General features: G+C 43.8%; 2 protein-coding genes across 3 annotated transcripts; both read left to right on the top strand.

The window, feature by feature from the left end:
* The first annotated feature begins 8,671 nt into the window (after window positions 1–8,671).
* On the top strand, window positions 8,672–40,313 carry CNOT1 (CCR4-NOT transcription complex subunit 1). Its single transcript, XM_072116967.1, has 49 exons — window positions 8,672–8,911; window positions 15,980–16,236; window positions 19,947–20,054; window positions 20,717–20,815; window positions 20,891–20,959; window positions 21,065–21,119; window positions 21,604–21,807; window positions 22,313–22,481; window positions 22,674–22,800; window positions 22,890–23,000; window positions 23,252–23,422; window positions 23,507–23,634; window positions 23,719–23,959; window positions 24,254–24,373; window positions 26,447–26,569; window positions 26,653–26,804; window positions 26,881–27,031; window positions 27,120–27,321; window positions 27,441–27,569; window positions 27,649–27,773; window positions 28,019–28,305; window positions 28,771–28,849; window positions 29,147–29,386; window positions 29,639–29,779; window positions 29,913–30,092; window positions 30,169–30,285; window positions 30,363–30,473; window positions 30,561–30,638; window positions 30,711–30,963; window positions 31,078–31,208; window positions 31,300–31,596; window positions 31,677–31,817; window positions 32,517–32,621; window positions 32,769–32,888; window positions 32,975–33,169; window positions 33,244–33,386; window positions 33,459–33,567; window positions 34,301–34,470; window positions 34,623–34,854; window positions 34,926–35,174; window positions 35,264–35,427; window positions 35,499–35,616; window positions 35,699–35,800; window positions 35,904–36,077; window positions 36,297–36,446; window positions 38,670–38,850; window positions 39,091–39,223; window positions 39,307–39,441; window positions 39,562–40,313. Exons 2-49 carry the CDS (start codon window positions 16,135–16,137, stop codon window positions 39,638–39,640), a joined length of 7,200 nt encoding a protein of 2,399 aa, XP_071973068.1. The 5' UTR covers window positions 8,672–8,911; window positions 15,980–16,134; the 3' UTR covers window positions 39,641–40,313.
* Window positions 40,314–42,828: 2,515 nt separating this feature from the next.
* MMP15 (matrix metallopeptidase 15) lies at window positions 42,829–48,270 on the top strand. 2 transcript variants are annotated; one of them, XM_072116966.1, is made up of 10 exons: window positions 42,829–43,183; window positions 43,641–43,789; window positions 43,889–44,011; window positions 44,873–45,177; window positions 45,286–45,447; window positions 45,618–45,835; window positions 45,991–46,129; window positions 46,205–46,355; window positions 46,828–46,943; window positions 47,303–48,270. In XM_072116966.1, exons 1-10 carry the CDS (start codon window positions 43,079–43,081, stop codon window positions 47,725–47,727), a joined length of 1,893 nt encoding a protein of 630 aa, XP_071973067.1. In that variant the 5' UTR covers window positions 42,829–43,078; the 3' UTR covers window positions 47,728–48,270. The 2 variants fall into 2 exon arrangements, with proteins under 2 accessions (XP_071973067.1, XP_071973066.1); XM_072116965.1 differs by having other exon boundaries at window positions 42,831–43,183; window positions 47,300–48,270.
* Window positions 48,271–53,191: the final 4,921 nt, after the last annotated feature.

Below are 53,191 nucleotides of genomic sequence, written 5' to 3'. Positions count from 1 at the left end.
CCTAATAAAGTGGCCGGTGAGTGTATTTATATCAGTTCTAGGGAAAGGGGGTGATTTTAATTTTTAAGGTTTTTTATTATATATATTTTTTTTTTACTTTTTTTAATTTTTACTTTTACTATTTTTCAGACTCCCTATGGTACTTTAACCCTAGGTTATCTGATTGATCCTACCATATACTGCCATACTAATTTATGGCAGTATATGAGGATTTTCCTTCTCATTCTTTACAATGTGCAAATCGAATATTGTAATCAATGGATTGAAACAAGACAGCCTCGGGTCTTCCGAAGCGTCAATCTCCAACAAGATGGCGGTACCAATGCACTGCTGGCAGCTTTGCTGGCGGCGATGTGCGGGTTAACACCCGCAATCGGTGCTAGCACCGATCGTGAGTGTTACCAGTAAGTATTTGCTGTGATATGCATCAAAGACTTACTGGCTATGGAGAGGGCTCAGCCCGTGAGCCCTCTCCATGCACCCAAAGCCGACCCGTTGCGTGCTATTACGTCACAGATCGTGAAAGGGTTCAACTTATTGATGGTGATGTGTGTCAGGGCTTGTTATATCCCTGAAAGCAATTGCAGGACACCTGTGGTTATTAGTTTGGCCCGTGTGGGAGGTGTGAGAAATTGAGAGGTGTCATTTGGGAGAACAGCTATCTGTTCTTCAGGCAGATAAAAGGTACATGATAAAAGCCCTGGATTCGTCTGCAGTAACCCAAGGGTTAATGCAGACATGTGGTAAGCAGGAGTAGTCTGTTTGGTCTATGTTTGCCTAGCTAGCCTTTGTAATGTCCCTACTGGGCCTGCTTATTATGGAGTAGGGGTAGGCTGGTAGTGGGACGCCTAATCCATCCGGCCTTCAGTCCTGGGTTTCTGTATAGCCCATAGGTGCGGGTCACACTGCACACGGTGGCGCCGGGGAGAGGAGGAGGGGGTGATCGTAGCTTACCACCACCCTTCTCCATAGGAATATATGGCACATGGTGCCGTATTCCGGAGAAAGATAGGACATGTCCTATCTTTCTACAGCCTACCGAACGGTATGGTGGCGCACATGTGCGGCACCGTACCGCTCCCGTACAGCGCTGCGAGGCCATCGCGATGTATGGGAGACATGTATACGCCGTATATACACTCACTGGCCACTTTATTAGGTACACCTGTCCAACTGCTCGTTAACACTTAATTTCTAATCATCCAATCACATGGCGGCAACTCAGTGCATTTAGGCATGTAGACATGGTCAAGACAATCACCTGCAGTTTAAACCGAGCATCAGTACGGGGAAGAAAGTTGATTTGAGTGCCTTTGAACGTGGCATGGTTGTTGGTGCCAGAAGGGCTGGTATGAGTATTTCAGAAACTGCTGATCTACTGGGATTTTCACGCACAACCATCTCTAGGGTTTACAGAGAATGGTCCGAAAAAGAAAAAACCTCCAGTGAGCGGCAGTTCTGTGGGTGGAAATGCCTTGTTGATGCCAGAGGTCAGAGGAGAATGGGCAGACTGGTTCAAGCTGATAGAAAGGCAACAGTGACTCAAATCACCACTCGTTACAACCAAGGTAGGCAGAAGAGCATCTCTGAACGCACAGTACGTCCAACTTTGAGGCAGATGGTCTACAGCAGCAGAAGACCACACCGGGTGCCACTCCTTTCAGCTAAGAACAGGAAACTAAGGGCTACAATTTGCACAAGCTCATCGAAATTGGACAGTAGAAGATTGGAAAAACGTTGCCTGGTCTGATGAGTCTCGATTTCTGCTGCGGCATTCGGATGGTAGGGTCAGAATTTGGCGTCAACAACATGAAAGCATGGATCCATCCTGCCTTGTATCAACGGTTCAGGCTGGTGGTGGTGGTGTCATGGTGTGGGGAATATTTTCTTGGCACTCTTTGGGCCCCTTGGTACCAATTGAGCATCGTTGCAATGCCACAGCCTACCTGAGTATTGTTGCTGACCATGTCCATCCCTTTATGACCACAATGTACCCAACATCTGATGGCTACTTTCATCGGGATAATGCGCCATGTCATAAAGCTGGAATCCTCTCAGACTGGTTTCTTGAACATGACAATGAGTTCATTGTACTCAAATGGCCTCCACAGTCACCAGATCTCAATCCAATAGAGCATCTTTGGGATGTGGAGGAACGGGAGATTCGCATCATGGATGTACAGCCGACAAATCTGCGGCAACTGTGTGATGCCATCATGTCAATATGGACCAAAATCTCTGAGGAATGCTTCCAGCACCTTGTTGAATCTATGCCACGAAGAATTGAGGCAGTTCTGAAGGCAAAATGGGGTTCAACCCGTTACTAGCATGGTGCACCTAAAGTGGCCGGTGAGTGTACATCCCCCATATGTTCATGAATGACATATGAGTTTCCCATTTGATAGTCCAAGGGGTGTTTTTTTTTTTTTTTTTGTGAAATTCCCAGAAATGTCATTCTTTCAGCTATCCTTTGTTTGTAAGTTTCTAGAGCTGATAGTGCGGCGCCCGCGCCATAATCCCAGCGCATTGAGCCTCCATGTGTACTGTGGTTTAGGGAGAGTGGGAACCTTTGAGGTACTTTTTGACTGCGCACCCAGATTAGGCTTCTTCTTCCCACAGACCCTACAGCTGATGGCAGGAATGTGCAAAAGTGTTTTTGATTCTCTTCCAGATCCAGACCGTGACCGGGAGTGAGACTATGTGGTGGTAAAAAGACACACCAATAAGAGTCTAGAGCCCCAACACAACGGCCCTTTTCAAATCCTGCTGACCAACACCACATTTCCCATTGCAAACATATTTTTTCTCCCAGCTGGTCTCTTCTGATTGACTGGAAACCCCAACCATGACTATCTCTGTATCTATAGCAGTGGTGGCGAACCTATGGCACGGGTGCCAGAAGTGGCACTCAGAGCCCTCTCTATGGGCACCCACGCCATCATCCCAACGCAAAGTTCACCACACAGGACTCAAGGCCTCTTGCAGTCCCAAGCAGCCCAGCACCCTGGAAGGAAGCTACAATGATCTGAACTTCTCCTTCTTTCTACTGTATTGGTGTCCTCAAGTGCCTAATGTATATAATTTAAACCTGTGACAGAGCAGGGAGTAATAAGTTTCTGCCTACATTGTCATATAGGCACTTTAAAAAAATATGTGGGTTTTGGCTGTAGTTTGGGCACTCGTGTCTAGAAGGTTTGCCATCACTGATCTGTAGGGCTGACCAGAATGCCCCCAGGGTAAGGAACTTTACCTAAGGTTGGTGCAACAAGACAATGACCTTGTTCAACATTGACAACACAGGTAACCATGTATTACCAGTGTCTGATGTGTACTGGATTTGTGGGGATAGAAGAATCAGATCAAGCCTGTCTTGAGGCTGGGAAGTTGAGTGTGCTGTGATGAAATTTGCGTAAGTGAACCATGCCGCAAGCGCTGCGTAAGTGAACCATGCCGCAAGCACTGCGTAAGTGAACCATGCCGCAAGCGCTGCGTAAGTGAACCATGCCGCAAGCGCTGCGTAAGTGAACCATGCCGCGAGGGCTGCGTAAGTGAACCATGCCGCGAGGGCTGCGTAAGTGAACCATGCCGCGAGGGCTGCGTAAATGAACCATGCCGCAAGGGCTGCGTAAGCGTAACCATGACGCAAACGCTGCGTAAGCGTATCCGTGACGCAAACGCCACATAAGCGCAAACGTGACAAACGCTGCATAAGCGCAAGCATGACACAAACGCTGCATAAGCGCAAGCGTGACACAAACGCTGCATAAGCGCAAGCGTGACACAAACGCTGCATAAGCGCAAGCGTGACACAAACGCCGCATAAGCGCAAATGTGCCGCATGCTGGGTGTAAGCGTAAATGTGAAGCAAACGCCTCATAAACGTGATGCAAACAGCACGTAAATGTGATGCAAATGCTGCTTAAGCGTAACCATGACGCAAACGCTGCATAAGCGCAAACGTGACACAAACGCCGCATAAGCGCAAACGTGACACAAGCGCCGTGTAAGAGTATATGTGACACAAGCGCCTCGTAAACATGATGCAACGGCGCGTAAAAGTGATGCAAATGCTGCGTAAGCTTAAATGTGACGCAAACGCTGTGCAAGTGTAAATGTTACACAAACGATGTGTAAAAGTAAACGTAATTCAAACGCCACGCAAAAGTAACTGTCGCAAACGCTGCATAAACGTAACCGTGGCGCAAGTGCAGTGTAAGCACGACGCAAAAGCCGCGTAAATGCAATCGCAAGCAAACTGACAAAACATGTCAACACAATGTCAAGAGAATATTAGCGGAATGTGTGTAAACACAGCCATTAGGTGAACAAAGAAAAAACTCACAGCTCAATATTCATAATAGCTTCTCTGACATTGCCTGCCACTGATTGGACAGTATGAAAGAAGATTAGAATAACACACGCCTCGAGCTCCTCCTCTCTGACCAAACACTGATTGCAATGGTCAAACACTGGGAGTGATATCTCTGCAACCGTGGGGGCTAGAAGGAAAATTCAAAGTGCGCCTAAATCTGTGTAGCCGCCCCTACAGGATGGTATTATAATCTTATTATACATGTGTGAGGTGGTGAAAGTTCCTCTTTAACTAGCTACAGTACAATACTTTGGCCATATATGCTGATATTTCCAGTATTGTCTTTATATTAGATAATGTGGTTAGTAGCACGTTGGCTATCCCTTAGCCTTGATCACTGCCTCACATCTTCTTGGCATGCTGTCCACAAGTCTCTGGAGACCATCCACTATTATTATATGGAGCAAGGTGTTAATTATTGCTGCTATCAGCTCTTGCTTGTTGTTGCTACTGTTTTCTTTAGTCTGTCCCAGAGATTTTCAATAGGGTTGAGGTCTGGGCTATTTTCAGGCCAGTTTAGCAATTCAACTTTGTTCTCCTTGAACCAGGTGAGGCATTTTTTGGCTGTGTGGCATGGAGACCCATCCTGATGAAAAATGAATGGTTCCTTCACCAAAGATGTCTCTGGCTGATGGTAAAACCTTGGGCTGAAGACCCCTCTCATACCTGTAAGCATTTACCAGTCCATCAAGCACCTGCAAATGACCCACAGCATCTCTAGTCATGCAACCCCACACCATTGCACATATACACTCACCGGCCACTTTATTAGGTACACCATGCTAGTAATGGGTTGGACCCCCTTTTGCCTTTAGAACTGCATTAATTCTTTGTGGCATAGATTCAACAAGGTGCTGGAAGCATTCCTCGGAGATTTTGGTCCATATTGACATGATGGCATCACACAGTTGCAGCAGATTTGTCGGCTGCACATCCATGATGCGAATCTCCCGTTCCACCACATCCCAAAGATGCTCTATTGGATTGAGATCTGGTGACTGTGTAGGCCATTTGAGTACAGTGAACTCATTGTCATGTTCAAGAAACCAGTCTGAGATGATTCCAGCTTTATGACATGGCGCATTATCCTGCTGAAAGTAGCCATCAGATGTTGGGTACATTGTGGTCATAAAGGGATGGACATGGTCAGCAACAATACTCAGGTAGGCTGTGGAGTTGCAACGATGCTCAATTGGTACCAAGGGGCCAAGAAAATATTCCCCACACCATGACACCACCACCACCAGCCTGAACCGTTGATACAAGGCAGGGTGGATCCATGCTTTCATGTTGTTGACGCCAAATTCTGACCCTACCATCCGAATGTCGCAGCAGAAATCGAGACTCGTCAGACCAGGCAACGTTTTTCCAAACTTCTACTGTCCAATTTCGATGAGCTTGTGCAAATTGTAGCCTCAGTTTCCTGTTCTTAGCTGAAAGGAGTGGCACCCGGTGTGGTCTTCTGCTGCTGTAGCCCATCTGCCTCAAAGTTGGACATACTGTGCGTTCAGAGATGCTCTTCTGCCTACCTTGGTTGTAACGGGTGGCGATTTGAGTCACTGTTGCCTTTCTATCAGCTTGAACCAGTCTGCCCATTCTCCTCTGACCTCTGGCATCAACAAGGCATTTCCACCCACAGAACTGCCGCTCACTGGAGGTTTTTTCTTTTTCGGACCATTCTCTGTAAACCCTAGAGATGGTTGTGCGTGAAAATCCCAGTAGATCAGCAGTTTCTCAAATACTCAGACCAGCCCTTCTGGCACCAACAACCATGCCACGTTCAAAGGCACTCAAATCACCTTTCCTCCCCATACTGATGCTCGGTTTGAACTGCAGGAGATTGTCTTGACCATGTCTACATGCCTAAATGCACCGAGTTGCCGCCATGTGATTGGCTGATTAGAAATTAAGTGTTAACGAGCAGATGGACAGGTGTTCCTAATAAAGTGGCCGGTGAGTGTAGTATGCTTCATAGTGCCAGTGGTGCATGCTGGAAGGCAGTCCTCTCCCTGTCGTTGACGAACATAGCGTACACCATTGCTACCAAATATCGAGATTCGAGTTTCATCACTCCATATTACCTTCCTCCATTGCTCTGTACTCCAGATAGCATGCTCTTTGGTCCATATTAGGCGTCTGTGACGCTGAACAGCATTCAAGAAAGGCCTTTTAACTTGGAATTCTTGCTCTCAGGCCTGCTGACACCAGTCTCTGGCAAACTCTCTGTTCAGACACCAACTTTCCTGTCTCAGCAAGTGACTTGTCTATGTTAGCAGCAGTCAGTTCCCTATTCTGTAATGCCATTCTTACTATCCTCCTATCAGTCCGAGGTGTTGTAGCCATTTTCCTACTATTCCAGGCTTATTCTCTATACTTGAGGTCTCTTCAAAGTGCTTGCACAGCTTATGAACCCCAGCCGGTGACACGCCTTGACCCATTTTAGCAGCAATCTTTTGGTAGCTGTACCCTTCTTTTTTCAAAGTTATTGCTGTTGCTCATTTTTTGGGTGAACAGTCACGTCTATTCAAAGAAACCATGACAAGAATCAGCAAAATATATCAGGGAACGGCGATTGGTTGCCATGACAGCCTAAGGTCATGACACGAGGTTGCATTATTTTAACCCATTGATTACAATGTGCGATTCGCACATGGTAATGAATGAGGAGAAAAATTCCCATATACTGCCATACAGTATGGTAGGTTCAGACAACCTAGGGTTAACACCCCCTTTCCCTAGAACTCATATAAATAAACAGTAAAAAGCAAACACTTTAGGTATCGCCATGTCCGAAAATGCCCGATCTATCAAAACATAATAACTTTTTTTTCAGAGTTTAGCCCCGTAATGGAAAATAGCGTCCAAAAATAAAAAATGGCACTTTTTTACTATTTTGAAAAATTTTAAAAATTCAATAGAAAGTGAACAGAAGGTCGTAGAGTCCTTTAAAATTGTATCATTTAAAAATTAATCAAAAATTGCAAAAAATTACACCACCCACAGCTCCTACACTAAAGTATTAAAAAGTTATTAGCGCCAGAAGATGGCAAAATCTAAAAAATATGTGCTGAAAAGCCTCACCTCGGCTTGTACACAAGTTAATTAAAAAAATAAACTTACATACTCTCCCTCCTTCGCGGCTCCCGGTGCGGCTCTTCTCTGTGCTGTAACAGTCGGCAGAGACGCGTCCATACGATCTGCCGGTGCACACTATGATGCGGCAGTGTCGCTGCTGATGACGTCATAGTGTGCACTGGCCGGCAGATCGCGTGGACGTGTCTCTGCTAGCTGTTACAGCAAAGAGAAAAAAGAAGAGGAGCCGCTGGGACTGGAGCTGCGCCAGGCATCGGGACCACCCGAAGGTGAGTATGTAAGTTTGTTGTTTTTATGTGTGTGGCAAACTGCCGGCTGGCTGTATACTACCTACTGGGGGCTGGCTGGCTGGCTGTATGCTACCTACTGGGGACTGGCTGGCTATATACTGAGAGGCTGTGACCAATGCATTTCTCACCCTTGGCATATACTCAAGTCGATAGGTTTTCCCAGGTTTTGGTGGGAAAATGAGGGGTCTCGGCTTATACTCGGGTTGGCTTATACTCGAGTATATACTATCGAATATACAGTATATAATAAAGTATATACCATCAAAATTAAAGTGTTATGCAAACAAAACCAAATAATTCTATACTGATTAATATCACAAGTGACAGAACCAGCAAACTTCAAAAATCTTCACAAATCAAAGTGTTTTCACAATTTTGGCCACTAGTGTAAGTATGAAAGTTTCCACAGGGTGTACACTCTATAATGGGTGTGTTCAGTACATGTAATCTGAGGTCGCCCACACGAGGAGCTTGAGAGATTCGCGTAGAGCTCACATGTCACATGTGCCATTTGCTACCAATGGCAGCCCTTTACTAACAGAGTATTGTCTGTAGCTGGAGCAGCAGACTGTACCATGCAGTGGGGTAGATAACGACACGATGAACACAGATGATACCATTGGTGAATATTGTAGACCGCAAAATCAATAACTAAGGCGAGAACTTCAACTCTGGAATTACATACCATTAATTGCTCTTCCAGTTTTGCAGTCTAATTGCCCTGCTGGCTCTGACAGTGCTCTTATTCCCCCTCCAGCCAGTCAGCACAATGGTACAGTCCAGGTGGAAGTTTCACGAGAACGCCATGGAGCTGGCTAGCAGCTAACCTATGATTGGAAGGCGCAGCTGCCTAACTGAGGGGCGGAGCCGGGTTTTCACTCACCTTATTGGATACTGATATCGGCCTGTCTCGTGTGCGCGGCCGTTCACTGACGTTTAACGTTGGACGTGCCGTGGTCTTAAGACTAACTGCTGATTGGCTGAGAAGTCAGAGTTTCCAGGTCGATGGGCGGTGTTTGGGTGAAATAGAAGCGAGGAGGAGGAGGCCGCTGCGGGAGCGAGCGTACAGCGCCGCCATTTTGTGGAAAACAAACGGATAGAACCGGAAAGCGGGAAGGGAAAGGCGAGGCCCGGTTGTTAGTGGAAGTCGTTGGCTGTGAGTATTCGCTCGATAATAAGAGCACGGCTTGGTCCGGAAGATAGTCCCTGAGCCCCCAAAGTGGGGAGTAGGCCGTGAGAGCAACGTGTGACTGGGTAACCCTGTGGTCTAGGCCTTCGCCTGACTCAGGCTGTCACTCGTCCTGTCTACGTCACGTAGTCGGTATAGCATGGGCCGTGTGATTGGTGTGGGGAGGGGGGCTTATAGCAGAACTGAGGTGTGATGGCGTCTTTGTCAATATCCCTGTGGAGCATTAGAGAGGAGGTTTGCGGTGTAACATAAGGATTGGCTACTCATGTATTTGGGGCTCAATGACTGCAGTATGTTGGGTACTTAGAGCATGATGAGATCCTAGACACTTTTATGTGGGTGATATCCAGTTTAGTGTAATGGTGTAGGGCAGTGGTGGCGAACCTATGGCATGGGTGCCAGCGGTGGCACTTGGAGCCATTTCTGTGGGCACCCAGGCCTTCACCCTAGCACAGAATTTCTAGACATGACTCAAGGTTTCCTCCTGTGGTCCAAAACTATTTTAAAGCGACACCTCTTTGTCTGCCAGGACGACACAAGAAGCACGAAGGTATGGACAAAGATGGATTACGGTCAGAGCTCCTGCTCTGGGTCCCCTGATTCTTCCTCTTCAGCGGACCATGGAAGGAAGCTACAATTTATTGTATTGGTGTCCTCAGTATGCCAATAGAATTAAAACTTATGATAGTTGGGATCAATAGGTTACTGCTTGAATTGTCATCTTGGCCCATTGCGACATAAAAGTAGGTTTTGGTTGTAGTTTGGGCACTCTGTGTCTAAAAGGTTCGCCGTCACTGGTATAGGGGTTAGGTGAGACTGGCATGGGTGAGACTGGCATGGGTGTGGGGGGGGGGTGGGGGCCCTTAGTGTAGTGTGAAGGTAATGGAGACCCTGGCAGTGAGTAGGCACTACAGGAGACTTTGGAAGTGTAGGAGGTGGCCCTAGTTTAATTCGAAGGTAGGGGAGGCCCTGGCTGTAGGGGGGAGTTGGGGCACTAGTGTAGGGAAGACTCTGGGGGGGGGGGGGATGGGGAAGTGGGAAGGTAGGGGACCTACGGGCACTCTCCCCTTAAATCCACCATATGCTCCATGCAGACTGCATGGTAATGTCGTTTGGCGTGGAAGCTTTTCCCGGAAGTACATTTAATGTACCAGAGGATGCAAGAGCTGACGGGAGTGAAGTCGGCATTTGCATACAGTCCAGATGAAGAAGTGGGTGGATCTGAAGTGGCGCGCAGCTTTGTTCATGCCCCTAAAACACTTCAGACTTATTACCGCAGCATAATTTTAAAAATGGCTTTCTGTATGCAAATTTTAACAGAAAAGGCATGTGTGACTGAGAAGCCCTATAGGAAGGTATTTTTAATTTGAGCAATCAATTTCCTTTTAAGAACTTCTACCACCAGGATGAGACCCCCACTAACACCTATGGAGTGTAGAGCTCGCATGCATACAATCTTTCATCTTGGTGGTAGATGCCCTTTAAACTACCAGCCAAATCATGCAAATTGGTTTGAGAGGTGTGTATCTGAGATGAGTCACTTCAAAAGGATGATCTTTCCTTCTGTAGTACCTAGAAACGTGTTTTTCGTGTTATTTATAAGATAAGAATCACTACTACCAGTATGTTTTCAAGCAGCTGAGCACCTTCCATATCTTGTGACTCAGTCCTGTGGCATCATCCAGAAAATCCACTTTGAAGTGAGATGTAAATTGGTTGCATAAAGTCAAGGAAGCTTTCCCTGCCTCAGAAAGCCCCCATCACTATAATTGATGGTCCTTCATGCAGCGACATTGTTAACCATATCTCCTGAAGTCGATGCACAATGTAAATTAAAGAAAAGGCTGTCAGAACTTCCTACCTTGAGTTCTATGTTAAGCTCTCTGCCTCCTTGATGTTATACAACAAATTTAAATCTTAATTCAAATTTGATTTTCTGAATGATGACACCTAACTGAGCCATGAAAGAAACAATATCTTGATGGTCTTACATTGCTTAACAATAAACTGTTAGTGGTTTATTAGGCCAAATGCTGTTGACGGGTTCCCTTTAAAGAAATCTACCATCAAAATAGAGCATGATAAACCAGGGACACTTACTTAAAGATCCAGACACACTGAGAATGGTAATCTTGGGGAGAACTTGTAGGAAGATTAGTCGCAGTGCCTGGATCTACGAGTAAGTGTCCCTGATTTAATTCTTGATTTTGATAGTAGACTCTGAGGGAACTCTAGAAAGGACATTTTATACCTTTACTAAGTTGGCTAATACTTTCAAGGAAATCTACTATCAAAATCAATCATGATAAATCGGCGACACTTACTTACAGATTCGGGCACTGTGACTGTGGTAATCTTATATTTGGTATCCATGGTTTCCTTCCTTCTAAAAACAATCTTTCAAATTACACTAATGAGCCTAAAAGTCTACTGGGGTGGTTTGTGGATTCCCCTCCATTCTTCCGCTTCACAGGCTGTTGGACTCCCTTCCCCTTTGCTCCTGCTCGGCATCCCATCTCCTGCCCTCCCATCTGCTTGAAGTAATCTCACTGCAGCACAGAAAGGTTCATCACACATTGGGAGGGGGGAAGTGCTCCTTGTACAGAAGGGCTCTGCCAAATGCCCCATTAGCCTTTCTGGCTCATTAGCATAATTCTACAAGTTGCTTTTTAGATGGAAGGAGGCCATGGATGACAAATATAAGATATCCACAGTCACGGTACCAGGATCTATGAGTAAGTGTCCCTGGTTTATCATAGTAGATTTTGATGGGAAATTTCCTTTTAATGGAGCAGAGTCACTTTTAGAACTTTGTTTGGATTTAGCAGCCCTAATGATAGAGTTAAACTGATAGGGTAATGAGTGAATGTTTGTTTTTTTGTTTTTGGGCTGACTAATGGACAGAGACCATGCAATGAAGAAAAATCACATTGTTGGGTTGTGAAGGTTCTCCTTGATCTGGAATATAGCTTATAGATGACCTAATATTCCACTTATGTTATGGAGAGGTAGCTTGTGCTGGTGGCTAAGCTTATAGACCTTGTCTTGTCAGTGGCCTTTCCTTTGTACACTTTATTTTTAGTTCTTGCATTTTGAAGACCACAGGAAGGGTCAGCACTTCATATGGGTCCCAAGAAGCTGTGGAGCTCTGCCGGGCTAGAGGCACATTGCCTGGTACAACCGACATCAGAGGAGCTCAAACCACTGAAGCTCAACAATGTTGAATTGTGACATTTGCTAGCTGTTGTTTGAAGGCCTGCACACATCCTTCTGTTTGTCAATGGGTTCATACACACAGCTGCATATGTGAGTTGACTGGATCAGCTTCAAAACTCAGCAAGGCCTATTCGTGTCTTTGTTTATGGCTCTGACGAATCATAGAAGCGTATTGAAGCCTAAAAAAATAGATTCCACGCTGGTTTTATCCGTGCACTGTCTATTTGCAGATCATTTGCTAGGTAACACGAGATCTGTGGTTTGTGGTCATTGGTTTCTGAAGTGTGTGTGTGTGTTGTCTTTATGAACCTCCACTTTTGCCTTGTTCAGCATATCACCCACATTGCAACTAAACTAGAGAACACACAATTTCCTAAATGTCAAGGTCATTGTGTAGTCCTATGTCCAAAGGTAAAAGAGGAAAGGATAACGCAGGTAATCTCAATTGGTTCAACACTGCAGCTGGAATTGCTCACCAGTTGAGCTCTGACCAGGGTAAGGATTTGTCTCGTCGTACAGTGGGGGAGATTTATAATCAAGTTTCTGAGGTAAAAGTGTTCTAGTTGCCCATGGAAACTAGTCAGAGCTCAGCTTTAAATTTATAAACAGCTGTGGGAGAATGAAAGCTGAGCTCTGATTGGTTGCCATGGGCAACTAGAACAGTTCTGCTCTAAAAGACTTATGTTAAATCTTCCCCAGTGTCTTGATGTTGAAGTGTATTTGGACTGAAAGCCCACTCTGCTATGACTGAACCTCTTGTTAGCAGAAAGAATCGAAAGACCGGAATATATCCACAGTACATTTTATTATTGAAAGGAAGTTTCATTTACTGTATATACTCGAGTATAAGCCGAGGCCCCTAATTTTACCACAAAAACCTGGGAAACCCCATTGACTTGAGAATAAGCCGAGGGTGGGAAATGCATTGGTCACAACCTCCACAGTATATAGCCTGCCGGACCCTGTCCCATAGTATATAGCCAGCACCTTCCCCCCAGTATATAGCCTGCCAGCCCATATCCCCCATTATATAGCCAGCCCCCTGCCCCAGTATATAGCCAGTAGCGGGGGAAGCCAGAATATATATGGTATTTGGGCCTGATAAGGAAACTTTGTTTGTTGATGAACTGGGGAAAGAGTGCACCCAAAGTGTGTAAAGAAGTTGATGAATGGTAATGGAGGAAGTGTCATGGTTTGAGGAGTGTTTTTTGCAGAATTAGTAGGGCTTCTCGTACAGCTACATGACCGATTGAATTCAAGTGTGTTTTAGAACCTTCTTCAACAACATGCGCTTCCTTATTTGTATTCATCACCCATTCAGCCAGCTATTTTTTCATGGAGGACAATGTCCCTGTCACACAGCAGAATAAGTAAAGCAGTTCTTAGAAACTGAAAACATTGGAACAACGAAATGGCCAGTCCAGAATCCTGATCTAAACCCAATGGAAAACCTCTGTAAAATCCTTGGAGACTTGGCTTTTTGGGCTCTTTCACATTGCCGTTGAAGTTAATCGCCCCCCACCCCCACCCCCCGGACAACAGTGAAAATACAGGCCTATGTGAAAACACTGACAGAAATCATAAATAAATGGCATTGTGAGGAATCCGTGCGAATCACTGGAAGAGAAAAATGTGAAAGAGCCCTAAGTCACTGAACTGTGGAAGAAGAGTGGATCAGAATCGCACCAGAGCAGTCTGAGAGACTAGTGGTGTCCTGTGGCCACAGATGTCAAAACAAAGGCCTGTACACTTCCTACTGATGTTGTAGTCGTAGTTGCGTGGTGTTCAAATGTTAATATATGCAGATTTGCAGATACAGAATTGTTTAAAAAAAAAAAAAATCAAGTGATCTTTACATTGTTCTCTAATTTTTTTTTCCAATGTATTTGTTGAAAAGTTGCAGCTGTAGAGGGTTCAAAGCGGCATCGCTATGCTGATATTATTGCACAGGCATGAGATTTGGTCAGAGCGGCCCTGATAGTCATGACTGGAGTAGAAATTGCTCACTGCAGGCAACTGAAGCTGCTTGTGGGGCGACCTTCAGCAGAGGAAACCAGCTTGTCCACAACACTGCACAACTTCACACAGCGAAGGTCCTCTCGCACACAACACCCCCGAATATAGTGAATTTGATACATCTTTATAACTAATAACAGTGATCCAATGGGTAGTTCCTATAAATTACGTTGTGATCTATATAAACCGGGGCATATTGTGTGTGTGTGTGTGTGTATATATAATAAATATATTAGTGTTCTCGGTTTCGTACCCCAATTAAAAAAATTAATAAAGGATTATTAAAAAAAAAAAAAATGGACTGAAGATGTTAATGGACATAGGGCTGTAATGGGGATAAGATGGACAAGGCTATTTTGGAGGGAAATGGAAGTAAATATTCATGATTTTTGTCATGTAATGAGACTGTTGGTGCAGAACGCTTTCTCAGCACCCGGAGTAAGGGCAGTTTCACACTGCCGTTGTTAGTCCGTGAACCACGGACTATAGACATCTACTTGCCTCGTCCTGCGCATGATAGTGATGTAACAGTGAGTCCTTACAAAATACATCAGTATCATGTATCATGTCGTTCATGCTCGTGTACTACTACTCTTGGTAATCACATTCAGACTCTGCCATGATCATATGGGTGGATAAATGCGTTTGGGCACCTAATAGCTTATGTTTGAGGGTAATTGACTGTTAAAAGAAAAAAAAATACCTGCATATATGATGCTGGATTTTAGGAGTATGGCCTTGTTGCTTGGCTCTGCCAATGACCTCCAGTCATCTGTCCATCTTTGTTCAGCTGTCTATGAGATCATTGGTCCTTCTGGTATAGATATTAATCATTTCTAATCTTTTAAGGCATTTGTCTGACAACTCTTCATACAAACTCCTTCTCGTAGTTCATGGTATCAATTGGGGTTCCCATTGAGCAAACTAAGCTGTGGATGGATAAAGTGAACTGTGATTGATCTTAAACATTGACACTTGCATATCTCTGGTGGCATGATCTACTTTATGGCGTCCTCAACTTCTTTGGATTCTTTTAAGCCATTAAAATATAAATATATATATATATATATTACTGCTTAATGAATGAGCTTTGTATCAATGGTGTATTTCAGGCTGGGAATTAAATATTATATTTTGGACACTCGTATACATATCGTAATAGAAACAATATTCTGCTACCTATTAAAAGAAAAAAATGCTGTTACGCTTACAACCACTAGCAATATAAACTATGGCCCATGAATTCCCTAAAAAGAACCTTACACTGTGTTTTTTGCCTCTTAATCCACTAATTAAAGGATAAAAACACCAATCAGGATAAAGTGTGTTCTCCATGTGAAAACCCCCTAATTTAGCCTGTCCTATGGTAGAGGCCTTGGGCAGCGAGGGTGTTAAGCTGTGCCTGAATTGTAATTTGCGTCTCTTATCAACAGAGCTCTCTTATGCTGTGATCAGTAAAAAATCTGCAGCAGTTGTGTGAAGATAATTCCAAAAATCCTGGAAACCCCCACCCTGCTTCCTCCACCTTCTCAAAATTGTATAAATGTTGCGTGTAAAACTTGAACACATGTTACTGTGATGCACACTTGTGCAAAGTAACCCATCTTGTTAAACAGCTGTGTAAAGTCCATGATAGCCCCCCCCCCCCCCCCCCCCCCCCAAATAGTTAAACTTCGGGATAGGACCCTATGTTTGCTTTCCTCGCTGGTTGCAGCTACATTAGCTAACTACTAAATGTGATTACAATAGAAGGCATGTGAGTTGTACTTCAGTGTCACATGGCTCACTACTTTTGTCTTGCAGGTGCTATGTTTCTGATCAGTAGAACAGGCTGAGGATCCTGTTCACACAGCTCAGAAATTGGCTCATTTAAAGAAATTAACCTGTTTGCGGAGACCAGAGGGGAATAATGGTGATTTTGCGCCGGGCTCGGCCGCCTGCTTCCGCCCCAACCAGCAATGAATCTTGACTCGCTTTCGCTGGCCTTGTCTCAAATCAGCTACCTGGTGGACAACCTAACAAAGAAGAACTACCGTGCTAGCCAGCTGGAAATACAACATGTGAGTGTAACCCCTTACCATACATTGTTAATGAGCTTTACTGCTGTTCTAGCTCTTATCACACCCTCGGCTGCTTCGTGCAAAATACCAGAGTGTGGGTGGGGACTCTCTAAGCAGACACATTATGAACCATCTAGTTCTGTGGGGTGACAATGTGGTTAGATTAGCAGGGTACAGGTGTAAATACACTTTCATCTGTCTTCTGACATTGTACCGACAGATCAGAGATCCATGACATTACACAGGCATGACAGTCAGCCTGACTTTTACACTGTAAGGCTATATTCACCCTGCCATTGCCCGCCCCTAGCGGGCAACGGCAGTGCACGGGGAGAGGAGGAGGAGAGCGCAGCTCACCCCCGCCCCTCTCCATAGGAAGTTATGGCGCACTGCGCCGTACTACGGAGAAAGATAGGACATGTCCTATCTTTTTCCGGGGTACGGAGCGGTACAGTGACGCACGTGTGCTGCACCGTACCGCTCCCGTAGGGCGCCATGCGCCCATTGCTGTCTATGGGGGACATATATCGGCCGTATATACGTCCCCGATACGGTAGTGTGAATGTAGCCTTAAACTAGCAGCTCTGCTACATTTTAAACATGTGCCTGCCTCCCCCCTTCCCCTGGATCACGTATCTCCTTGTAGTTTGCAGAGTCTCTCTGCTCACCATCTCCTAGCAGGATGTGATCAGTGAGTCTCTGAGCTCCTTGCAGGAGGCAGAGCTACAGCCACACAGCAGAGACAGAAATCTCATCTGCACAATCTCACACAGATGGCGGCCCGACCCTAGGTAAGAAGTTATAGGGTCGTGTCTAGGGGCAACGGAAATTGTGTAAACCAGGATTGATGGACAGGTTGGATCTGTGAATTGCTGCATTTTTTAAATGATTTGTTATTTTGTTATCCTGAGTACATACAAGAAACTTGTCTTAGTTGGTATACTCCTTTAACCCTTTCACGACCCGTGACGTAATAGCACGTCACGGGTCGGCCGCGGGTGCATGGAGAGGGCTCACACGCTGAGCCCTCTCCATAGCCGGTAAGTCTTTGCTGCATATTGCAGCAAAGGCTTACCGGTAACACCCGCGATCGGTGCTAGCACCGATCGCGGGTGTTTTCACCTCGATCGCCGCCGGCAATGCTGCCGGCGGCTTCAAAAGCATGGCGGCGCCTGGGCGCCGCCATCTTTTCGAGGATCGCCGCTCCCCGTGACGTCATCGGGGAGCGGCGATCCGTCGCCATGGTAACCTCGGGTCTCGCGAAGACCCGAGGCAACTTTTGGTTAACCCATGCATTACAATGTGCTATCAGCACATTGTAATGTATGAGGAGTAAAATCCCCATATACTGCCATACTGTAGTATGGCAGTATATGATAGGATCGTGCAGACCCCCTAGGGTTAAAGTACCCTAGGGAGTCTGAAAAGTACTAAAAATAAAAATAAAAAAAAGTTAAAAAAAAAAAATTATAATAAAAAACCCTAAAAACTCAAATCACCCCCCCTTTCCCTAGAACTGATATAAATATAAATAAACAGTCAAAATCATAAACACATTAGGTATCGCCGCGTCCGAAAATGCCCGATCTATCAAAATATGATAACGGTTTTTCACTGCGTTTAATCCCGTAACGGAAAATCGCGCCCAAATTCAAAAATGGCACTTTTTTTGTCATTTAAAAAAATGTAAAAATTCTATAAAAAGTGATCACAAGGTCGTACAGTCCTAAAATTGATAACATTGTAAACGTCATCAAAATCTGCAAAAAACGACACCACCCACAGCTCAGTACACCAAAGTATAAAAAAGTTATTAGCGCCAGAAGATGGCAAAATCCCCAAAAAAATTTTTGTACAGGAGGTTTTAATTTTTTTAAATGTATGAAAACATTATAAAACCTATACAAATTTGGTATCCCTGTAATCGTACCGACCCAAAGAATAAAGTAGACATGTCATTTGGGGCGCACAGTGAAATCCGTAAGATCCAAGCCCACAAGAATACGGCACAAATGCGTTTTTTTACCAATTTCACTGCATTTGGAATTTTTTTCCCGCTTCCTAGTACACGGCATGGAATATTCAATACCATCTCTATGAAGTGCAATTTGTTACGCAGAAAATAAGCCGTCACACAGCTCTGTACATGGAAAAATAAAAAAGTTATGGATTTTTGATCATGGGGAGTAAAAAATGAAAATGAAAAATCAAAAAAGGGCCAGGTCCTGAAAGGGTTAAAGGACACCTGTTAGCAGTCTTTATTTGATTGTCACCACTGCCTGTTGGAGCAGCTCACAACAATTCCATCCCAGCCTTTATCTAGTTAAATCGTACATTAATCATTCTAAAATCATCTTTTCTTCTGTAAATGAGGCTGGGCACATGGAGAAGGTGAAGTCGCCCCTCCCTGCTCATGTTTGTTTGTTTGTTTGTTTGTAATGTATAGTAAAGCATTGCTAGTGTCTGCTTTATCTCCTGACATGTTGTGTTTTGCTATACACGTGTGAGGGACACTGACATCCACTACACAAGTGCCTTACATGTTCTGCTATACACATGGCTGCATCCTGGAGCAGTTGTATTTCATCCACACACAGGCTGCAGGGCCTGCCATCACCAGGAAGCACATAGAGGAGCCAGCAGCAGGAGTGTCACATTATTATATAGGCTGTCAGTCATGTATAACACGGCAAATTTTAGGCGCTATATAGCGTTTTTGAGAAACTGTTTAGGGGTTATGCCCCATTGATCACATTTGACTAACTTTTTTTTGCAATGAGAATCTACTTGCATACTTTTTTTTTTTTTTTTTTTTTTTCTTTAAGCTTTATAAGGACTTTTTATTGGAATCATTGTGATGTAAATGACATTTTTATCACTTGCATTTTTAGTTGGATGCACAGAATTTTTTTAATTATTCACTGTATGGGTTCAGTAACCGTTTTGTTATATGGTATTGCCACATTCGTTACAACCCAGACAATATGTGCGGATTTAGTTGGGATTTCCGCTTTATTATATGTGGGAGTTTTATAACACATGAAGCATTTAGGGAATGGTCTCCAACATGTCATTTTGTTGCTGAAGTTGGCTCTGGGGTCCTTGTTCAGACCCCAGGGCTGCCATAGAGATAATCAGCATCCCTCAAAACCTGGGCGGGTTAACGTGCCGTGGGCATATGAAGAAGCCCTCTAGAAAATGCATTCATGGGTTTTTTATGATGCGTTTATCGTGGAAGTCCGACTGGCTCCTGCACTGCTATGACCATTGACAGATGTCATCGGTGACAGCATGCAGGACCTAAATGCACATCCAGGGGCGTGAAGTACCCGCTAACCTCAGCATATATTGTCTTCCTGGGTTGTTGAAGGGGTTGGTTGTTTGTTTGAATTGATCAATTCTTCACTTCTCCTTGCTACTCCATCATGGCAAACTTATGTTGATCACCAAGGGTCTGTCTGAAAATGGCAGCTGCTATGGCATGTTGACACCACACTCCTGCTGCAGGCTGTGGAAGGGAACAGATATTATTTTGACTTTGTAGTCTGTTTGCAGACTGGATGGTAGTAAGAGAGGTAATGATTACTACTTATTTAATGTTGGCTCCTACTGCCTTACAAGAAAACTCGTGCAGCCCATGCAGTTCTGTTTCTTTTACTATTCTGTCACATGTTTGTTAGCCATTCCATTATATCCTCTGCTTTCTCTAGATTGTGAATCGGCACGGCCCAGAGGCAGACAGGCATCTGTTACGCTGTCTATTCTCTCATGTGGATTTCAGTGGCGATGGTAAAAGCAGCGGCAAAGATTTTCATCAGGTATGTGTTTAAGGTTTTTTAAATATTGGCTTTAATGTAACAAGATTTAAAGGGGCACTGTCGCTAGATGTTGCCCCATCAAATTACTATAACCCTTGGCTACGGAATCAGTTTCTACAACTTCCTCTTGTGTTAAATTCTACCTGTTTTGCCTTTTAAATAAGTCCTTCAAAAATAAGCTGTGAAAAATCTTAATTTGCCTTAGATGAGGCATGTTTAGAGGGTTTGCCGGGGGAGTGTCACTTCAGATTCTTTGGTTTTATGCTTTTAGTGTTTAGCCCCTTTCTGACATGTGACGTAACTGTATGTCACATATATGTATATTTAACTGCTTCATCTGTAAGATGAGGTTCTTGTCTTTTAATGTGACCTGGAAAGCCTGTTTCTAGGTACTATGGAAAACAAGTTGGGGATATGTGAAGTCACATGCCCCTGAAAACCTCTAAACTTAACTGCTCATAAAATATCACTCTTCTCTACTAATTTTGAGACTTTGGAGGTAGGTGTGTGTGATAAATTTATATACATTTCATGCCCTGCTACTGAGGTTGCTGCTTGTTTAATGGAGTTAAATCTAGTGAGAATCCATTTAATGCCACTGGTGAGTGCACCTGTTAGGACTTTGAATTCTGTCCTGGTTACTGGTTGTGTTTCCCTTTTAGACACAGTTTCTGATTCAGGAGTGTGCTACACTAATAACCAAACCGAATTTCATCTCCACTCTTGCATACGCCATTGACAACCCTTTGCACTATCAGAAGGTAAGTGTTTTGAAATGCAAAATAGTCCAGGCCTTTGTGGAGGACCAATGTTTAATTTGTAATCTTGTTTTGTAGAGTCTGAAGCCATCTCCCCATCTTTTTGCCCAACTGAGTAAAGTTCTAAAGCTAAGCAAAGTCCAAGAAGTAAGTGAAGTTGCTCTACAATCATGAATAGGGGAGGGGGTAGCTAATGGTGTATAGGGTAAGGCTTGTGTAATGCTTCTGGATAATGCCTTTAATTACTTTCAGGTCATCTTTGGCTTGGCCCTTCTCAACTCATCCAGCTCTGACCTGCAAGGTTTTGGTAGGTTTCATTTCTGTCCTTGTATAGCCTTTTATGCCTTTCCTCTATGCTGGTACAGTGTAGCCAAACTAGGAAAGACTGATTACTTAATTGTGTCCTCTTGTGTTTTGCCATTCAATACCTGAAAAACTACCATGATGTTGAATGCGAACACTTCAACTGTTGCTGTTGGATGTTATGAATCTTGCTCCACAACCAATGTGTGTTCCTTTTGCCCGCGGTGTTCAAGACGTTTGTGTAAATGTACCCTAAGACAGACTTTGCCACAATTCAGTCCCTGACTTGCAGCTGACACCTCTGCACCTTTGGTAAACTCAAGCTGTCAGTAACAAAGGTTTATTGTTAATGAGATTCAAAAAACTAAAAACCTCAACAAATGTGGCTTGTGACATTTTGGGTGCTAATTGCACCAGTTTTCAGTTGTAGATCAATCTCTCCTAATGTACTGGCCTGTTGCTAGAATTGTTTGCTTCTTGCTTTCTAGCTGCTCAGTTTGTGAAGCAGAAACTCCCTGATCTACTACGCTCTTACGTAGACGTGGACGTTGGTGGAAGCCAAGAAGGTGGATTCCAAGATATCGCCATAGAGGTCCTGCACCTCCTCCTCTCCAATCTCCTTTTCGGCCAGAAGGGCGCCTTCGGGGTCGGACAGGAGCAGATTGTAGCTTTCCTCAAGACTCTCCGCAGAGGTACCTGAGTAGTGGGGTTGCTGTATTGGGTGATCTGCTGCTTTTATTGATGGATTTATCCCACTTCCAAGGTCTAAAAAGTTTTTGAAAGTCCTTTCATGGTGAGAGACTTGCCTCACATTTGAGGTCCAAACAATACTCTTGTACTGTCCCTGAAGAGTAAACCATTTTGCGTATGTGTCCTGTGCCTGCTCGGTGCGGTTGCTGTTACATTGAGAAAGCTCTGTTCATTATTAGACTACTATAGCATTATCTTTTTTAAATGTATGGATCACCTAATGTACTCTCTACATCCATACGTTTAGTTAAGTAGGACACTGAATCTTAACTGCACAACTGTAGCCCCATTGTAGTAAACTACTTTGGCATCCTGTTTGAGCTGTATGCACAGATATATATCCCCAATACTGCATCTGTTTATAGCTTTATTTCTCCTTTAACACTGTTTTTTAGTATTTTGCCATTCTTTTTAATTCACTCAACAAAACCCCCTTCCACCCCCAAGATTTTCCCCAGGAGCGCTGTCCTGTGGTGCTTGCACCACTCCTCTACCCTGAAAAACGGGATATCCTGATGGACCGGATTCTTTCTGATTCTGGGGGGATTACAAAAACAATGATGGACAGTTCCCTGGCAGACTTCATGCAGGAAGTTGGCTACAGCTTTTGTGCCAGGTAAGTAGAGAAACATCACTTTGTACTTGGTACATCCTTGATAGTTCCTCTGTAATTTTGTATTCTGCTTCTGGCACTTTTCTTGATACAGTTTAAAGTACTTGGTTTGGTGGCATGAAGTCTGTGGTGTATAGTTATCTAAGAATACTCCACTAGTTTGTATTTTCATTTGCTGTTGTCTCATATTTTCAGTGTGGAGGAATGCCGCAATATCATTGTTCAGTTTGGCGTTCGAGAAGTAACTGCTGTGCAGGTTGCTCGAGTGCTAGGAATGATGGCCCGGACCCATTCAGGCCTGACTGATGGAATCTCCCTGCAGGTGAGTGTCTAAGTTTAAATTCGGGTGTGTTTTGCTGTCCTTTTCCCTTTTCTGGAAGTTTTCGCTCTAATTTTGTTTGTATTTTACAGTCGATATCCTCTCCTGGCAGTGGAATCTGGAGTGATGGTAAAGACAAAAATGACAGCACACAGGCCCACAGCTGGAACGTAGAAGTCTTCATAGATGTTGTAAAAGAACTGGTAAGTGGCTCCTGGTTCAGTAAAATGAAGAAGCTGCAGTGCTCAGATATATACGACCTGTCTGTCTACCAAGTGCACAGCCATTAATTGTACCATGGCTTTTCTTGCCACTTTGGCTTAACCCCTTTCACTTGAATGTGAATGATCTCTCCACAGTCGTTATGACAAATGGAAGTGACATCGGGTATACATTTTTGAAAGTTTTTCCCTTTAAATTTTTCATACTTGTTTGGTATTTTTACTTCCTACAGAATCCAAGCTTGAACTTTAAAGACGTCATATATGAGCTTGACAATCCAATGTTCCTAATTCGTGACAGCAAAGGTCTTCAGACTGTGGTGTATGGCATCCAGAGGGGCCTTGGTATGGATGTGTTTCCTGTTGATCTGATATACAGAGCTTGGAAGCATGCAGAGGGGCAGGTAAATTGTGAATATTTTTTTGGGTATGTCATCTTAATGAATTAATTTCTGATCCTGACCCACTTTTTTTTTTTTTTTTTTTAGCTCTCCTTTATCCAGTATTCTTTAATGAATCCAGATATTTTCTGCTTTGCGGATTACCCCTGTCATGCTGTGGCCACTGATATCCTAAAGGCCCCACCTGAGGATGACAATCGTGAGATTGCAACATGGTGAGGTTGCGTAACATAGATATCAGTAATTTTGTGTGACAATACTATTGTGAATTGGATGAATTTTATTTTCTGTTCTTGCAGGAAAAGTCTGGAGCTCATAGAGTCCCTACTTCGGCTGGCTGAGGTGGGACTGTATGAACAAGTCAAGCAGCTCTTCAGCTATCCTATCAAACACTGTCCCGACATGCTGGTGCTTGCGTTGCTTCAGATCAACCCCTCATGGAATACTCTGCGCCATGAGCTCATCTCCACTCTGATGCCAATATTTCTTGGTAACCATCCCAACTCTGCGATCATTTTGCACTATGCATGGCATGGTCAGGTGAGTATTCTGGTTTAACTTTGTGACTGGTCTGATTTACTGCAGAAACCACACGTTTTTCTTAACTTGGCTGCCTAATACTGTGTTCACAACCTTGCACTGTAGGGACATGTAAAATTGACAATCTGTATTGGCCTATTGTACATCTACTGGGCATCTCAATGGGCATACAATGTTTATCTCTTTGCTCACAGTTGAACGTCAGCCCACTGCCTGCATCGAACTACAGATTTTATGTGCAATTCATGGCAATAAACTATCGTGTGGGTTTTTTTTTTTCCCTTCCCAAAACAGGGTCAGTCTCCCTCCATCCGGCAGCTGATCATGCATGCCATGGCAGAGTGGTACATGCGTGGTGAACAGTATGATCAGGCTCGGCTTTCTCGTATACTTGATGTGGCCCAAGACTTAAAGGTGAGTGTTGTGGTTGTTATAGGATCTTGGATATTATCTGTATTTTTAAGAGTTCTAAATGTGTTCAGTGTTGTAAAATCTTTACCATGTGTCCTTCATAACTACCTGATCTGTGTAAGTACACCACTCATAAAAAAAAAAATTAAGGGAACACTCTTAACACAACGAATAAATATTCTCATTGAATCCTTTTTTTTAACAAAGTTGAGTGTGCAAACAAAAAAAATCTATGGAAATCAAATTTATTCACCAATGGAGGCCAGGATTTGGAGTCTCCCACAAAATCAAAGTAGAAAACACTACAGACTGATCCAGCTTTGATGTAATGGCCATAAAACAAGACTGTGTGTGTGTGTGTGAGTGTGACGTGCCTCTATGACCTCCCTACAACGCGTTGACAACCCACACAAGTGTTTCAGTTAGGGCAGCTCATCCAGGATGCACACCAATGTGGCAGGTTTGCTCTGTTTGTCAGCGAAGTGTCCAGCGATCTGCTTCCTGCAACATACTTCACCCTGACCAGTTTCACAGTGATGCTGTGGGGTGGAATTTCTTTGGCGTGCCGCACAGTCCTCCATGTGCTTGCCAGAGGTAGCCTGACTGCCAATAACCCCTTCCTGCCGCAGCCCTTTTTTCGAGGTTTCATTTTTCACTCCCCACCTTCAAAAATCTAACATTTTTGTTTTTCTATGTACATTAAAGCCTTCTGTACCAAAATTTTTTGGGAATTTTGCCATCTTCTGGCGCAAATAATAGATATCTATCTCACACACACATATATATACTTGAACCAGTTAGAAAACCTCAGAAGGCGGCGTTCAGCGGGCAGACATCCGCAATCGATTACTGGTAAGCCTTTGCTGCAATATGAAGCAAAGACTTATGGGCTATAGAGGGGGCTCAGCCCGTGAGACATATGCTGGTGCAGTTATCCCTGGGTTCCTCCTAATGCCGGACAATACTTGACTTCATGTGGCTGGAGTGTTAGCAGTTACTGCAATATGCAAAATATAATTTAATAGAAGTGCTATTGCTTGAACCAGTCATTCGCCGTCATCTTGTATACAAAGTCTCAGGTGAATGGGACTGCAGAGCAGCCTGAAGCTAGGTGTCTGGTGGTTGCTGGATAACAGATGGGAGGACACAGGATGGGATAGTAAAGAGTTAAAACGTCGTGCAGTTTTATATAGTCTGCTTAAAGAGATGGGTTTTCAGAGCATGTTTGAAACTTTGGAGCCCGGGGCAGTGCATTTCATAGAATGGGTGCATCTCTAGAGAAGTCTTGGAGATACGAATGGGAGGTTCAAATTAAGGTAGATATTCTACCAAGAGTGTGAAGTGTCCTTCAGGCCAATGGAGCGATGCATCCTGAGGAGGAGCTGGTGATCCGTAAGAATCAAACGCTGCCAAGAGTTCCATAAGAATGAGGAAAGAATAATCTCCAATGGATTTGGCAGAGAGATCCTCGGAGACTTTAGTAAGAGCAGTTTCAGTAGAGTGCATAAAGTGGAAACCACATTGCATGGGGTCAAGGAGGGAGTTCGCTGAAAGAAAATGGGGAAACTCGAGAATAGACCAGGAGTTTGGAGACGGAAGGGAGATTAGAAACTGGTTGGTAGATGGCAGCACTGGATGAATCCAGAGAGTATTGAAGCTATGGACAGGCCCACTTGGTCCCCAAACTTGAAACAGACTGAGCACCTCTAGGCAATCATGTCTCGCTCCATCCACCAACATTGCACCACGGGCTGTCCAGGAGTTGGTGGATGCCTTACTCCAGGTCTGGAAAGAGATCCCTCAGAAGACCATCCACAACCTCATCGGGAGCATGCCGAGGCATTGTAGGGAGGTCAAACAGGCACGTGGAGGCCACACACAATACTGAGATTCATTTTGTCTTGTTTTGCTGACATTACAGGTGTGTGTGTGTGTGTTTATATTACAAAGCTGTTTTTCACATTCACTAATTTATGAAAATTACAAATTATTTTATAAAGTTTTTTGTTGCACTTCAGTGGTTGAGGCAGCATCCATGATGAAGCCTGTATCTTACTGTTTTGCTCTTTTATTTAGGCCTTGTCGATGCTGCTGAATGCTACTCCATTTGCCTTTGTTATTGACCTTGCTGCACTCGCCTCCCGACGTGAATACCTCAAACTGGACAAATGGTTGACTGACAAAATCCGGGAGCATGGGGTAATACACTTTTTTTTTTCCCTTTTTGGCTGTTTTAAACCCTTCCAAAGAGTTGATGTTTCATTCTCCTCCTTGATTATCAGGAGCCTTTTGTCCAGGCCTGTATGACATTTCTCAAACGACGCTGTCCTTCCATACTTGGTGGCATTGCTCCAGAAAAAGACCAGCCGAAGAGTGCCCAACTTCCACCAGAAACTCTGGCAACCATGCTGGCGTGTCTTCAAGCCTGTGCTGGGTATGTACATCCCTATGCAGTTGTGGAGTTTTGGGCTGTGAACGTTACTTTGTACTAGAAGTCTCTTTTCTTACAGGAGTGTATCTCAGGAGCTGTCTGAAACTATTCTTACCATGGTTGCCAACTGTAGTAATGTTGTGAACAAGGCTCGGCAGCCACCTCCAGGGGTGATGCCTAAAGGTCGCCCACCCAGCACCAGTAGCTTGGATGCAATTTCTCCTGTACAGGTAAATGGCTTCTATAACAGTTGTCATAACAGTATAAACGTATAATTAGATTATTCACATCTGTACCTGTTTCTATTGTATATAATAGATTGATCCTCTTGCTGCAATGGCCTCGCTCACCATTGGTGGTTCTGCTGCTCCTCACACACAGAGTTTACCTGCTTTTCCCCCCAACCTGGGCTCTGCCTTCAGCACCCCTCAGTCACCAGCAAAGGCTTTTCCACCACTGACTACTCCAAACCAATCTACACCTTTCAGTGGTCTTGGGGGCCTTTCCTCCCAGCTTCCAGGTACTGTTCCAGCATTCTTTACACCCAAACTGATCTAACACTTGTAATAGTCACCGATGAGATGTTTCCGAACTATAATAACTTGTGGGGTTTTTTGTTTTTTTTTTAATAATATTTAGGAGGTCTTGGTACAGGCAGTCTTTCTGGGATGGGTACAGGAGGTTTAGGACTTGCTGCTGTAAATAATGACCCATTTGGGCAAAGAAAACTCAGCACTTCTGGACTCAATCAGCCGACATTCCAGCAGAGTAAGTTTCTGACCTGTTGCTGTGTTCACTGGTTCTGGGTATTGGGTTAAGGCTTCTCATAACCTTCTATCTCCTGCAGCCGATCTGTCTCAGGTGTGGCCAGAGGCGAATCAGCACTTTACTAAAGAGATTGATGACGAGGCAAATAGCTACTTTCAACGAATTTACAATCAACCGCCTCACCCAACTATGTCTGTGGATGAGGTAAGTCCATCAAACTACAGGTTATTCTGTAATGGATTGACTGTTTTTAATATTGGTTTTTACATTGTCAGCCACTCAAATGGATGTCTTGGGGCTGTTGTGCACTTGAAATTTGCCTTTGGACCTGCATTTGAATTTCATTTAGAAACTCTTTGCAAACACATTAAGGGAAAAAACATACTTTTTGCCTCAAGTGTTTTGACTCTTCAGGGATGCTGTATTGCTGATTCTATTTATTTTTTTAGGTGCTGGAAATGCTGCAGAGGTTCAAGGATTCCAATATCAAACGAGAGCGAGAAGTCTTTAATTGCATGCTCAGAAACCTGTTTGAAGAATATCGCTTCTTCCCCCAGTACCCGGACAAGGAGCTTCATATAACTGCCTGCTTGTTTGGTGGCATTATAGAAAAAGGACTTGTCACGTACATGGCTCTGGGATTGGCACTGCGCTATGTACTAGAAGCTCTCCGTAAACCTTATGGGTCCAAAATGTACTTCTTTGGCATTGCTGCACTAGATAGGTTTAAAAACAGGCAAGTTTAAGTCATTCTACAACATGATCCATTATATCTTGTAGTAGGCTGAGCTTCTTCCATACAGTCCTTTTATTTCAGAAAATTGGCATACATGTCATCTTATCCAATAGCGCACAAAGTATCGGCTTCTCTCCAACATGCCACTCATTACATTTAGCGGTTGTCTCTCCATTTCACCGGAGGTATTCACATGTAAGACCTTGGGCTGTCTCCATACAGACTAGACATGCATGTCATGTTAAGTTTAAAGAATTTGGTCATTCTTCGTGGTGATGAACAATAATACACCACAATCCAGTGATAAGTAACTTGACTAAGTAGTATCACTACTAAATACAACATATGGGGTTTGTATATCTGTATAGAGATGAATGACACTTTATTATAATATGATGTATGCTCAGGGGATGACCTGTTAGCCCCTTTTTTTAAAGGTGTGTTTTTTTGTTTTGTTTTTTTCAGATTGAAAGATTACCCCCAGTATTGTCAGCACTTGGCTTCAATTAGTCACTTTATCCAATTCCCTCATCACCTGCAGGAGGTAAGTGTCTCCAACTGTGTCTGAGGGTGTATTCACATGTTGGTTAAAACTGTATCAAGGCTGCATTATAAATAATCCCATTCCGTAGCTATCTTTCACTTGTAAAATTTAAGAACTTTGAGCTAAAATCATAACCAAATTGAATGCAGTTCTACAATTTAGTTGTGATCTTTTAACTGCAATATATAAACGCACAACGGCTACGTTGACAAGGTGTGTTTGCATTCCGTTTTCAGTCTCGGAAAATTGAACTAAATAATTTGAACGGTTTTTAACTTCTGGACTTGTATTCTTCAGTACATAGAGTATGGTCAGCAGTCTCGGGATCCCCCAGTAAAAATGCAGGGTTCCATCACCACCCCCGGAAGCATTGCACTTTCTCAGGCTCAGGCACAGGCCCAGGCCCAAGTCCCAGCCAAAGCTCCACTTCCTGGTCCAGTGAGCACAAATGCAGTCACCACCTCTACCACCACAACTTCAGCTAAAACCATCACAATAACCAGACCCACTGGAGTCAGCTTTAAGAAGGATGTGCCGGTAAGGTTCCACCTATTGCTAGTATTATAGATGTGTTTTTTTTTGTTTTGTTTTTTTGTTTTGTTTTTTTTTTGTGCAAATCGGTCATCAATTTTAATCTCCTCCATTTAGCTGTAGTTTATAAATGGAGAATGCAATGGGAAGCTGGTGACTACATTCTATGCAAGGGTCAAAATGTTACTGTAATTAAATAGTAGATAAGCTTTCAATTCATGTTAATATCTGACAATCACTAATATACTTTTAATTCAGCCGTCCATCAACACTACCAACATAGACACTCTACTTGTGGCTACCGACCAGACTGAGAGGATTGTGGAGCCACCAGAGAATGTGCAAGAAAAGATAGCCTTCATTTTTAACAACCTGTCCCAGTCAAACATGACTCAGAAGGTGAGAGACCAAAGACTGAATAGAACATTCTTTATAGAACCACTGCTTTTAGCAGCACTTTCGCACCTTTATTTTTTTTTTTTGTGTATTGCGAAGGCCTTGTTCTTTACTGTCCCCCATTCTTATGTGACAGGTGGAAGAGCTGAAGGAGACTGTGAAAGATGAATTCATGCCCTGGGTGTCTCAGTATTTAGTAATGAAAAGAGTCAGCATTGAACTAAACTTCCACAGCCTATACTCTAACTTTTTGGATGCCCTGAAAAACCTAGAGTTCAACAAAATGGTTCTTGCCGAGACATACAGGAATATAAAGGTGAGTAAACCTTTCTTTACTTTTTCATAACTGTAGACCACTGTTCACATTACTAAATCTACAACTCCCCCTGTAGGTGCTTCTGACATCTGACAAAGCTGCTGCCAACTTCTCTGACCGCTCTCTGTTGAAGAACCTGGGCCACTGGCTGGGCATGATCACTCTGGCAAAGAACAAGCCCATCCTGCACACAGTTAGTAGGAGAATGACTTGCTGCTTGCTGTTCTGTCTTTGGCAATTTCTTAGCCTTTCTTTTAATTCTTTCCACAGGACCTGGATGTGAAATCCTTGTTATTGGAAGCCTATGTAAAGGGACAACAGGAGCTTCTCTATGTTGTGCCTTTTGTTGCCAAAGTACTGGAGTCTAGTGTCCGGAGTGTGGTTAGTAAATGTCCTGGACTTGACAACTGCCCATATTACATGCATTACATTTTAACATATTTTCAACTCCCATTTCTTCTTCCACAGGTTTTTCGGCCCCCAAATCCATGGACTATGGCTATTATGAATGTACTGGCAGAGCTTCATCAAGAACATGACTTGAAGGTAGGTTAGAACTTCTAATTTGGGTTACCTTTTCTGTGGTTTAGACTTTGTCTAATGTTGTTCTCTTTGCAGCTGAATCTCAAGTTTGAAATTGAAGTTCTCTGTAAAAACCTGGCAATAGACATAAATGACTTAAAGCCAGGAAACCTCTTGAAGGATAAGGATCGTCTTAAATCATTGGATGAACAACTTTCTGCCCCCAAGAAAGATGTTAAACAGCCAGAAGAGTTGCCTCCAATCACAAATGCCAATGAGTATGCTATCCGTACAGCTGGGAAATTGTGGGCATCGGTTGAGAAGCAGGAATCTGATGCTGTTTTCACAGGTACTGTTTGATGCATTGAAAGTGTTTTTTTTTTTTTTTTGTTTTTTGTTTTTTTTTTTAATTTTTGTTTTTGTGTTTTTTTTTATTGTATCAAATATATTTATTGTCTTTTAGCAACAGCCACAGCACCGCCGCCCAGTGCAACATGCACAGCCACTGCCCCACCTCAGCCACAGTACAGCTACCATGACATCCATGTCTATTCTCTTGCTGGCCTTGCTCCTCACATCACGCTCAATCCCACAGTGAGTGTAGTGTGCAACCTCTTTAGTTTTAAAAAAAAATAAAAATTACATTTCAACAAGCTTTGCATTTACTGTTATGTTTTGTCTTCAGATTCCTCTCTTCCAGGCACATCCGCAACTTAAGCAGTGTGTACGCCAGGCAATAGAGCGTGCAGTGCAGGAGCTGGTGCACCCAGTTGTTGATAGATCTATCAAGATAGCAATGACCACTTGTGAACAGATTGTACGCAAGGATTTTGCGTTAGATTCTGAAGAGTCTCGAATGAGGGTGGCAGCTCATCACATGATGCGTAATCTTACTGCTGGCATGGCCATGATCACATGCAGAGAGCCTCTGCTCATGAGCATTGCAACCAATCTCAAGAACAGCTTTGCCACAGCTATGCGGGTATATTTTCCTAATATCTTGTGCTATTGTGATTAGCCCTGTTTTCCAGCTACCCATAATAATTGAGGTGTCTTCTTTAGGCAGCCTCCCCTCACCAGCGGGAGATGATGGAACAGGCTGCAGCTCAGCTTGCTCAAGATAATTGTGAACTAGCTTGCTGCTTTATTCAGAAGACAGCAGTGGAGAAGGCTGGGCCAGAAATGGACAAAAGACTTGCCACAGTAGGTTTCATTCTGCTTCAAGTCTAACTTTTTTTTTTATGATCTTAAAAGGCCAGAGCGAAGAATAAGCAGGTTTGCCTCCTAGTTAAGGACACAGACTTGCAGACAACCCATAGTTACAGACAGACCCCCTCTGGTGAAGCTTTCTGAATGCTTTACTGTAGTCCCAGATTGCAATAATCAGCTGTAAGATGTCTGTAATGAAGCTTTATTGATAATCCTTGGTCCCATTACAGCAAAAAATGTTTAAGCTCCAATTGTCACTGGGGCCAAAACTTTAGGTTTCCCCCTTTCCCAAATACCTTCCTCTTGCCACAACTTATTTTTGTTACCCCAGTTCCCCCTCCCCTTTCCTTTCTTTATTGGTCTGTCAAAAGAACGATCTACAAAAGACTCTTGCAAATTGATAATGTTAAATATATTGTTTGTTTACCATTCTGTATGTATACAAAACATTTCTTCAAAATGATAAAAACAATGGTTAAAAAACTGTCAACGGTAGGGTGTAACAAGTACAAGACACACATACCCATACACATGGTCTTGGAAGTATGTAAGCAAAGCAATGTAAAATAGCTGCAGTTTTCTTCCCTGGACTTTTATGAAAGTCAGAATTAGTAGTTTGATCATGCAGTTGGTGAGACCATGACTTCTGCCTCTAGCAGTTTTAGACCTACTTACTAATGTCTTTCTACACAGGAGTTTGAGTTAAGGAAGCATGCCCGGCAAGAAGGCCGCCGCTACTGTGATCCTGTTGTGCTGACATATCAAGCGGAGCGTATGCCAGAACAGATCCGATTGAAGGTAATTGTGTATTCATATTGCGCTATGTAGCTGTGTTCAGAACATGTTCCTAATGACTTGCCTGCCTAGGAATATTCTCGTTTCTAAGTGGTTTTGTACAATTTATGCAGAAAAGTATGCAATTGTTGATTTAATTTTTTTAAACAGGTCGGAGGAGTGGACCCCAAACAGCTGGCTGTTTATGAAGAGTTTGCTCGTAATGTTCCTGGCTTCCTACCCACGAATGATCTAACTCAGCCCACTGGATTCTTGGCTCAGCCTATGAAGGTAATGGCAACAGTGACCTGTCAGTTTCTTCCTGTTGCGGTGGATCGACTTTGCAATTAGTATCAACTGTTCTGTCTCCTTTGTAGCAACAAGCCTGGGCCACTGATGATGTTGCACAGATTTATGATAAGTGTATAACTGAACTGGAACAACATCTGCATGCAATTCCTCCAGCACTAGCAATGAACCCCCAGGCACAGGCTCTTCGCAGTTTACTGGAAGCTGTGGCCCTTGCTAGAAATTCTAGAGATGCCATTGCTGCATTGGGCCTCCTGCAGAAGGTAAGAGCCGCAATTCAAGACCTCTAGCGTCCATAAAGCATGAAGCTTTAAATTCATGCCTATAATCTTTGCAGGCTGTTGAAGGGCTCCTGGATGCCACAAGTGGAGCAGATGCTGATCTCCTCCTGCGATACAGAGAGTGTCATCTTCTTGTGCTGAAGGCACTTCAGGATGGACGGGCCTATGGTTCCCCTTGGTGCAATAAGCAGATTACTAGGTAGATAATTGGTGTGTAAAATGTGACTCAGTCAGGGTTTGCTACTACTACTTATGTATCTTTGTTTGACAGGTGTTTGATCGAGTGCCGAGATGAATACAAATATAATGTGGAGGCTGTTGAGCTACTGATTCGGAATCATCTAGTGAACATGCAGCAGTATGATGTCCATTTGGCTCAGGTAACGAATGGTGAAGGACTTGTGTTGTGCTTTAATGGGCAGACAGGTTCCCTTTTTCACAAATACAGCTAGTAACAGGTTCTCATTTTCCTATTAACTACCTCAATCAACTTTGTAATATTCCTTGGCATCAGAAGGCTTGTCCTGCTATCCCGGCCCCTCCCATCTATTCCTCCCCATGTGACCAGAGTGACATCAGCTAAGGCCCTTAATCCTGCTAACATTGGTAAACTATCCCATGCATCTATTTGATTACATGAAATCGCAGCCGCCTCCATGGAATTCTATTTCTCCCTATCCTCCGTGGAGGCTGCTGTGATTTCATGTGATCGGATACATACATGAGGTAGACGTTGCAGATGTAACTGGACCTTTTATGCCATCCTGTTCATGTGACTTTAAGTACAAAATGATTTGACCACTCTGTTCCACACAGAAGAATATCATATCACTTATAGCCCTGATAGACCTGTCGGGAACAATAAGGCAGGTCCGTGCAAGTAAATTTTTACTTGCAGGACTCAATTAGTGTGTGACTTGAATCAGGTAATTTGTAACAAGTTTACAAACTGATTTTTGTGGTATTGCAGCCATGGAAAGGAACTATTTGGGCATAAGGGCAATGCTTTTTAATAGTTTGTACTGTAATGAAGTATTTATTTTGGGTGGGTTAATTTGCATGACAGGTTCTTTTTTAATGTCCATGTTCTGATTTAAACTTGTCATTACCCAGTCAATGGAGAATGGACTGAATTACATGGCCGTGGCCTTTGCTATGCAGCTGGTAAAGATTTTGTTGGTGGATGAGCGCAGTGTGAGCCATGTTACAGAAGCTGAGTTTTTCCACACCATTGAAACTCTGATGCGCATCAATGCACACTCAAGAGGCAATGCTCCCGAAGGGTAAGTGCAGTTTGGATACCATGGTTATATACTTTACCATTATTAAACTAGTGTTCAATATTGGATCGAGGTTACACTGTAGTGCTACATGAAATCTTCCTACTTCCTGCAGGTGTGTGTGTGTATTCACATGTGTCTATCTTTTGTCATAGGCTTCCCCAACTGATGGATGTTTTGCGATCTAATTTTGAAGCCATGATTGAGCGGGCTCAGGGTGGGCCCAACTTCATGATGCATTCTGGCATCTCCCAAGCGTCCGAGTATGATGATCCTCCAGGCTTACGAGAGAAAGCTGAATATCTGTTAAGAGAATGGGTCAACCTTTACCACTCTGCAGCCGCTGGAAGGGACAGCACTAAGGCATTCTCTGCCTTTGTTGGACAGGTGAGTGTATGTGTTGTGACGACATGGTTTGAGTGGAAGGATATCACTTGTTAACATGGAGTTTTCCTTAGATGCATCAGCAAGGAATCCTGAAGACTGATGACCTGATCACTCGCTTCTTCCGGTTGTGTACAGAGATGTGTGTGGAGATCAGTTATAGAGCACAGGCAGAGCAGCAGCACAACCCCGCTGCCAATCCCACAATGATTCGAGCAAAATGCTACCATAACTTGGATGCCTTTGTGAGACTAATTGCTCTTCTTGTCAAGCATTCTGGAGAGGCCACCAACACAGTGACTAAGATCAATCTTCTCAATAAAGTAAGTTTTTGGGGTTTTTGGTTTTTTCCACCGCAGTTCTGGGGATTTGGGGTGTTCTGTCTGTTATGACACTCTTGTCTCGTTTGCAGGTCCTGGGTATTGTTGTTGGGGTTCTCCTTCAAGACCACGAGGTTAGGCAAAGTGAGTTCCAGCAACTTCCGTATCATCGCATCTTCATAATGTTGCTACTTGAGCTGAATGCCCCAGAGCATGTACTTGAGACCATCAACTTCCAGACTCTGACTGCTTTCTGGTAAGTCTGTCTGCACAGATGCTGTATACTGTGGAAAGTCAGAATGTAATCTCCTGCTACTGGTTTTTCAGCAATACTTTCCACATCCTCCGGCCAACTAAAGCTGCAGGCTTTGTCTATGCCTGGCTGGAACTGATCTCCCATCGAATCTTCATTGCACGCATGTTGGCGCACACACCACAACAGAAGGTTGGTTTTGTGTCTATACATATCCTGAGTTTCCTGTCTTTTCCTTCATTGGTCAGCCTAGTATTCATCTTTTTTTGTGCAGGGGTGGCCCATGTATGCCCAGCTGCTCATTGATCTCTTCAAGTATCTTGCTCCATTTCTACGAAATGTTGAACTCACCAAACCTATGCAAATTCTTTACAAGGTTAGTGAAAGGTTTTTTTTTTTTTTGTTTTTTGCTTAAAAATGTGCAGACTGTGTAAAAGGATCAGCTGAAGGAGCCAACATGTCTTTTTGCTGATTTATAGGGCACTCTTCGTGTGCTGCTTGTGTTGTTGCATGATTTCCCAGAGTTTCTCTGTGACTATCACTACGGCTTCTGTGACGTCATCCCACCCAACTGCATCCAGCTGAGGAACTTAATCCTGAGTGCCTTCCCACGCAACATGAGGCTTCCAGATCCCTTTACTCCCAATCTCAAGGTATCAATGCTGAAGCTTTACTGCTCTGGTCATTTTGATCTGCACTTTTTTTTTTTTTTTTTTAAACCAGTGTACTGATAGTGGGTGGTGGTTACACTGTGGTGCTGCAGAACAGCCCCTACCATAATCTGTCTGACTGTTGTGAGCAGGCTGCAGTGCAGCGGGAGGCCACTTTTCCTAGTTAGCTGGAAATGTATAACTTTGGCTTTCTTCTGGCAGGTTGACATGCTAAGTGAGATTAACATTGCTCCCAGAATTCTCACCAACTTTACTGGCGTGATGCCCCCACAGTTCAAGAAAGATTTGGATTCTTATCTGAAGACACGTTCACCTGTTACCTTCCTTTCTGAGCTCCGCAGTAACCTACAGGTTGGTTTCTTCCATATGAGACTAATGGATTAAAAGACAAACAAAAACACCCTCTGAATTTAGTTTTATTTCCATACCAGGAAGTAACAACTGATTCTTTAGTGGGTCCTTAAATAAGACCTGTCACAAGAATTTTACCTCCCTGACTAACAATGCTCCTGATAAAGGGTAAAAGTCCTCCCCATATGACCTAAAATTAAATGCCAGTGAGACACAAGCTTAATTATAGCCATATTTCTGATATACAAATTGGCTTTTTCTGACTCGTCTGCTGGCTTTGACTCTTCTCTCTCTCAGGCTGGCAGTGAACCACCCCTGATTATTTTGACTGACAGCTCTGTGTCTGTTCAAATCCCTTCCGTGCCTCCTTGTACTTGGGGGGGTCTGTCTGCCAATATTCAAATAGACATAGACATATAAAGCTCTACGTACAGATGGGAAATGTTGCGTCAGTCTTTTTGCACAGTGCCTTGTGTTGCATTCATGTCATATGACCAGAGTGACATCGCAGATCCCTTAGCCTTTAAGAATAGCAAACTCTACACCATGTATGTGATCGCATGAATTCACAGCAGTCCATAGAGGCTGCTGTGACTTCATGTGGTCAGATACCTGCTTGGGGAACTGTTTGCTATTAAGAGGCTAAAGGGCCTGTGATTCGGTCTGAACACATGACCTAAACTGCTAAATGGTAAGGAGACATAAGGCATGGGGAGGATTAGATGGGAGGGGCCAGTAGACCAGGACCCCCCCCCCCTCCCCGAAGCCAGGTAATATAAGATAAAAGAAACTGGCGTCCCACTGATTTTGTTTTATATGCGCATTTCGATATTGCTTTTGTAAGTACAATTTTAAAAAAATCTTATTTTAAGAACATACTATTCTGTGTGCGTCTACTTTTTCCTTACGACCTTCTATGCTGAATGGTGGAGTTGAGGGGAGAAAACGCACGAAGGATGTTCTGAATAGTGGTCTTTTCTTATTAGAGTTTTTCTTGTGCAATGAAATAAGTGAACTACATCGTGGAAAACTAAAACTTTTTTGGATCATTACAAGAAGATACCGTTGACAAATTTGGATCTCCGGTTAGAGTATAGAAAGGTTTATGTCAATATTGTGTCTGTTTTGGGATTTTTCTGGATGGGTCACAGACCGTGTGAAGCGTGCTACACACAACGCGATAATTTGTTTGCAGCTTAGAGATTTGCCTGTTAACATTTGTGTGTATGCAATGCTAATTCATGCGTTACATGGTTCATACAGTTGAAAAAAGACACATGTACAGGTTCAACCAAGGAAGGGATTGGATGAGGAAAAGTTTTAGGGGAAACCATCCATCTAACTTGACCGTCAGTGTTATTTAGATGTAAAACGGCACCTAGGCCCTTAATCTCTCTGCTGTCCCAAATGTGACCTGCAGATTGACCGTTCTCACAGTAAAAAAAAAAATAAAAAAAAAGCACTGTCTCCTCTGCCTGTAGAGAAAAAAGGTTCCCTCTGTCTTTTGATTTAACCTGGAACAACTTTTCACCATGTATTTTTGTATGGACCATTCATTTATCTATATAAATGAATCCTGTCCCCTTTTAATTGTCTCCAACTTATGTGTTAACGTATGCGTTTTGTAAACTCTATAATATTTACAGCAATGTAATTGGGCCTATCCCCCTTTGTTTTTTTTAAATCCGATATTTTTATTGAAAGGTTTTTTTTTCCACCCCCCCCCCCCCCCCTTTTACAACCCCAACAAGTACAACAAAGAGGGAGATATGCACAAAATCTACCATAGTCGGGGCATATCCCCCTTTGGCTTTCTTGATGCATAAAGGTGCAGTCACATGGAGCGTTTTTGAACGTGTTTTCAAATTACAAAAACGCATGCGTTTTTGCATATTTACGATGCGTTTTAATATTTCTTATTTTCACAGCTGTTTGCACCTTTTGTCCATTTCTGGAAGTGTAGTCGCGTGTATAGTTTAGAAATGGAATCAAAGTGCAAGGGGCATGCCACGGCCCAATCGCATATGCGAACTTGTAACCAGCACACAGTGTTGTGTATTGTTTTTAAATGCAAGACAACGGCACAAGGTTTTAGACCTTGTCATGTGGTGGTCATCTGTTGCATTTATCCAGTTTGTATTTTATAGTTCGTCTCTGGTGCACATATGGCCCAAATTCAGATCTAAATGGGTGGTAAAAAAATCTTATCTTTTTTTGCTGCAGGTCTCCAATGAGCCTGGAAATCGCTACAGCATCCAGCTGATCAATGCACTGGTCCTTTATGTTGGCACTCAGGCAATAGCTCACATTCACAACAAAGGCAGCACACCCTCCATGAGCACCATCACACATTCTGCTCACATGGATATCTTCCAGAACCTGGCTGTGGACCTGGACACTGAAGGTAACACAAGTGCAATGTTGGTTCTCTGTTTGCTGTTGATGTAAATGCAATACTAGCCGAGGAGAGTAGATTTACCCAATTACATTGGCATTACATTCACAAAATGCAATGTTAACACTTGCATTTTGTGAATATAATGCCAATGTAATTGGGTAAATCTACTCAGCTGCTGTATTGAGTTTCAAAAACTTAAAATGCCACATATGAATGCAGCCTAACGGTAACATTTTTACTCTGCAGGTCGCTACCTCTTCCTGAATGCCATTGCCAACCAGCTGCGATACCCCAACAGCCACACCCACTACTTCAGCTGCACTATGCTATACCTCTTTGCTGAAGCCAACACTGAGGCCATACAGGAGCAGATCACACGGTGAGCACTGACCAGAAGGAGTCTGATCCACATACACCCATGACTAGACGCAACCACTCAACCATGGTTGTTGTATCTTTTAGGGTCCTGCTGGAGCGACTGATTGTGAACAGACCTCATCCCTGGGGGCTCCTGATAACCTTCATTGAGCTGATTAAAAACCCTGCTTTTAAGTTCTGGAACCATGACTTTGTGCACTGTGCTCCTGAGATTGAGAAGTAAGTAGTCTTGGATCCTGTGAGGATCATGGTTGTCTTATCATATTGGCCTTAATGCATCATGTGACTGTTTATTAATAAACTTTGCCTCCTATAAGTTATATTATTTGTTGTCTACAGGTTGTTCCAGTCGGTAGCACAGTGTTGTATGGGTCAGAAGCAGGCTCAGCAGGTGATGGAGGGCACTGGTGCCAGCTAGCTAACCACCACATGCTCCATAGACTTAACAGATGACCACACAAGTCGGCAATGTGAAGAATCCTTGTCTTATTTTCCACCTGGCAATGCTGAGTCCGTCGAGAGTTGAACGCTGATGTCTGGGAGTGTTGAAGGGGGGAGGGGGATTTTATTTTATTATAATTTTTTGGTTTTTTTGGCCAAACAAAGGATGTTGTGAATATAGAATATTTTTTTTTTTCTTGATTCATGTAAATACTGATCTGAGAACACAAAGCCTTTGAGTCTGGGTCTGTCTGATTGCTGGGGGTGGTGGGGTGGTAACACTTCCATCCTGATGCATTGTTTAATCAAAGATAGATGGACTACGGGGGAGGAACACTTGTGGAGCTGGTGGCAAGTGCAGATCTGATACTGTGCTGGACACCGGACTTTGGCGCTTGTAAAGAGAAGTGACATTATTTTCTGAGACTTGGGGTTTGGTTTGTATTTTGTGGGGGGTGAGCCACTCCTCCTATCCCAATAGCCAGGCCGCAGTCTGTACAGAACTCCCTGTTCCTGGACCAATACAGGCCATTTTGTAGAATTTTGACTGTTTTGTAAATGTATTGGTCCTGTGTTGTATTTTGTAGCTTTCAGTTCTCACTTGTATGTATGGATTCTGTAGTTACACATTAAAGTCATGACCTGCAGCACTGAAGTCTTGTCTCTCCCCACATATCCCGTTTTCCCTACAGGGTCTGCAGCTCATACACAATGGTCACAACCATCCTTGTGACCTCCACACCCTCCAATTTTAAATATTTCTCCTGTTTAGATATATATTTTAGATTTCCCTTCTTGCTAATTTTTTTTTTTAACCCCAAGTCACACCCTCCTAATTCTTTGCTTTCCAGCCTCCATAAAGTGGCCATGGTATGTGGTCCTGCTCATCTTGGCTTTGACAATAGTAACTTGGTTTTATACAGTGAAGAGTTTGGACATTTTGGAGGAAGGTTTCACATACACTATTCTATGCAATACTCCCCCTTCACATGATCTATTTCAGTGTATCAGATTGTGACTAGAGTGCACATGTGTGTGACTTCCATTACTGGCATGTCCTGCATCAACAGGTGCACCTTTTAGCTATTCACTTGGAGCTCTGCAGGTGAATTTGGCCTTTTTGGGTGAGGATTGCACATTTATGCACTATCCTGTTTGTGGCTTCAGTAAGTAAGGTGAACTTAAATGGCTAAGTTCTAATTTTTAAAAAAAAAAAAGTATTTTAAGCTGTATTTGCACCCAGCTTTGGTTACATGGGTAAGTCCACTATCCACACACCACTGAGGTAACGTTCCCAGCACTGTCGTAAGAGCAATACATTGAAAAGAAGTTTGAAACCTGGTATGTGGCCACTTTCATCATGTAGTCAGTAAATGAATCTGTTAGACTGTAGTGGGCTGCATTTTGGGTTTCGCCCAAACATCAATTCTCTGATGGTCTGTAAAATTGGATCTACTTAGAATAAAACCAGATTGAGTAAAGATGTTACAACTGCAAGGGCTGCTTGTTGCTTGCTCTGAATAGTGATGACTTCAAGACTGCTAAAGGCCTATTGATGTGTATTTTCATGACAAACACTTCATTAGTGGCCAATGCTCTGGGACCGCTAGTCTTGGCCCAGCATGCTGCAGCTCATTTGGGGTGAGTTCACACGTTCAATTTAGCTTTTAAAGCCAAAAGCAGGTGTGGTTTATAATGGGTAAGACCATATCATTGAGAGAAGCTTTGCCTTTTTTAAATCCACTCCTGGTTTGGACATAGAAAAGCTGCATCTGAGTGTTTGACCGCACCCTTGGTGTTTACCTTGTGGCCCTTTTAAGTGGGTCACATGCACCTGACCCACCTCCAGTAGTGGCCATGGGAGGCAAATCCTTCCAGGGTTACATAAATGTCTTATGTCCATCCCTACATAATGAAGGCAGAGATGTCACTGACTTATCCTGATGAAAGTAACACAAGACCTCTGTGGCACAACCAATCGGTGTATTTGATGCTCTGGATCCCTATGATAGTCTCATCACTAGCATACTGGAACTACCCCGTTTCCCTGAAAATAAGACCGCGTCTTATATAAATTTTTGATCCTAAAGAAGTGCTAGGTCTTATTTTCAGTGGATGTCTTACTTTTTTTCCATGAAAAAGAATTCAAATTTATTGTTGAACAAAAAAAATCAACTTCTCTAACATCCTTAAAGGGGTATTCTCATCTGGGCACTCACATTCAGTTTCATTAATCTGCTATATATATAACATTTCTTCAATTAGATGTCATTAAAAAAATGTTCCTGTGTATATGATTGCACAAATAAACAAACAGATTTTGTATATGAAATGTCCGGGAGTTACTGCATGTCCCACAGCCGTCCTGTGGTAATGATTGCTGAATCCTGGTGGTCCGACAGGACAATATAGTCCAGGTCTGGCCACCACTGCTAGAGTGTGACGTGGTCGTATCCGAGGAAGCTATCTGGTTTCTAAGGGACAACATGACTTTATTTATGTGAAATTATCTTCACACAGGAACACTTTTTTTAATAACATCCAATTGAAGAAATGTTTATATATGGAAGATTAGTGAAACTGAATGTGAATGCCGAGACGAGAATACCCCTTTAACTCTCCAAACGTATTTCATAATGAATTTCACAACCTTTTGCAGCATCTAAAAGATCTACTAATGTATGGGGGGGGGGGGGGGAGCTATAGCAATGACTACTACTAGGTCTAATTTTCAGGGGGATACCTTATTTCTAATCTTGAACAAAATTGTACTAGGTCTTACGGGGGATGTCCTATTTTAGGGGAAACAGGGTAGCACATACTTGGTATTGGTTTCTAATGAGAGATCATTCTGTAGCTAATTACAAAGTAACCCTATAAAATTGTGATTGGAGCTGTAGTATTCCGCTGTTCATCTGCTTTCTTTTTTAGGACCACAATCCTATGGGAGGGATTCTTGAGTACAGGAATAATGAGGGCATTGTGTCACCTGTAGTAATGCTGGGCTGTAAAGCCACGTGTGTCCCAGGTCACTTCTACCCCCTCATACCTGGTGAGGGATGCGTGTAGTGTATCAGCCTGGTCGGTAATGGCACTACGCTGTGCTGCCGCAGTGTTGTGGGAAGGAGCCGCCTGTTCTCGGGGTTACCGCCAGGAGGGGGCGCTGTGGTTTCAGCTCCGGAGAAATCTGAAAGTCAGGGAGTGGGTCGCTGAAGGGCGGACCCCCTGGAGCAGGATTGGCGAAAAGGCGGGGCTTATCTTAGGACCCCGGTGGCGGTGTCTGCGCTGTGTGCCGGAGGGGCTGCCGGGGGGGGCTCCCATGGAGCGGGCCGACTGTCCGGGGTGAACGACGCCCTGCCTGGTGAAACTGCGCGTCCTCTGCCCACACAGAACAAAGGAGAAGCAGAGAGCGGCCATGGCGGGCGGCGGGGCCCCGGGACTGCTGCTGCGGGCGTGCTGCCTCGTCCTCCTCTCCTGTCACACATGCACTGCTGGCGGCGAGGACGATTCCCGAGCGGAGGTACGTACTACCACTGCGGCCTGGGGACCGTCCCTGGTCCTGACACCCTGCAGCCCTGAGCGTCCTCATTGTTCCCTGCATGTCCTGTCACTGTACCTTGTGCCCGGAGGAGTGTGTGCTATGTGTGGCTCACACAATACAAGTCACAGGGACACACCGGGTCTCTACTCCGGCACCATCAGCAGTTGCTTAGCTTTTAGGAGCTGCCATTGGTCCTTGACTCTTGATCTGTCTGATAATCCTGCATATGGCGGTCTGATAATTGTCATTTGTAATGTAATTATAACCTATTATCCTGTTACAGTAATATCTGTACATGGAGATGTTACCAGACCCCCTGGCAGTGAGCTCCTCCAGCTGCCCTGTGCTGCTCATACCTGGATAGGACTTCCATTGCATCTCTGGTCCTGGTGGCCTGGTGTACACCACTGCTGAGATTATTCTCCTCTTCCCCCAGGCCTGGCTGCGACTCTATGGCTACCTCCCTCCTGCCAGTCGTCAGATGTCCACCCTGCGTTCTGCTCAGATCCTCTCTTCTGCCATCTCTGAAATGCAGCAGTTCTATGGGATCCCAATGACTGGAGAGCTGGATGAAACCACTAGACAGTAAGGGCAGAGTAGAAATTACTGTTGGTTATTGCATGGTCACCAGAAGCTGCCATCTTAATGTTTTACTATTTTATTCATGCTGCCTTTTGATGACAGATGGATGCAAAAACCGCGCTGTGGTGTCCCTGACCAGTTTGGAAGCAAAGCCAAGTCCAGCATGCGACGGAGACGTTACGCCCACACGGGACGCAAATGGAACCAGCAGCAGCTGACATATAGGTGAGTGCCAATCCCCTTGCCTGGTGTCAATGATACCGCAGTATCTTTTCCTCTGGTTATTGCTTTACCTTTCACTATGTTTTATGCTATGGTCACAGTCAAAGACCTGATGTATTTCTAACAGAAAGGTATAAGGCATGGAGTAAAATCGGAATAGTTATTTCCACTCTAAATGGGAATTGCGCACATGAGAAGATTTTCCTGCAGACCTGAGTGTGACCTGAACAGAGGGCATGATGGTACTGCCTGTGCCTGGATGTTTGTTTTGTGCTTTTATTGATCGTAACGTGAACTATTAATCATGTGAGTTCAGACTTGGGTAGATAACAGCAAGGGACACGTCTAAAAGAAAGAAGCAATTGTGTGCACAGCACAAGGCCAGCTTGTTTTTGTGTGCAACTACTTAGAGATTGTTGTATATTAGGGGCAGGCTGTGTGTAGGTGTGTATGTACAATGAGGACTGGGCATGTATATATGTGTCTAGCCTCGGGAAGTTTCTATACATGTGTGTTCTTTGAGCACAGGCTGTGTATAGGCTTGTGAATAGAGAATTGGTAGTGGTTATTATCCCTTGGTTACCTGCTAGCACCAGTACGGTCTTAAAGTATACTACACTAATACCCGTTGTTGTTCTTGCATATGTACAGCAGTATTGAAACCCCCTCATATTTCAATCTATCGGTCTAGACTTGCTACAATGGGCGCTGTGTTTGACATATATACACACACAATATCCTCAGAGTGTGGGCAGTGCATATGGTGTGGAGGGGTGTTTATATGCATTTACAGTATGTTAGAACAAGGTGCATGTATGTGTTTACTCCTTTGTAGTCGACATATTTCCATAATTTTCCCTGCAGTATACAGAATCACTTGACACGCTTGGGTGTTTATAACTCGGTGGACTCCATACGGAAAGCCTTCGCTGTCTGGTCAAGCGTAACGCCGCTCACATTCTCAGAAATCCCATATGAAAGTGTACGCCAGCGCCAGGCCAATGCCGACATCCTCATCCTCTTTGCTTCGGGATTTCATGGTGACAGCTCACCCTTTGATGGTCCTGGAGGCTTCCTGGCACATGCTTACTTCCCTGGTCCGGGCATGGGAGGAGATGCTCATTTTGACTTAGAAGAGCCTTGGACAGTGGATAACACTGACCTCTCAGGTGAGGATCTGGCTAGTGAGGCAAGAGGACTAACACCTGCAGGGAAATAGAGTTCAATGGGTGAAAGTTGCACAAGAGGTTAAGAGAAGTACCTGTCTCCCTTCTCAGGCAATCACCTCTTCTTAGTAGCAGTCCATGAGCTCGGACATTCCCTGGGATTGGAGCATTCTAATAATCCTTCTGCCATCATGGCTCCATTTTACCAGTGGATGGACACTGAGAACTTCCAGCTGCCTGAAGATGACAGACGAGGAATCCAACAGCTGTATGGTGAGGACCCTCGCAGTATAAACCCCACCCAATTACCTCCCTCAGATGTAATGCCACCAGTTACTGCCTCTCTGTTACCCTATCCCGTTATTCTCCAGGCTCCCGTCTCCCCACTTGTCACATTCCCTAAGGCTGCTTATCTCTAGTGTCTCCTACTCTTATGATTAAAGGGAGTCCGGCCAACGAGGCACCAAGCACACAGTCTCCCATTCCAACTCCAGAACGCCCAGAAGTAAAACCCCCGAAGCCTCCACCAGGGGGAAAACCAGAGCGCCCTGGAAATACCCCTCCCAGAAAACCAACTACTCCTGACCGGTATGGACCCAATATCTGTGAGGGCAACTTCGATGCTGTGACTGTTTTGAGGGGAGAAACGTTTGTGTTCAAGGTAAGCATATATTGAGAGAGAGTGCAGACACCAGCCCTCCCCATATCGCCAGCTCTTGCTCTTCATTATCCAGCACCAGGGGACAGACCAGAATCATTAGTACATTGGGCAGGACTTGCAGCACTATCTATTTACTAAGGTGCATTTCTTCACAGGGTGCCTGGTTCTGGAGAGTGCGCAATAACCGGGTCTTGGATAACTACCCTATGCCGATCGGCCATTTCTGGAGAGGGCTTCCTGCCAATATCAGTGCTGTATATGAGAGACACGATGGCAAGTTTGTCTTCTTTAAAGGTGAGTGCAGAGACAGTATTGTGGAGAAGGAAGCAGAATATGTGAAAATAAACATCTTATATTATTGATCATCAGGGGATAGGTACTGGCTGTTCCGTGAGGCCAATCTAGAGCCAGGGTATCCACAGCCACTGAGCAACTTGGGGTACGGCCTTCCCTACGACAGGATCGACACAGCAATATGGTGGGAGCCCACAGGATACTCTTATTTCTTCCGGGGAGACAGGTAATACTGGGGTGGTTCGCTGTTTGCCCCTCCCTCGTATTTGACTGTAGGTATAAGAAACATTAAAACATAAAGAAGTAAACCATCACAGAACTGGGGTGCAGGTCCTGCAGTATGTAGCATCTCCATATATGTTGACAGTGGGTCTGAGAAATTTCACTTACAGAATGATACTGTGAAGGCAGGGCTTGAAAACAGAGAAAAACAGGAAAGGACAAGAATAAATTAGAGGAAACGACCCCCGGGTCATACAGGAACTGGTGGGGAAAAAACTGTCTGTGTGTGGCTTTACGTATACATCTCCCCTCTTATCTGGAGAGTTAGCTGTGTTGCCACACTCAATACTAGTAGATTCAGAATCCTTTATTATAATTTCCCAATGTCTCATGAAAACCCAACAATACCGTCTGTACAGCCTTTCTTCCCACCCCTCTCCTGCATATATTCTCATGCTTTTATTCTTTGTCTATAGTTATTGGCGTTTCAATGAAGAAACTCGTTCTGTGGATGCAGGTTACCCTAAATCTATAAAGGTCTGGGCTGGTATCCCTGACACCCCAAAAGGTGCCTTCATGTGTTCAGAAACATGTGAGTATTACAGAGTAGTCCCCACGTAACTTATTTTTTCCAGGGTCATCTGTAAAAAAAAAAAAAAAAACACCATCCAATAATAACATCAATAGATATGGAAATTTGCTGTAAGGCTGCATTCACACATTGTGTTTTCAAATGCAATACAACAGCTGAGGAGAAGAGATTTGTCTAATTACATAGCTGTTAACAAAACATACCCACATTGTAAATACAAATGTTAACAGCAATGTAATTAGGCAAATCTCCCTTTGCGTTGAGAAACCAAGCATGAGAAGTAACTTGAGAATTTGCTGCAGTAAGAGAAGGGGTTTGGATCTGCTATCTTGTAATAGTCACTTTCTTGTTTGCAGCAGCATATACCTGCTTCTACAAAGGAGTCAAGTACTGGAAATTTGACAACAAGAATCTGAAGACCGAGCCTGGATACCCCAAGTCCATATTACGGGACTACATGGGTTGCCAGGAGGAAGTGTATAAAGAGCCAGATTCTGCCCCGCGGTGGCCAGATGTGGAGCGACCACCATTTGACCCTGATATTAAGCCCGATGAGAGGGATGAGGATGAGGATAGCACTGACAGGGAGGATGCTGGCCGCGATGTGGATGTTGTTGTCCATATTGATGAGTACACACGGGCCGTCAGTGTTGCCATGGTGATTGTGCCTTTACTACTGCTGTTATGCATACTGGGACTGATATACATGATTGTGCAGATGCACAGAAAGGGGCCCCCCAAGTCTCTCAGATACTGCAAGCGTTCCCTGCAGCAATGGGTGTGACCCCTATCCAAAAACCACTCGCTGTTCACCACTTCCCTCCTCTTCAACCACCTAGGCTTTTGTACATTTTAATTTTTTTTTTTTTTTTTTGTGGTGCTAACATGGGAGCAGACTCCCACCCCACACAATGTGGATCTCTGAACAGTTTGCAGTGGAAGTGTCTGCTGTCTGTGCTGCATATTACTCTGAACAGTGACACAACGTGGCTGTCGTGAGAATTGCACTTGTGAATTACACCCTGTATCTGTCGGTACTTTATGTTGCACGTGTCCCCATTAATACAACGAATGTCTGCCATTAACGCGGTTTGGATTCCGCCACCATCTACAATGTTTATTTTGCACTGAACAAATCTTTAGAGGGACACAAGATAGAAACTAGGAGCAGACTTCCCTCCGCTGCCTGCTGGAGATGGGAGACTGGGGAGGTCTGTTCCCTGACGTCTATCAGAGTCCGTTGTTCCTGTGGAATGTCAATCTTGGGTAAAAAGGGAATCAATGTTGCCCAAATATTTGTTTTTATTAAAGTTTTTTTCTAAACATAGATTTGTGAATTTTATGTGATGATGGTTTTCAAAGCCATAGGGTAGAAGTTTCATTTCAATTGTATTTAGATGTGCAATTGAATCACAGTTTCTCCAATCACAGGTGCATTTGGATCTTTACACAAAGCCAAACATGGCACGTTCCCAGACACACATGCGTTCTGGGGAAACTCCTTAGACCCGGAGAGGCTACAAACTAACCTATAGTGCAAATTTAAGAACCGGGTCTGTTCATATTACATTTTATTACTTCTCCTGGACTCTTGTTTCCAGTACTTTCACATCACTCCTAGGCAGCTTTTGATTGCAGCTGGGGTGCAGTCACACGTGGCTCGCATGTGTTTCAAAATACATTGCAACAGCTGAAGAGAGATTTGCCTAATTAAGTAGCTATTAACATTTGCATTTCCAAAACGCAACTGTTTACAAAATGTGACCGGCGTATGTTAACACAAATGTTAACAGCTATTTCATTAGGCAAATCTCTGTTGCCCCTTAAAGGACACCTGTCATCAGGTCTCTGCCACTAGTCCTGTCACTACTACCTGTTGGAGCAGCTCACAAGGATCCCATCCCAGCCTTTATCTAGTTATTTCATACATTATTCATTGTAAAATCATCTATTCTTTATTATGTAAATGAGTCTGGTCACATGGTCAGAGGCAGTGATGTCCCCCCTGTTACCCCTCCCCTCTCCTCCCCCTGCTCATGTCTGTGTGTAATGTATAGTAAAGCAGGGCTAGTGTGTGCTGTATCTGCTGACATGCTGCATCCTCCTAATATACAGGTGAGAGACACAGACATCAGCTACACATGAATCTGACATGTTCTGCTGTAACATGTTCTGCCTGGAGCTGATGTATCTCTACTAAACACACACACACATGCACACACAGGCTGCAGGGGGCGTGGCCACCAGCACCAGGAAGCACATCATTATACAGCCTCACATCATTATACAGGCTGTCAGTCATGCACTGGGGGTGTGGCTGTGCCTCCCACTCATGAATAGAGTGGACAGCTTGAATATGCTAATGCTTCATTGGACATTTCACAGGTCATTTGCATACGGCTTTAGGACCTCATTGCTTAGGTTTACAGGCATGTAGAGGGACAATGAAGGGATAGAGGCAATGCTCTCTAATGGCAGTTTATGAAAATATATTTAGTTTAGGGGGGTTATTTTGCATGACGGGTTCTCTTTAAGGCTGGCTGCAGGTAAATATGGAAGCACATGGAAACAAACCCATATGTTGGTCTGATCCCATGGACTGCAAACTTTGCACAGGAGTCCTTGCATCACAGATGATGCAAGGACTCCTTGTCTGCCTGCAATACTTCAGTGCCAACATTGTAAGAAAGTGCTGTAGTTCAGCCAGCAGACAGGGAGTCCATGCATCCTATTTCTGTACAATGTAATGACTTGTGCACCTCATGTGATCAGACCAACATTTGGGTCTGTTTCCACGGGCAACATATTAATCTGCAAATGGCCTAATGCCAGTTTTACATACCAGTATCAGTAAGTGAAAGCAAAAAACAGGAATGGATACTATATACACAAGATCTTTTCATTATTTTCAGCAGTATCAATTTCAGGTTTTGACTTAAAAATACTGGCCAAAATAATGCCATAAAACTGGTTGTGCTCCATAAAAAAAAGTCCTATACATTCTTTTGGTTTCTGTGAGATTCCCAAGTCATGGGATTGGTCAAAGATTACTGCAGACCAAGCGTTCCCAGAGCCTGACATGGTGTAAGGGTTAATTCTGCATCCTTTCACTCAGACTGAGATCATGCATTTCCTCTTTCCATTAGACAAGGAGTGAGGGGGAGGGGGTCTCCAGAGACCTGCTATGGTCACATCCTCAGCCTCTGTGATGTAAAGGATGATAGTTTCACCTGGATGGAGAGGACACCTTTGTATGTTCTTTGGCTACAACCCACATGATCTTCAGTTTCCCTTGCATAAGATTTCCCCTGCACTATAGTGGATTCAAATAAAGTGGCAGACATTGGGGTCATCTTCATTTAAATCCCAGCCCAATTGTAGTCTGTGATAATAGCAGGTACTGAGGAAATGTGTGATTGATGCCATCTCTACCAACCTCATAGGATACTGTGGGGTCAGTGGGGAACCTCAGGGCTGCATTTTGCATATATGAACAACTTACATTTCTACGAAGCAGCATCATAGCATTCAGTAAATGTAAGGCCTTTGTCTTTAGGGGATGGTAGAACGAGTGAGTATAGTGTCTTTGTAAAGCTTAATAATTTTTTTTCCTACCAAGTTTTGTACTTTTCTCAATTTTATCCATGTGTTATGTTAATAGGTGTTTGTAAACTAAGTATTGGATCCAGAATCAGTGTTTTCATGCCCCTAATGTTTCCTAAAACTGAAAATGTTTTGACAAAAAAAAAAGTGTGTGACGAAGGCGCAGACTTCTCCCTCTACTAATGGTTGTCTGAGCTGCATGGAGAGAGAGGGGGGGGGCTGCTTTCTGCTTAATGAAATTTCCTCTTTTCATCATCTTAATGGCCAAGGCTCATTCATTATAAGATGGGAGAAGACAAGGATACAATACGGGCAGTGAAACCCCAGTATATCCCTGAGCATTGCAATACTCAGTGATGCAGCACAAGCAGAACCTCTCTAGAACTAGAACCAGTGCATGAGATAAGCGGCAGTAACTGTAATAGGGCAAACATGAATGTAGAACAAAACTGGGGGTGGACTGTGGGGTCGCATTACAGGCGTGTCTCTCACACAAGGGCTACACTATTACCCCCACACCAGATGCTGCAAATCATCTATGTCCTGAGGGTTAAGCCCTCAATAGGCCTCTGTGTCCCGCTGGCACAATGCCCCTTAAAGAGGCAGTGCCTTCCTACTGTGAAAGAATCAGGACCTCAGGCTTCAACATTGTAACACAACAGAGTGGCCAGGGCAACGTCTTCAGAGACATGTGGTTTCCACACCTAGCCCCTAATGATACAGCACACCCCCCATGTACCACAGAGACATATATCAACTACACCAGACTTATCAACTGAAAATTTTCAAAAGAACGCCATCCTTCGGATTTGATGGAGTAAGTCGATGACCAGCATTTTATTAGCAAATAGAATGGTCAACGAGTGCGTGTCTGCGTTTTGTTTTTTTTTCAATAAAATTTTCTATTTGTTAATAAGCGTGTTTTCTATCTTTGCGACACTCTTCATAGTATGCCATAGTAGTGGTGCTGTCTAGATAACGATGCTCATTACTAAGAGCTGGCCATAGTGTAAATTTGGCAAAAAAAGAAACGCTAACGCCAATACCATTATCCCGGTACCCACCGCCACCAGGGGTGTTGGGAAGAGCCAGGTAAAAACCAGTCCATGACCGTCTATAGATGGTCAGGTCATGGGATGGCTGAAGGCTGTTACTGTTGCGCTGGAATAACCCCCTAACAGTGGGCTTTCCCAGCTCAGCAATGATAGGCTAGGGGGACTCACCCTTTTTTTTCTAGCCGGTGGTGTCCCCCGTTTTCTAAATCAGCCAGATACAAAAAAAAAACAGCTGCCTACCATTACTGAGAGGGGAAAGCCCACTGTTAGGGGGTTATTCTAGTGCAACAATAACAGCCTGCAGCCGCCGCACTACCTGACCATCTATAGACGGTAAGAGACTGGTTTGTACCTGCTCTTCCCGACACCCCTGATGGCGGTGGGTACGTGGATAATGGAATTGGCATTAGTGAGTGTTTGGGGTTTTTTTTTTTTTGCAAATTCAAAGGCCAGTCTTTAGTAATGAGCATCGTCATCTAAACAGATGGCAAACTATAAAGAGTGCATACGAATGAAGACAACAGAAAGCGGCACTCACCCAGAAATCTTCTTTATTCAATTACTGCATAGGACAGGGAGGTGCAGCACAAGAAAGGCTTCGGCGACGGGCCGTTTCGCGCACTCCTGCGCTTCGTCTAGCCGTATGAGGGACGCCGGTGGAGCCGGGGTTTAAACCGTCCTCCCTCTGACGTCACTCATAGAAGGATCATGTGATACAAGGAATCATGTGATCGAGAACCAAGGGGGTGTGTACGTGTGTGTGTCGAAGTGTAGGCGGCGCCCGCACAGGACCGTCGGCTGACCAGTCAAGCCGCGGACGTCGCCGACAGGCGACAGACACCACTAGCAAAAAACAAGTGAAACGAAAAAACAGTGAGTTACACATAATCCAAATGACATCACATAATAACAACAAGAATCTGAACAGTGTAATAAAACGGAAAAGCTACACGGTGCAAGTCAACTAGCTTCATGTTTCTCTTCTGGCACCTAGTACATCTACAAGAAAACTGCCATATCGTTTTTGTCATTTAGTCCTACTGGACCTTCCGCTTCTGTCTTGAGGATCCATCTAGCTTCGCATCGGAGGAGCTCTCTATGTCTATCGCCTCCGTTAGTGTTTATTGTTATTCTTTCTATTCCTGCAAAAGACAGTGCATCAGGATTACCTGCATGCACCGTGTGCATGTGTTGTATCAATCGAGGGGAACCTTTTCCTGTAATGATAGAGCGATGATGCTCCCTGAACCTAATATACAGGGGTCTAATAGTTTTTCCCACGTAGAATCGTCTACACGGGCAGAAGACGACATAAACTACGTAGTCGGTTTTACAACTAATAAAGTGCTTTACAGTAGTTGTGACCCCTCCTATCCTGAGGATCTTGTCCCTTAAATGGAATTTACAAAAATTACAATGATGGCAGTTTTCTTGTAGATGTACTAGGTGCCAGAAGAGAAACATGAAGCTAGTTGACTTGCACCGTGTAGCTTTTCCGTTTTATTACACTGTTCAGATTCTTGTTGTTATTATGTGATGTCATTTGGATTATGTGTAACTCACTGTTTTTTCGTTTCACTTGTTTTTTGC

The sequence above is a fragment of the Engystomops pustulosus genome, chromosome 7 (assembly GCF_040894005.1).
Source record: "Engystomops pustulosus chromosome 7, aEngPut4.maternal, whole genome shotgun sequence".
Taxonomy (NCBI): Eukaryota; Metazoa; Chordata; class Amphibia; order Anura; family Leptodactylidae; genus Engystomops; species Engystomops pustulosus.
This window is presented reverse-complemented; position numbering and strand designations above follow the sequence as displayed.

Excerpts from the sequence above, each read along its gene's own strand:
- CNOT1 (XM_072116967.1), top strand. The coding sequence starts at position 16,135 with ATGAATCTTGACTCGCTTTCGCTGGCCTTGTCTCAAATCAGCTACCTG. Across the intron at positions 36,447-38,669 it reads AGCTCCGCAGTAACCTACAG|GTCTCCAATGAGCCTGGAAA; the intron begins GTTGGTTTCTTC and ends TTTTTGCTGCAG. Across the intron at positions 38,851-39,090 it reads TGTGGACCTGGACACTGAAG|GTCGCTACCTCTTCCTGAAT; the intron begins GTAACACAAGTG and ends TTTACTCTGCAG.
- MMP15 (XM_072116965.1), top strand. The coding sequence starts at position 43,079 with ATGGCGGGCGGCGGGGCCCCGGGACTGCTGCTGCGGGCGTGCTGCCTC. Across the intron at positions 43,790-43,888 it reads CTGGATGAAACCACTAGACA|ATGGATGCAAAAACCGCGCT; the intron begins GTAAGGGCAGAG and ends TTTTGATGACAG. Across the intron at positions 46,944-47,299 it reads CTTCATGTGTTCAGAAACAT|CAGCATATACCTGCTTCTAC; the intron begins GTGAGTATTACA and ends TCTTGTTTGCAG.